Source organism: Camellia sinensis, chromosome 2, assembly GCF_055761805.1.
Source record: "Camellia sinensis isolate YWXY chromosome 2, ASM5576180v1, whole genome shotgun sequence".
Taxonomy (NCBI): Eukaryota; Viridiplantae; Streptophyta; class Magnoliopsida; order Ericales; family Theaceae; genus Camellia; species Camellia sinensis.
The window spans coordinates 48,226,952-48,299,040 of NC_138962.1; the positions used below are offsets into that span (position 1 = coordinate 48,226,952).

Here is a 72,089-nt window from a genome sequence, read left to right on the forward strand (position 1 = left end):
TGATATATTAGTATTAAACAGTAAGCAGTGTATTATATTTATAAATATTCTCCTCCTGGATGATTATTTTCTAGCAATATCTGAGTGGTTATATCCTAATAAGCTACAGAATGATAAAAGAATAAAAGAGGTCCCTCTCTAAATACCCATGAGTATATGTCAAGATTAAGGTCTATCCGTCTGTTAGTAAACATGGTTCAATTATTCTAACTGTCTAACTATTTAACAACTTGTCTAACAAACTTGTAACCAATCTTCTAACTAATATCTAACTCTAACAAATATCTAATATCTCTAACAGACAGATATAGGAACAGAAGCTGAGCTGGATCTGAAGCTGCAGCTGTGAGATAGGCGTGAGTGCTGCTGATATGGTGGTGGCATTGATGCCTTAGACTGTAGCAGCATAAGCTGTGACTTTAGAACGCAAGAGAGAGGTTGTGCAAGAGATGGAAATTGATGGAAAAATCGCGGCAAATTTAGAGCGCCTTTTTTGTTCAGGTTTCAATGGCATTCTTTCCTTGCTATAGTCTGTAGAACTAAGTTCCGTATGAGCAAACCTTTAACATTGTTTTTCAATTGCTATTAAAATATAAAAAAATTGCTATAAAAAATTGCAAACCTTTAACGTTGAGTTGGGTTCACTATTTTGTTCCTGGTTGTTTCTTATTTTGGGGTTGTTTATAGCTCTAATTGCTTGGTTTTGCATTTATATATAGGATAAATCAGTAGATGTTCGTAAAACAGATTAAGTATGCATCGGTGAAATTTTCAGAGTTTGTGGTCCTGATACAATATGTAGACAAAAAATTTTGGTGCCTCCTTTTCCTTTGGTTTTTGTGAAAAAACTAGCAGAACTCCTGAGTTTATTGTCTTGTTACATGACTAGGTGACCAAGAATTTGAAAGATATTCAAGGACCTGCCTTAGCTATTGTTCTTGAACGACTGAATCACTCTGGGGCTTTTCAAGGTATGTTGTAGTGAAGTTTGTTGAGATTTTATTATCTTTGTTTGGTAGTGCTGTTTCATAGTGACATAATTTTTCTTTGTTCCCAGAAACATTTGATGTGGCTAAAACAATATCGATGGGGCCATCATTGAAAAGTGGATCAAAAGTTGGGAAATCTAGCTCTAATGGTAATGGTGACCGACGGGCTGGAAATAGGGCTGTTTCTTCGGTATGTTCTTACCCTGTTTAAGTTATTTTCTTTTTGAACAATAATAAAGATATTGATTTTTTTCATGGTTTGGGTAGAGAGTAACTTCAACAAAGGGTTCAAGGCCCGAATCAATCATGTCTGTTCACGAACTAGACGACCATCCTCCCCAACATATTTCTAAACAAGTTCACGAAGTTAAATTGTACAAGACTACTTGGCAGTATAAGCATTTTTAGTCGGATTAAATATTTTTGGATGGATGTGTATGGATAACAAATATTAGTAGTTTTATTTGTTGATAGCTGCGCATGGATAACAAATAGTTATGTTTCAAATTATTATGCTAGATGGATGTGACTGGTGAATGAAAACTTAGAATAGTTGTATTATGTCGAATGTTAATGATTCAGTTAATTTGAATGATGCTTTAAAATTATAGGTTTATTATGGATTGAATGAATTATTAGGAATTACAGGTGTATTGTTTGCCTGCTTTGGCGACCAATTTATTAGTCGCGACAAATAAATAATTTTTTTTCGCAAAAAATGACAATTGCTGACCAAGAGTTTTGGTCGCAAAAAACACATCTATTGCCGACCAAAACAGCTCTTGGTCGTGGAAACTCATTTTTGCCGACCAAAAGTTTTGGTCGCGAAAAGTAACAAATGGCGACCAAATTTTTTGGTCGCGAAATGTGATAATTGGCGACCAAAAAACTTGGTCGCGAAATGTGATAATTGGCGACCAAACTTTTTGGTCGCGAAATGTGACAATTGGCGACTAAGAAATTTGGTCGGAAAAATATTACTTTTCGCGACCAAAGTGTTTTAGCGACAAAATGAATTAGTTGCGGTCATTAAATATTTAGCGACCAAAAATTTAGTCGGCAAATCTGACTTTTGCCGACCAACCAAAATTTCGGTCGCGAATTACTTTTGCCGACCCTCAATTGGCGACCAAAGTAGCGACCAAAAAAATTGGTCGCGGATAATTTTTGCCGACCAAAAATTGACTTTTAGCGACCAATTTTTTTGTTGCCAAAAGTGTTAATTCTTGTAGTGTGTATTAAATAGTCTGATACAGATTCTCAAATTAAAATAAGTTATAATCACCTCTTATAATCCACACAAAACACAAATGTCATAACATATTGTAGATGTCCCCACGAAGGGGGCCTTCGCTACTACAGTTCGGACTCGATTTTGTTGTCGCGGTTCTTAATCTGAACCAAAGAGTCCAAATCTGGCAAATCGTTTTGAGAAACAGATTTTTGAAAAAGTAGTGCCAAACATGGACTGCTTTGTCAGATACAGAGTCGCCACCTAAATATTTTTTTAATGGGGAAATTTAGGAAACCCTGACTCGGTGCCGAAGGCCACATGTCCGTCATCACCGGAGTTGTCTCGGCTCGGGAGCTTGGGTACGATCGGGGAAGGTCAGCTATGAGCACCCCCTTTCGCCTGGTCCGAAGACCGGCCTCTACTAACCATGATATCCGATTTTGAAAACGTTATATGTTCTTATTCCATTTATTAGCCTAGAATTACTATGTTATGCGCGCAGCAAACAAGTATAGACTAGATTGCCTAATTTGGAAATAAGCATTGCATATCCGTTCAATTTTGAAAAGCGCTTTGGAATTTGCTACTCGCAAGTAGGCTAAAACACGGATTTCAACGAGTTTTTCCAACTCAAACAATCCAACCTTCACCCACAGGCATTAAAACAGTTTATCACATAAGCATCTAGCCACATGGTAAACATACTGTCATGGTAGCATTCACACGCATGCGACATGCTAAAGCATTTAAAATACTCACATAGTACTCCTTGCCAAAACAAAGAACTTGTTAGCAAACATGCATGATCCAAGTCCATGTTAAGGATGACTAATGCAACGCATACAGGATGCAATTAGATAGGCTCGGTTTACCCTAAACATGGTATGTGAAAATGCACAACTATCACATATTCAGTTTTTGAATTTGAAGTACAGATGCAGTTAGCGTGATGTATCGAGCCTAATGCATGTAATACAAATGCATGGATGCACGCATGCATAGCATAAAGTATGCTAACTTTAAAATGCCCTAATCTACCATCATAAGCAGGTAAATAAAAGGGAAGAAAGAAGTGGGGATTGGAAGACATACACACCACTCACCCACACTTATTACAGATTTTCCCTCACTCGGAGGGACCAAATAAATATTACAAATTAATTAATTTAATTAACAAATTAAATAAACTAAGAAAAGCAGATAAACCACCTCGGGAAACGCGTCGCCATGCATGGGCTGCCTCTGCTTTCCTTCCTTCACTCCTCTGGAGGTTGTTAAAACCTCAGGGCTGCTCCCTTGGACAGAGGGGATCACCACCGGCTAGATGGAATTGTCACCGGCAGTGTAGTATGGCCACCAGCACAAAATGAAGCTGTCAGCAGAGAATGGATTGCCGGTCGGCACCTAACACTGCCGGTCGGCAGAGTGTTCCTGCAGAACCTGCAACTCACAGCAACAGAGGGCAAGACAAAGTATGGCAGCACATTTCAAGGCATATATGCACTAACCATGTCCCTTATCATGGTAATGACTCAAAGGGGCATGTGCCTCGATTCTCGGACCACTAATCACGCATTTCCATGCATGATGGCCCAAAGAACCAAGTATGCAACTTTGATTTCAAATGCAATGCAAACCAATCAAACAAACTAAGGCCCAATTCCTATCATCGAGTCAAGGAACAAGGCATGCATGCAAGATGCAATGCAACCTAAGCATGCAAGCTAAGGATGCAACATGGCATGGCAAGGCACTTATGCAAGCATACAAGCATACATATGGCAATGCAAACCAATGAAAAGATGGACTTATACATGATTTAGGCAACTCTAAAATAGGCCTAAAACAGTAGCCAAAATGCCTAAACATGAGGGACCAAATACATACACACATGCACATAATTGCGGGCCAACATTTAAGCACGAATTGAACAACTCTCAAACACATTTGAAAGGGGGTAATCATGGATACATAGCATGCAACATAAGCATTGAAATCATGCTAAGACGGTGCCAAACCAAGCAACAAAATCAAGCCAAAACATGCAACAAATAGTCCAAATGTTCAAAGCAAACCAATAGAGTATTGAACTACACTTAGCAAGACTAAACATGGCATGAACTCATTGACCAAAAACAGAGTTTTGGGACATCAATACAAGGCTTAAGGACCACTTAGATGGCATCCAAATGACTCAAAAACAAAGGCATGCATAAGCACCAAAACATGGAGCATTGCTACACAAGCTTATGAGGCATTGAAAATGCATTCAAGGCAAACACATAGGCATGAAAATGGGACTGAAATGACATATAAGGTGACCCCGAATCACCAAATCCATGCAAAGATGTCATGCTATACATTCATATGCTCAAGGCCAACAAGCCCAAATACAAAGGAGCTATATCAAGCATGCCAAAATCAACCCAAACACTTATGGACAGACCTAAAACATGTCAAGATAAGCACAAAATCTTCACAAATGTAAGCCTAAAACATGCTAGAAACAAAGGCACACAACCTAAGACATGTTAAGGCATAACAAGGCATTACATGGAAACTATGCTAAGCATGCATGGAGTACCAAAACCAAGTAAAAATAGAGACATAACATGACATATTAAGCATAAAAAAGCAGCCAAGTCATGGTCAATACCGACTCTAGCATAGGCTCCCTCAAGAGGCCAAAACATGCCCTTTTCAAGGACAACAAGGAGAGGGGGTGGCCCTCTCCTTCTTGGGACTTCAAGGCATCACCTTCACCACTAAAATCCCTCAAGATTTCAGTGGTGAGGAGACCCCAGCACCAAAATCCCGGAGTTCACACAAAAGGGCACAAAATGAGGCCTTTCAAGGCCTAAGGGTTTTCAAACTTACCCAAACCACAAAACACACTTAACAAACAACCAAGAGGGTCTAAAAACAGAACTTTTTTGTATTATACACTAAGCTTAAAAACGAATTTAAGATAGGTAGAAATACAATGCAAAAATGGGGTAAAAAGGGGTGAGATTCTTACCCTTGAAGCCTTCTTCAACAATGATGCTCCAATGGCCCTCCTTGGCTTGAAATCAGCTTCAAAACCTCAAAATCAGTCCCTTAGAACCTCAGTTCCAAGAGGAAGGTGAAACACTAGGTGCTTGTGTGCAATAGTATGGACTAAAACACACACAAGAGCACAAAAGAGAGGGAAAGAGAGATAGAGTGTGTATCTAACCCTAACCCTAGAACTCAAACCCTAACCATGACTGTCTAACCTCCTAAAATATCTTGAGTCTCTCCCCTTTAGTCAAGAGAGCCATCCTCTCTCTATATGGCACTTCTTGTCTTGTAAAGCTTACAAGGCAAGCTTCATAAGAGGGAGATCCCTCCATACACGTATGGAGGGGAGCAAAAGCAAGACAGCTGTCCTAAAATATCTGCAAAAGCAGATGCACAGTAATCGGCCGGCCAAAAATGCCATCTTGGCCAAAAGGAGTGCCGGCCGGCACTAAATAGTGCTGACCGGCAACAAATAGTGCCGGCCGGCAATAAACATTGCCGGTGGCAGCAAAAACCAGCCGGTGGCTTCTAGCCACTGCCGGTGGTGGGTGGGGATGGTCTACAAGCCCTACCCCGCCTCTCAAAGGCAAGATGCAAGTGTTTGGTGTGAAACCAGACACTAAACGGTCGAGTTCGGAGATCCTGAGGCAAGGCGCGCGAGCCAAGACCTCCGGGAACTCCAAACGAACACAAACATGGATAATCACCGAGTGTTCAAACGGTGACGTCCAAATCTTGAGGACGGTCAAAAATGGAGTGTCTACACATATGTTAATACATTAATTTATATACCAATTAATACGTGTAATACTACCGATATTTTATAAAAATCATATTCCCTTGGTTGACAAAGTCAACTGACTCATTTTATTAATTGAAGCCATTCATTTTATAAAATATTTTAAAAAAATTATCTGTGTGAAAATTAATAGATCCAACAATTATAAATATATTACCGAATCGTATTTTCCATTAAAAATGCAAGGTCACATCCACGATCAGATTATGGGATTATGGTAGTCTTTTTTTCTTTTCTTTTCTTTTTTTTTTTTCTCTCCTTATTTTCTATCATTTTTTTGTAAGTTTACTAATCTAAAATTTTTAAGTGAATAATCTTATGAAAATAACGAATTCTTATTATTAAGATGAGTCCATAATGGACCACTGAAACTCAAAATCCAAATCGAAGTAACTTTACCAAGTGAAAGACAATCTCATCTTCATTTTATATTATCCATAAGTGAGGGCAATTATTGTTGAAAGATGTTGGTCTCTGTCTAAAACTTGAAAGTTCAGATTAAATCGTTGGAATTATAGATTTTGTTAAACATATTATATATACAAAAAGAAAAAAATTAAATTTATCAGATATTAGTAGCTATTTTAATGAATCATATTTTTTTTTTATAAAGAAAATAATGACTCATATGATTTTGAAAATAAACAATCTTTTTTATTCAAATAAGTATAAATTATATGGTTATTGATACTTAATCAACTTAAAATTTTATAAAAAAATATCTGTTTAACAGGTCCAACAAATTAAATGATTCCCATGATCCAGATGAATCTAGGGTGAGGCCATAGCCATGAAATCTTGACTTTTGAGTATAAATTTTGGATTGAAGACAAACTAGGGAAGTTAATAAATAGGCGGACCAATTTTGGCATTACATTGCCGTGCCATACTAGAGTCAAGGGTTGTTAATATATACGTGGTATTCTTAGATATAGTAGGTATTAATTTTCTAAATATATTTAAGAATAGTAATAGTTAGGTTTTTTATACGATACTCTTTCTCATAGTTAGGTTTTGTTAGAATAGTTTTGAAAATTTTGAAAAAAACAGAATTTTTCTTAAATTTTGGTCTAATTTTTAGGTGAGACCTATGCGTCGATTTTTGTAGGTCTAAGTGGTAATGCGTTCTATGCCGCGTTGTAATTCACGTGGTATATTTGGTTGCTCAAAACTATTATCGGGTGAATGGAAAGTTGAAGCCAAAGTGAGCTCTATGGAAATGGAGTTTTTAGTTGAAATTTCTTGAAGTTTGAATTAAAGTTTGTCCCACATTGATTTGGTGAGAAGAATTTTATGGGTTTATATAGCTTGGAATTATAACTTGGGGAGGGCTCCAAGGGGCACCCCAAGTTTGTAGAAGGGAGGAGTTATGGGCAAATTGGGCTAGACTCATTGGATCAAAAAATAACTACGCGCGGGTGCGTAGTGTGAGGTTGGGTTGGGTTTTTTCAGCCCAATACCTATCTTTTTGGACCAAAAACATTTGAATTTTACTTTTAAATTCTAATTTTTTGAATTTGAATTTCGAAAATTAAATTCAAAATTGGATTCGATTTTTTCCACCCAAACAGAATTGAATTTGTTTAAATTTCAAAAACCCAGTTGGAATTCTGTACAGGTTGTTATCGGTTCAAATTCAAATTTGAACCCAAACAGAACCAATTCAAACCCAACAGGTTCAGTACTTGTTCAATTCAAAATAAAAGGGTGCCACTACATCTCATTTGATGTTTTAATCGAATTTTTTCGTTCAAATAAAACTTTATTAATTCAAAGTAGCAGTAATGATACACATATTAATATTCCTCAAATGATTGAATGGAAAAATATTACTCTCCCTGAACAATGGATTACTGTTAATGAAAATTACAAACACGACTAACCACAACCTACTTGCCAAGATATTCAACAATTTACTGATGGATCTGTTAAGATTAAATTTAATCGATCTCAATCTTCTCGTCATAGTACTTCTAGTGTACCTACTGATGTTGAAACTAAAGATGAAATATTTACTACACCTTTATTTAGAAAAAATAGTCAAATTCATTTTGACTATTTTTGGCTCTAATACCAAAAGGGGAACAGAAGCAGAGATGAAGAACACAGGGAATTGAAATAGCACAAAATAACGTATTTAAAACAAAAATACACAAAATTACTTTAATACAATAATAACTTACAATAGTTTAACAAATGTTGCAGTTGTAGTAGATTGCTCCAAAATACATGTTTAAACAAAAGCAGATTGACTAGTTGATTAGGTGTTGGTTCTCACTCAGTTCTCACACAGAACTTTTCAGTTTTGAAACCAACTCTGATTACAAATGACTTAACCATTACAATTTATAGAAACAAAATTAAGTATGCAGCATGTGACTTGTAGTTGATCAAGAGAGCAGCTGGTAGCACATGGGCAAAAGCAGGCTGTCGGATGCTTTCGGTTGATTGACAAAAGTTGAAGTAGCTTTTAACAGATTGATTGGGTGATAAACAGTAAAAGTGAATAGTGACTTTTTACTATTCATTACTTTCGGTGGAAACAGGTTAATAAGGGAATCAATATAAATACAAATTGGCAGCTTTTCTCAAAAGAGTATTGATTGAAGCTAATTTGTATCTATATGGAATCCAATGCAGGTCTGACTAGGCATATGGGTCCTGAGCATCTTGAAACTCAGGTCCATATGGGTTTTGAGTAGTTGAACCAGTAGTTGAACCTTCTGAAGAATGTGAATTGTCTGAACCTTCTTCTGAATTGTTGTTATCCGAATTATCCGAATCTGATTGGGCTTCAGCTTGATCAACAAGGAGACGGGCCATCTTGAGAAGCTCATCTCTGGATGACTTGGTTTTAACCTTGGACTTAACAGGAGATACAGGAGTTTTAGCCTTGGACTTTGCTTTAGTAGATTTGGGTTTTGCTTTATCCTTTGATTTGGGCTGAGCAGAGCTGGGCTTAGTAGTTGTGGATTGAATCTTTGATTTGGATTACTTGGGCTTGAAAGAACTTGAAGTTGGGCTTCCAAGATTAATAGTAGGAAGTTGGCTTCCTTGGGTATTGTAGACGTCCCCGAACGTCCCGGGAGGAAATCTCCCGTTTTGTTCATTGGGGCTCACTACAACTCAAGACTCAAATGTCACGGTCCTGTATCTAATCTCGTAGAGTGCAATGCAAGACCGATAAATCATCAAAGAGTCTAAATCTGGCAAATCGTTTTTGAAAACAGATTTTTTGAAAGAAGTGCCAAACATGGACTGCTTTGCCAAATACGGAGTCACCACCTAAATATTTTATTTTGGAGAATTTAGAAAACCCTGACTCGTTTGCCTAGGGCCACGTGTCCGTCATCACTAAAGTTGCCTCGGCTCGGGAACTTGGGTACGATTGGAGAAGGTCACTGCGTGAGCACCCCCGCTCGCCCGATCAAAGATCGGCCTCTACTAACCATGATATTGGGTTTTGAAAACATTATGCATTCTTATTCCGGTTATTAGCCTAGATTTACTATGTGACGCGCACAGCATATAAGTATAGACTGGATCGCCTGAATTGGAACAACACATCTCATGTTTGTTTATTTTGAAAATGGTTTGATGGTGCTACCCGCAAGTAGGCTAAGACGTGGATTTGCCACCCTTGGGTGGGCTTGAAATAAGGTGATTTGCCACTCTCAAGTGGGCTTAAAACTCATAGTCAATGCATCATTCCAATTCAGATAATCCAACCTTCACCCACAGGTATTCAGGCTGGTATATTACGTAAGCACATAGCCTCATGGTAAGCGTGCTATCATGGCAGTCACTCACACACATGCAAGGATGCTAAAGCATAAACACTTAGTGAGTACTCCAAGCCAAAATAGAAACCATGTTAGAAATCTATGCATGATCCTAACTATGCTGAAATGCCTAATGCAACACATGCAGGAATGCGACTACAATAGGCTCGGCTATTCTAAAGATGGCATGTGAAATGCTACAACTAACAAGTATTCAACTCGGAATAGAAATACAATGCAGTTAGTATGATGCGCCAAGCCCGGTGCATGCAAAACAGATGAATGGATGCAAACATGTGAGCATAAGTATGCTAATTGAAACATGCCTTAATCTAACCATCATAAGCTGATAAATAAAAGGGAGAAAGAAGTGGGGTTGGAAGACATACATCACATTCACGCACACTTATTACAATATTGCCCTCGCTCGGAGGGTCCGAATAAATAATATAGTCCGAATAAATAATTACAGTCTGAATGAATGATTAAATATTACAAAACCCTAATTAATTAACAAATTAACTAGGAAAGCAAATAAACTAGCATGCAAATTCATGGACCGCCTCAGCTCCGTTCCGAATGATGAAAGATGCATGCTCAAGTCGCCTCGTCGGGAATCCATTGCGATGCCCCGATTCGCCTCTGTTTGCAATTAATCCCGGAATGCTATGCCAGGCTCTGGAAGGCTGTTGATTTCTGATTTGCTGCAACAGAGAGCAAGAAAGGGGCACAACAAAGTATTTTCACATATGTATGCATGACTACTCTTTAGGGAGTGCAGTCCTCGATCCTCGTGTCACCAATCACGTATCTCGATGCATGATGGCCGAGGAGTCGAATTGCATGACTCGATGTGAAATGAATGCACATAAAAACACAACAAGGCCTAGACTCCATCATGGGTAATCCGGAGTGTCGGTGACCGGGAATTGAGACACGTTCCGTCACTCGGAGTACGAAACGTCCCTCGTTTCCCGTGCTTGGGCTAACTCCTATCCCAAACACAATGCAAATGAGATGGCATACACAATGCGACTAACATACAACCTAGCATACACAATATTATGAAATGGCATACACAATGCTCGATGTAACATGGCATACACAATGCTCTAACACGCAACTCAACATACACAATGCTATGAACTGAAATGGCATACACAATGCACGATGGACTTACACCAACATGAGTGGACCTCAGCCACACTCACATCAGTGGCCATTAGATGAAAATGAGACAACCGAAATCTGTGCACACATGCACGAATACCAAGGACCGAACCTAAGGCATGGAATCCCACTCTACCAAAGCATGGCAACGATGAAACATGACATGGAATAGCATAAATTACAGCTCTCAAACAGCATGAAATATGGTCCCGAAACATGCAAATATGGCACACAATGCAAGCTAGGGGGCCCGGGTACCGAAACTAGTGAAGTGCGTTACACTAGAGGTACCCAAAGCAATGCACCAAAAGCAAAACCAACCCCAAAAAGACCCTAGGTAGGTCTGAAATGGTGGGAAATTGACTTAAAATGATGGCTCGGAATGCGACGAAATGAAGCTCATTCAATGGTCGGTAAATGGGGCATACAAGCCCGACTCTCAAATGCATTTAAAGAGATGAAAACATGGAAACATGGCATTCAAACAAGCTCTGAAATGTGATGAATGAATGGCTCAAAACATGGAAATATCTCAGTACATGCATGCAACGAAACTCAAAACTCGAAGCTAGGCAAATGCAATGAACTACAAGCATGAAAAACTAACATCATCCAACCACAAGACCCAAAAAAAGAGCTAGGGTAGTCCAAAATGAGCACATTATCAGTTTAAGGCATAGCCAAAATATGCCAACATGAAGGGCCAAAATAACATGCAACATAGGCTAGTGAACCATGAGTTGTTCTACAGCTATATGAAGCATATGAGGGCTCACCCAACCAGCCAAAAATAGAAGTATTTCATGCCAAATAAACCCCAAATAACCACTGAAATGCATCTAATGCATGCAAAAATGATGAGCTTCTTTGGAGGGCCATGCAAGGGGTTACTCAACACATACAACAAGAACATTTAGCATGGCAAAACCAACTCTGGAAATCAAATATGAAAAGCCTAAAACTCACCAAATTGGCCCTAAAATGGGTCAATGAAGCATACAATGAAAGTCCTCCTCAAAAGGCCTTGAATGGAATTGTTCTACACATGCATTACGGACACAAAATAAGACCAAAGAGGCTCTGGACAGAGCTAAGGAAGGCCTTGAAACTCACCAAATTGAGCCCAAAAAGTGACTTCACAACATGCAAGTGAGGGGCCCTTTGGAAGACCAAAAGGGCCAACAAACAAAACAAGGAGAGAGGGGGTCACCCCCCTCTGATTTTAACTCTCAAAAACACATTCAAGCCACTATAAATCTACTGGATTTCAGTGGCTAAGAGGCCAAACCGAGGCCAATGCAAATACTCACATGCATAGCTCAAAACATGAAGAAATAAAGCATGAAAGGGGGGAGATGACCCCAAACAGAGAAGTGACCTTAAGTAAACATGTTTATAAGCTTAAAAGGAAACTTTTTCTAGTTTATGACAAATCTCGAAAATGCTCACAAGTAGGACCAAGATATGATGCAAAATAGGCCTACAAAGAGGATAAAGCATACAAGGATGTAGGAGGCCTCAAAAAGAAAAGTGTCCTTAATAAATATTCAAGAGGAGCTCAAAATATGACACTTTTTAGTTTATGACAAAGTCCAAAAATACTTTCAAGTAAGGCTAATCAATGGAGCAAAAAAATACAAGTTTAAGGGAAATAGGTGCTTACCCTTGAAGAGCAGCAAAGCTGGAGCTTTTGGACCAAGTTGGTGAACCTTCAACCCTTGAAAATCAGTCATAAAGTGCTGGAATGGATGGAGGAGGTGTGGTGCTAAGGGTTGTAGTGCAAATGGTCCAAGAAAACTAAGGTTTGGAAGCTCAAGTGTAGATATATATATATATAGAGAGAGAGAGAGAGTTGTAAGCCTTCAAAGGTGTTCAACCCTTGCCATAGAAGATCATCCTCCCCTTTATAGAGGAGAGGCTCTAAAATATCCCAAAAGGACTTCACATATCCTCCATATACGTCCAATTGCCTCACAGCTAGCACAGTTGTGATGCATTCAGAGAGGGCAAAAAGCAAGAAACAGGCCGGCCAGTTCAAGTGGCCGACCAGCTACTCCCCCTGGTCGGCCGAACAAGGGTCAAAAGGTTCAAGAAGAATTTCTGGCCGGCCACCCCAAAAAGGTGGCTTCTCAGATGAGTGCAACACAACTGTATAGTGAAAAATCAGAAAATGTGACCCAGGAGAGAAAAAAACCATCTTTTTAGAAAGGTTCAAAAGGGTCAAGATGAATTACTGGTCGGCCTACCCATATTGGTGGCTTCCCAGATGAGCACAACACAATGGTGGTATGAAAAGTCAGAAATTGTGGCTCAAAAGTGAGAAAAACCAGCTTTTGGAGAGAGAAAAAGAGAAAACTGGTTTTTCAGGGGAAAAAATGGCCTCCCACCATACTACCACCTCCCTAGCAATGAAAATAGGGTCCCTACCAAAAATGGACCAAGACGGATGCAAAACGAGGGTTCGAGGGCTAGAACGCACAGTCCGAGGCCCCGAAAACAGGCTGTTAGGCACCGGAAGTGGCGTATGACCACGAAGGTGGTCTCCCGGGCCACAGTGTCCCTCTAAAGGAAGGAAATAAGGGGCGTACCAAAAATCGGAGCAAACGGAAGTAGTTAAGCAGTCCCGAACTGAGGCACACGGCCTGACGGCTCTGAAAACCGGAAACTAGGCTCCAAACGGGAAAAATGGCCTACGACCACGAAGCGTAGCCTACGGCCACTGACAGATGGTCTACGAGACCTCTCCCTCCCTTTGGGAAGAGAAAATAGAGAAAGCAGGACCTGGTTCGCAAACTAAGACAAAGCACAAAAGAGCCCCGAAGTCCGAAGGCGAGGTTCGCAACCGAGACTCCGTAGCCTCAGAACGAGCACAATATGCAACATCACCGAGCGCTCAATTGGTGACGTCTGAGTTTTAAGGTCGGTAAAAAATGGGGTGTCTACAGGTATTTGAAGCAGTTGTGATCTGCTGAGTTTTAACCATGGCCGATGTAGGAGCATGAATGTTAATAGGAAACTCACTTTGAACAAGTTCTACAATGCGGGGAATTTTTTAATTATCCCACCACTTAACCGAATGTATCCTTTGAATCACACCATCAGAAATGCCATAGTGCCATTTAAATATCCAAGGGATCTTATATTTGGATATAAAAATGAGTAATTTAGGGAATTTCTTCTGTTGTGGAGTGAATGAGAAAACAGTTGAAAAATAGTTAGCCTGTTCCAGCACAATAGCTGGGAAGATATCTGAAATGGCGCCATAATGAGTCCACCATTGCAGAAACCAAGTAGGAAATTCTGATTTAAACTTTTGATCAAACTGAATGAACCAGGAGTGATTAAAGGTTTCAGTTTGATACAGAAATATTTTGAACCAGGCATCAATATAGTCATAATAACTATACTGAAGAGAGTTATTAGGCAATTCTCGAAGCTGATAAGGAGAACCGCATTCAGCTAAGGAAACAATGTTGTGAATATAGAGGGAATGGTAAACAACTTTACTAGTGTAAATTCGATCATAAATAGGTTTAATCACAATAGATTGATGGTTGAGAATAATGTCTTTATAGAAAGTGATTGTTTTCTCTGGATGCATGGGAACAAAATGCCATCCAAGAGGAAAATAAGATTTAACCAGGTCATTAACAGACTGACTCTTTGGGTGACTAGGCTCTTTCAAGAATAGGTTAGTAGTGGTTGATTTAACATAATCAGATCAGGCAGCTTTAATCGGATTAGGAGGGTATGGAGTAACTGCTTGGCTGGATGAAGCAAAAAGATCAGCAGCCAAAGCAGATGTGTAACTGGGTTTAGGAATATTACCAAGAACTTGGTAACGATTAATCATTTCTATAGGATGGTATTGGGTTACTAGCTCCAAAAGAGGAGGAACAATGTGCTGACCAGATGGGACTAGGGCTTTGGAAGGAGGCCTGGGACGAGACATCTGTTTAATAAAAATAAAGGTTAGCAACAAATATTAACAACCACTTAGGAGAACTAAGTAGGTTTGATGATAATCCAAACAGTTATAATTATCAGCAAGTAAATGGGGACGAGCTTGGATTTGGTGGTAGTTAATATACTAAGCACGTTTAGTAGTAGGCTTGGCTAATTTTAGTTGAGCAATACGGTAAGCGGTTTGGTGTATCAAGGAACTGTAATAGGTAATTTGGGTTTTATGGTAAGAGATAAAAGGAGTGGCCATCTCTATCCCCCCCGTAAAAATTCTGGGGTAAGAAAATCAGGAATAGAATTTTGACAACCAGGGATATATTCAATATCAAAGTAAAAAATACTTAATATAGATTGCCAATGGGCAAAAATTTGCTTACTAGCAAGATTTTGAACATCTTTTTCTAAAACATATTTAGCAGATTTGCAATCAACACGGAGTAAAAACTTTTGATTTAAAATATCATCTTGAAATTTACTAATACATAAAACAGTAGATAAAATCTCTTTTTTAATAGTACTATAATTTAATTGTGCTTTATTCCAGACACCAGAATGATTACGAATAATTTGTTCAGATGGTTGAGGAGTGACTTTCTATAACAACCCTCATACTGTTTACCGATTAATGACTGATTGATTACCGATAACCATCGATTACCGTTAAACTGAATTGATTATGACTGATAATTGAACTGATTAAGAATACTGAACTGACTGACTGAAAACTGGAACTGAATTGACTGAGTATGTACGTTTGAATTGCATTCTATCTGTCGATTGTTTATTTGATCTGTTCGTATTTTATGTTTAAACTGCTAATTGAAGGCTTTATCGGCGGCCGAACCAGGAATTGATTAATGTTTTATAATCCTTAGGATTAATATGATTTTATGGTATAATTATCTGAAAACTGTTAGGTATGATTAAATTAGATTAAATATTGATCAATTGCTTAGTTTGATTTATTTACCATTTTGCCACATGAGTGGCCCACTCCATACACTATATTTGAGCCTCATTAGACACGTAGGCAACATTTCATCAGCCTTTCTCCTTGCTTTGCCGACTTAGAGGGAAGAGAGGGAGAGAGTGAGAGAAATTGGAATTCAACTTGAAGAATTGCTTGGTAATTGAAGTGTAGATTGTTAATTTAAGCTTCTAAATCTTGAATACAAGACTAAGGTAGGAAACTCATCTTCTTATTGTTGCCATTGAGCTAGTTCTTGCATGATTCATGTTTCATTGTAGAACTAAGTCATGTTTTAGTTCATACATGTTGATATAGAGCATAATTCATGCATGCATGTTTGTAATGTAGAAGTTTGAGTTGTTTTCATGGCAAATTGTCACATGCATGTTCATAATTTTGTAATGGTCCATGTTTTCAACTTGTTCTTGGATCAATTGGCTCCTTAGAGCATCAAATTGAAGCTTTGAATTGATTTGAATTCATGCATGTTTGCATGTTCTCCATGTTCATGAAAATGGTTTGAAATTGGGTTTGAATTAAACACCCTTGGGCTTTGATTTCTTAAAATTGAGCTTTGAAACATGTTATTCTATGTGTTTATAAACGTTTTCCAGAAAATGGGCCCAAGAGGATCGGTTTTAATGCATTTTAACTTGAGTTTGAGCTTGGAGGTGCAATCTGGGTTTTCCAGATTTTGCACTTCCGCTCGAGCGGGTAACTTGGCGCTCGAGCGGAGAATCCGAGCATCCAGCATCTCTCTGCACTGTTTTACAGTCCGCTCGAGCGGAGGATTGGGCGCTTGAGCGGAGTAATGTCTCAAGCTCGAGCGGGCGTCGAGTGGAGATTTCTCCCATCCAGTACTTTTACAGTACGCTCGAGCGGGAAAGTTTAAGCTCGAGCGTGTACCTTTGTTGCATGTCCGCTCGAGCGGGGAAACATGCGCTCGAGCGGGACTCTATTTTTCTGAAAACTCCGAGACTGTTTTCTGATCACATCTTTGCATCCTCATCCCATTCTAGGCATTCTTAGACCTAGTTTAAGACATCTTGATGAGGATATAGATGCAGAACACACCGAGGCAAATTAGGGATTAAGTTATGATATTTCTCAACTGTGTAGCTTAGTGTGTGTTCAATCTGTTAACTGTGTAGGGTTGGCGACTGGGGAGACGCGCTCTAGTATACTGTAGCCCAAACTCTGTGAGTAACAACTGTGTAAAGATATGTTCAAAAACGATTATCTTCTGAACAATTGAACTGTACTGCTTTCTGAACTGTTATTGTTAATTGAATGAATGAATGTCCTCTATTCTGAACTGTATTGTGGCATCCTTAGCAACTACTGTTACTGACTGTTACTGTTACAGAGATCTCTGTCGGTTCCCTCGTGGAACCACTACTGTTTACTGATTGATGGCCATCATTACTGTTCGGTCTTTAAGACCTACTATTTACTGCTATGCTAATGGGTGTACCACATATGACTGAATAACTGTTCTGACTGAAAGACGAAAGTATTGTTTAATGAACTGATTTCATTACCGTAACGACATTTCATTCTTAACCTCTTTACGCATTATGTTATTCACTGAGCTTTAACTCACTGTTTATATATATATGTAGGTGCTCAGCCACCAGATCGGAGCTAGGACCGTGGGTTAGACTCCAGTTTTGTCAAGCCAGCCTTTGTGCCTCACTGTGAGGTTCCAAGTTGCCATGCTATGGCTTTGGGGTGTCTTGTTTTTCCCCCGTCTGTCTCCACACTGTTTGGATTACTGTATAGACTGCCGGCTACTGACTGTACTGTTATCAAGGGATTAAGCCCCTGCACTGTGTGACTGTAAATTTTGTATAGATCGTACTGTTCGTATGTATGAATGCATGAAAAATCTTTTTGGCATACAGACTGTCACAGCTCAATGGACACTGTTTATTTACTGTATTGGCTTCTGCCAGGCCCTGTACTCTATTTTGCTGTATTACTGTTCCGCAGGCCTTCGGTAATCTCGGATTACTGGCCGGTTACGGCGCTAAACCCATAGGGCCGGGTTTGGGGTCGTGACACTTTCTGTAGAAGAATACCACCATAACCAATATCAAAAGCATCAGTTTGAATAATCTTAAATGAATTTTCAGTAGGAATACCAAGGCAAGAAAGAGACTTAACGTATTGCTTGACTTGTTTAACAATATCAGTATGAGTAGAAGACCAAGGTGGAGGATTATCTTTTAATCGATCAAAGAGAGGTTGACAAGTTTTTCTAAGGTCTTTGCAAAATTCAGCAATGTAATTGAATGAACCTAAAAACCGTTGTAATTGGGTTTTATCTAAAATTTCATCAGGAAACTGAGACGCAAACTCAATGGAGCGACTAATAGGTAAAATCGTATTTTGATGAATATTATATCCTAAAAATCTGATTTTAGTTTGGAACAATTTAATCTTAGGAGCAGATATAACCAGACCATGACTTTTAATAGTGTAAAAGAATGCCGTTAAATGTTTCCAATGTGTACTAATGGATTGAGAAAAAATTAATATGTCATCGATATAGACAATAGAAAAATGGCTAAATGGGTTAAAAATATCATTCGTTGTATTTTGGAATTCACTAGGAGCATTTTTTAATCTGAATGGCATTACATTCCATTCATAATGGCCAAATGGTGTAGTAAAAGCAGTTTTATATCTATCTTTAGGATGAATTTGAATTTGCCAAAAACCACTTTCTAAATCAAATTTACTAAAAATAACAGCTTGACTAAGTCTTTTAATCAAATTTTTTTTATTAGGAATTGGATAACGGATCCATTCTAAAACTTTATTTAATGATTTATAATTAATAACTAGGTGAGGGACACCGCATTCTAATTCAGCATTTTTATTAACATAAAAAGCAGGACAAGACCAATGTGATTTACTTGGACTAATTATTCTATTTTTAATAATTCATTAATTTCTTTTTTTACACATTTCAAGTATTTCATAATTCATTTGAATAGGTCTAGATTTAGTAGGAATTTGTATAGCGACCCCGGTCTTTTCCCATTTGATTATTGTATCCGGACTTAGGTTCCGTAGATTCTGTCATTGTATAATTGGTGTTGTTGTCCTTTATTTTCTCTTTTGGAATTATAGGATGTGTTGGGCAGGTTTGTTTCAGGTTGGTTGGGTTTAGAAACCAAGAGTTGCTGTCCAGGTTTTTGGTTCTTCGCTCGAGCGAGGAGTTGTTCGCTCGAGCGAGAGGTAGTGTTTGATTTGGACCTGTAGCTGTGCTTCTTGGCTCGAGCGAGCTTTTCTTCGCTCGAGCGAGTTAGTTCATCCTTCGCTCGAGCTATAGTTCCTTCGCTCGAGCGTGTGTCTGGGTTCAGACCTGAGGGTATGAGTTCTTCGCTCGACCGAGCTTTCTTTCGCTCGAGCGAGCTTTTGAGTTGTTGGCTCGAGCAAGGCTTCCTTGGCTCGAGCGTAGTTTCTCTGTGTCTGGTCGCTCGAGCGACCAAGTCTTCGCTCGAGCGAGCCTGTCCAGTTTATATACACAGCAGCGGGATTTGATCAGTCTTTTTCATTTTCTTTTGATTCCAAACCCTAGGTCCGACTTCTCTCTCTCTCTACTTACCTTCTTTCTTAGATTTGATCCACTTAGGGTGTGTTTCTACCCTAGATCCTTCATATAAAAGATAGAGTGAGGCAAGGGCTACCATTTAATCTGAGCATTTGGCGATTTGGAGCACTTTGGTATTTGGGCACTCATCCCTTTCTTCACCTTTTGGGTTGTTTTCTTTGAGGTAGGGATTTCCTACTCCATTTTATAGGTTATGTTCTAAGTTTTGGTATTTTAATATGTTGGGAGTACTTTGGTAAATTTTGGGAAAAACCTTAGTTGAATTATTGAATTGATTTGTATAAGTAATTCATGGAATTGGGAAAAGATGGTTAAATTCATGGAATTGGGGAATTTATTTATTAAATGGCATAATTGGATAATTTGAATCATTTGTCTATTGAATTGTGGACATAGTTATTTTCAGTTTAGAAATAACTGTTTTGGGCTATCGGTGGAGGATAGTCATGATTGTTGTAGACATTGCATGTGGATTAGGAATAACTGGAACTAATCACATTGGTTAAGTCATTAATTTTGACTGTGGCATGGATACAGAAAATACGTGTATTGATTGAGCATTGCATTTGCATACATTGTTTGTGTGTGGGAGGAGATAGGGGATGTACTCCACGGTTTAGGGGAAGATAGGGGATGGACCTCTAAACCGGATTTTGTTTGGGAGGAGATAGGGGATGGACTCCATTAGCATCACTTTTATGTGTGCTTATTTATATAGAAGTGTTTTATTGATACAACACTAAAATGTGTATCAATCTGGAAGTATGAAGTGTTTGATTTGAGCTTGAGTCTCATTTGTTTGTTGATATTGGAAGGATGTGAATATGATATATGTGATTCACTGTTGTAAGTTTGGCCAGGTTCTGAGCCATGTTGATAAAATTGGAAAGTAAAACGTATCTTAGACAATAGTGTCATAAGACTGTAAAATAAAGTAATTGATTATCTTGGTTAACCATCTGTTGAATGCTATTGCTTTATTCATTGCTTATATGTGGTTTAGTATATTTCTACTGGGCTGTGGCTCACCCTTTATGGGAACATCATTTTCAGGTTCAGGTGATAAACTACCTCCAAGGAATTAGCTTGGGAGGGTTTGGCTTCTGGATTGAAGAAGACTACTTTTAGTTAACTGTCTTAAATTGTTAGTACATGTAAACATTCAAGCTTAGGGCTTTTCTTGTATTGAGTTAGAACTCATATTTTTGTATCCAAGTGTTGGCTTGGAAAGATGTAAGCCTGTAGGGCATTTTATTCGATGATACATGTAATGCTTTATTTTGTAATACTCTGATGAATGAATTAATAGATTGTCTTCTTTAAATAATGAATGTCAATGATATATATAATGGGTTAATTTTGAGGGCGTTACAATTTGTCTGTCAGTAAAATTCTTAATATATGGTAATGTGACTACATGCTTTTTCCCAAGCCAAATGCAGTAGGTAAAGTAGAGCAAACAGTTGTTTCTAATTTTAATTTAAAATCATTTATTTGGGAAATAATAACTGGATCAGTTAATTGTTGATCAATTTTTATATAATTAATTTCTTCTTTAAGAAAACGTAATTGACGAGTTAATCGATTAATAGTTTGAGAAATAGAACACTTTTTTAATTGATTTAATTCTAACATTTCAGGTGGAGACAAGAATTTAAAAGTAATAGGTTGTCCTAGAACATGAGTAGTTATTCCTTCACTAGATGTAGTAAATGGATATAATAAATATATAAATGGTGTGCCTAAAATAACTTTATCAGTCATATTTCGAACCAAAACAAATGAAGTTTTAAAACAAACATTATTTTGACAAATATGAACTTTAGGTAATTTATATTTAATATACATTTTACTACCATTAACAGAAGTTAACTTTTCATGACATTTTTCATAATATTTAGTAGGGAGCAATCCTTCTTGAATGCAATTAAGATCAGCATCAGTATCAATTAAAGCAATAACATCTAATTCGAAATCATTAACAACAATTTTAACTTTGGAATACCATTTTTGAATATGAATTTTATTAATAAGATTTAATCTGTTATCTTCAAGATTAGAATGGTGTGATTGATTATCAAACAAAAGATTTTTAGGATTAGTATGATCAGAATCATGATCAGATTCTTGAGGAGATTCATCATTAATGTCTTGGAAATTTTCTAAACTTGCATTAAGTTTTAATGTAATATTTTCATCTTCTAATGATTTATCTTTAGTTTGTAAATCTTTAATAGTTTGTTTAATTTGATTAATTTCATGTTGTAGATCTTGTAATGTAATCTCTTTTTGTTTATTTTTAAATCTTTCTAAAGTTGTAGATAGACTAATAATAGGTTTATCAAACTTAGGTTTTTGATCAGGATTTTTTAATAAAAATTTAAGTTTATCTGTATATTTTTGTTTTAATTCTGGATCTTCTAATCGACTAATTAGTTCAATAAGAGCAGATTCTTCTTGATTTTGTTTAGTAAAGATAGTGATTTGTTTAACTGGTTTACAACAAATATCATTACATCCTATTTTATTATTATTATCAGAATCTTCACTGGGTGAATGGTAATCAAATGAGGTATTAGGATTATCAGAAGAGGAATTACTAACATGTTGATTTAATTGAAAGATTTTATATAATTGATTTTTTGATTCATCTGTAATTTGGAGTTGATTAACTTTATCTTTTAATTTTTGTTTTTCTTTACATTTATTAGAATAATGACTTTTTTTTACTACAGTTATAACAAGTAATATCTTTACTAGATTTAGATTTTGGATGAGATTTCGTATAATATTTCTTTTTTGGTTTAGTATAAAATTTATCATTTGATTTAGAAGGTGAATAATTCTTTTTGTATTTATTAGAATATTTATATGATAATTTATGTTTATATTTGTGTGATTTCCTACGAGAGGGTGCAACAGGAGGTAAACTATATTGTTCACAAAAATTACCTAATTCGTATTTAGCCTTATGTTTATCTTTAGTAGCTTTTTGACTAAGTTTAAGATCAATACGCATTTTTAATTCTTCTTTTTGAAGAGTGCTAATTATATCATCATATGTTAAATTATCATATTCAATAACACTAGTAGGTTGACTAAGAACATCTCTAATTTCATGAGCAAAAAGACTAGGTAATCCATTAATAAATTTTTCTTTCCAAAAAGATTTAGTACAGTCTTCTCTTAATATTACTCTAGAGGTAAATACATCTTTATACCATCTAAAATCACTTAATGTTGGACAAGTTAGGTTACTAAGTTGATCGTGCATGCGAGAATATATATTAGTAAGAGTTCCTATAAAATGTTGAACTATTGTATAGATTAATGTGTTAATACCATCAGGGTGATAATAACCAATAGTGTCATAAAAAATAGGTAAATCATTTTCATCTTTTTGATTAGCATGTATAATAGATTCTCGTTGATCTTCAGTAAGGTATTTTTTCCACCAAGATTTGAGCATACCAGTAAAACCAGAAGTGATTAAAGAAATAATTTCAGGTTGAGAATAATCAGGGTAATTACTAAGATAACTATTGGAGACCATAGATAAATGATTTAATTTTGTAAGTATTTGATCTTCACTAAGACCATCAATATTCCATTCATATAGTTTTTTAGCAAACACAAAAAATTGATTATTAAGATTAGTTTCTTCATATTGGAGATCAGGTGGAGTAGGTCGAGAATCCCAATTTTTGGTAGTGTGAGGATTAACTTTTGGATAATGAATTTTATTAAGATTAGAGGATTGAAATTGTTGGATTAATTGATTTATTTCATGATCATTGGAATCAGATTCAGTTCGATTAGAATTAGCATCTAAAGTAGGTTGTTGATTGAGAACCGTAAGACCTTTATCTTTAGAAGGAGAGGCTATATCAGTGGTAAATAATTTGTTGAATAAGTGTTCAATTGCCTTGACAGTAGAATTGTCATTGGTAATTAAGCTAGTTCTTTTAGAACGATTACTAGGGAGATTGAGCAAAGGTTGATCCAAGGATTGTTTAGTACAGGTATTATTGGATGAATAGTCATCTAAATTAGTTTCTATTTTATCTAATTGTTTGCCAATGGTTTGTAGACATTGATTAGTATAATTATTTTGTTCAATTACTTTTTTAATTTCAGGGTCAGTGCCAGGCAACTTAAAATGAGAGGCTGGGACTGGAGATCCTTGATGTTCAATAATTATATTAGCTAAAGGAGGATGACTAAAGCTAACAGTTGTATTAGGAGAAGTTTTCCATTTATGTTTTGTGATTGTATTTACTTTTTTGTAATAATTTTCAAAGTATTCAAAGAAAGGAATTTCTAGACTATATTCAATCATAAAATCATACTATTTTCGAGTTATTCTGAATTGTTGATTAGAATCATATTTATCACGATAAGTATGTCTTTTAATTCTATTTTCTTTGGACTGAAATTCAATAAGTAATTTATCAAGATTAGGAGCAAAGGGTTTACTAATTGTTATTAATTGAGGATTGACTGGGGGTGTAACTTCAAAATCAGTTTGAGTTGGAGAGTTTTGGGACTCGGTATCTTCTTCTTGGAGATGTGTGTGAGTAGAATAAACAGGTTTCCTAATTTGAGAGGTTGTAGAATTATCTATGCCTTTCATTTTACTATGGGAAGTTTGACCAAAATGAAGAGTTTCTTGATTACAATGATAGCCTATCTATGCCTTTCATTTTACTATGGGAAGTTTCACTTTTACTGAAGAGTTACTTCTAAATAAGCGACTCATTTTTCTTTTAATTAAACTGTTTTATAGGAATCTTAATATATTGTCTAAATTTATCATGTTTTCACATACGCTGACGGGTCCTTTGTGGAGACCAGTTTCCATCATACCCATTAAACTATCATTATAATCAAGAAAACGAGCGTCTCTTAAACATAATAAAACAGAAATATTTTTACCTTGTGGAGTTAATGGCTTTATTCCAACTTGAATTAATCCTAAATGAATAAAATTGTGACCAGTTTGTAAATGACGTTTAATAGTATTGGCATCAAATAATTGACAAGTCTCACGAGGTTTTTCTAAAGCATAAACTTGTTCTAATGTTTTAACATGGAGATTAACATTGAATGTATTTTGTAAAAAAGTAGTTTTATAAATTTATTCGACTGCTAATTTTGGGATGTTCTAACTTAAATCAATTTTATCATTCTGTATTTCTACATCTTCTTCATTAATTATTAATCCATGATTAGGTATTGAGGGCAAAGTTGTGGATGACTTCCCATAGTAAAATGAAACGCATAGATAATTTTACAACCTCTCAAATTAGCAAACCTGTTTATTCTATTCACACACATCTCCAAGAAGAAAATACTGAGTCCCAAAACTCACCAACTCAAACTGATTTTGAAGTTACACCCCCAGTCAATCCTCAATTAATGACAATTAGTAAACCTTTTGCTCCTAATCTTGATAAATTACTTATTGAATTTCGGTCCAAAGAAAATAGAATTAAAAGACATGCTTATTGTGATAAATATGATTCTAATCAACAATCCAGAATAACTCGAAAATGGTATGATTTTATGATTGAATATAGTTTAAAAATTCATTTCTTTGAATATTTTGAAAATTATTACAAAAAAGTAAATACAATCACAAAACATAAATAAAAAACTTCTCCTAATACAATTGTTAGCTCTAGTCATCCTCCTTTAGCTAATATAATTATTGAACATCAAGGATCTCCAGTCCCAGCCTCTCATTTTAAGTTGCCTGACACTGACCCTGAAATTAAAAACGAATTAGGTAATTTTTGTGAACAATATGGTTTACCTCCTGTTGCATCCTCTCATAGGAAATCACACAAATATAAACATAAATCATCATATAAATATTCTAATAAATACAAAAAGAATTATTCACCTTCTAAATCAAATGATAAATTTTATACTAAACCAAAAAATAAATATTATATGACATCTCCTCCAAAATCTAAATCTAATAAAGATATTACTTGTTATAACTGTGGTAAAAAAGGTTATTATTCTAATAAATGTAAAGAAAAACAAAAATTAAAAGATAAACTTAATCAACCCCAAATTACAGATGAATCAAAAAATCAATTATATGAAATCTTTCAATTAAATCAACATGTTAGTAATTCCTCTTCTGATAATCCTAATACCTCATCTGATTACCATTCACCCAGTGAAGATTCTGATAATAATATTAAAATAGGATATAATGATATTTATTGTAAACCAGTTAAATAAATCATTGTCCTTACTAAACAAAATCAAGAAGAATCTGCTCTTATTGAACTAATTAGTCGATTAGAAGATCCAGAATTAAAACAAAAATGTAGAGATAAACTTAAATTTTTATTAAAAAATCTTGATAAAAAACCTAAGTTTGATAAACCTATTATTAGTCTATCTAAAATTTCTGAAAGATTTAAAAATAAACAAAAAGAGATTACATTAAAAAAGTAATTGAACAAAATAATTATACTAATCTATGTCTACAAACCATTGGTAAACAATTAGATAAAATGGAAACTAATTTAGATGACTATTCAGCCAATACTACCTCTACTAAACAATCCTTGGATCAACCTTTGCTCAATCTCCCTAGTAATCGTTCCAAAAGAACTAGCTTAATTACCAATGACAATTCTACTGTCAAGGCAATTGAACACGTATTCAACAAATTATCTACCACTGATATAGCCTCTCCTTCTAAAGATAAGGGTCTTACAGTTCTCAATCAACAACCTACTTTAGATACTAATTCTAATCAAACTGAATCTGATTCCAGTGATCTGAAATAAATCAATTAACCCAACAATTTCAATCCTCTAATCTCAATAAAATTCATTATTCAAAAGTTAATCCTCACACTACCAAAAATTGGTATTCTCGACCTACTCCACCTGATCTCCAATATGAAGAAACTAATCTTAATAATAAATTTTTTGTATCTATTAAAAAATTATACGAATGGAATATTGATGGCCACTCCTTTTATCTCTTACCATAAAACCCAAATTACCTATTACAGTTCCTTGATACACCAAACTGCTTACCGTATTGCTCAACTAAAATTAGCCAAGCCTACTACTAAACGTGCTCAGTATATTAACTACCACCAAATCCAAGCTCGTCACCATTTATTTGCTGATTATTACAACTGTTTGGATTATCATCAAATCTACTTAGATCTCCTAAGTGGTTGTTAATCTTTGTTGCTAACCTTTATTTTTATTAAACAGATGTCTCGTCCCAGGCCTCCTTCCAAAGCCTTGGTCCCATCTAGTCAATACATTGTTACCATCCTATAGAAATGATTAATCGTTACCAAGTTCTTGGTAATATTCCTAAACCCAGTTACACATCTGCTTTGGCTACTGATCTTTTTGCTTCATCCAGCCAAGCAGTTACTCCATACTCTCCTAATCCGATTAAAACTGCCCGATCTGATTATGTTAAATCAACCACTACTAACCTATTCTTCAGAGAACCTAGTCACCTAAAGAGTCAGTCTGTTAATACCTGGTTAAATCTTATTTTCCTCCTGGATAGCATTTTGTTCCCATGCATCCAGAAAAAACAATCACTTTCTATAAAGACATTATGTTCAACCATCAATCTATTGTGATTAAGCCTATTTATGATCGAATTTACACTAGTAAAGTTGTTTACCATTCCCTTTATATTCACAATATTGTTTCCTTAGCTGAATGGGCTTCTCCTTATCAGCTTCGAGAATTGCCTAATAACTCTCTTTAGTATAGTTATTATGACTATATTGATGCCTGGTTCAAAATATTTCTGTATCAAACTGAAACCTTTAATCACTCCTGGTTCATTCAGTTTGATCAAAAGTTTAAATCAGAATTTCCTACTTGGTTTCTGCGATGGTGGACTCATTATGGCGCCATTTCAGATACTTTTTCAGTTATTGTGCTGGAACAGGCTAACTATTTTTCAACTGTTTTCTCATTCACTCCACAACAGAATAAATTCCCTAAATTACTCATTTTTATATCCAAATATAAGATCCTTTGGATATTTAAATGGCACTATGGCATTTCTGATGATGTGATTCAAAGGATACATTCGGTTAAATGGTGGGATAATTACAAAATTCCCCGCATTGTTGAACTTGTTCAAACTGAGTTTCCCATTAACATTCATGCTCCTACACCTGCAATGGTTAAAGCTCAGCAGATCCCAACTGCTTCAAATACCCAAGGAAGCCAACTTCCTACTGTTAATCTTGGAAGCCCAACTTCAAGTTCTTCCAAGCCCAAGTCATCCAAATCAAAGATTCAATCCACAACTATTAAGCCCAGCTCTGCTTAGCCCAAATCAAAGGATAAAGCAAAGCTCAAATCTGCTAAAGCAAAGTCCAAGGCTAAAACTCCTGTATCTCCTGTTAAGTCCAAGGTTAAAACCAAGTCATCCAGAGATGAGCTTCTCAAGATGGCTTGTCTCCTTGTTATTCAAGCTGAAGCCCAGTCAGATTCGGATAATTCGGATAACAACAATTTAGAAGAAGGTTCAGACAATTCACATTCTTCTGAAGGTTCAACTACTAGTTCAACTACTCAAAACCCATATGGACCTGAGTTCCAAGATGCTCAGGACCCATATGCCTAGTCAGACCTGCATTGGATTCCATATAGATACAAATTAGCTTCAATCAATACTTTTTTGAGAAAAGCTACCAATTTGTATTTATATTGATTCCCTTATTAACTTGTTTCCATCGAAAGTAATGAATAGTAAAAAGTCACTATTCACTTTTACTGTTCATCACCCAATTAATCTGTTAAAAGCTTAGAAAAACTTGTCAACCTCTCTTTGATCGATTGAAAGATAATCCTCCTCTTTGGTCTTCTACTCATACTGATATTGTTAAACAAGTCAAACAATACGTTAAGTCTCTTCCTTGCCTTGGTATTCCTACTGAAAATTCATTTAAGATTATTCAAATTGATGCTTCTGATATTGGTTATGGTGGCGTTCTTCTCCAGAAAGTCACTCCTCAATCATCTGAACAAATTATTCGTTATCATTCTGGTGTCTGAAATAAAACACAATTAAATTATAGTACTATTAAAAAACTGTAACTATTCTCTACATATTGCTGCATATTTTCTTCTGAGAAAAAGTATAAACACTTAGTGTGTTTGTTGTACGAAAATTTTGTAGTGCTGCTATTTTCTGTTAATTGATCATTTTATCCTGGGAGATAGACGTCTATATTCTGAAAGCACCGTGGAGAGGACGAATCTGTCTTAAGGACTCAGTGTCAAACACTGGACTTGATCAGAATATTGTTCAAGAAATTAATCAAGTAAGTTAATTTATTTTCTGTATTATTATTATTTATTTAAATCAGATTTTGATTTTATTTTTGTAACAAAATAAAAATTTGTTTTTATTTATTTATTTTTATTTATTAGTTTGATTTTGTAATCAAACAATCTCTCCCATTTCCTATTTTTCTTTTATATTTTGTTTTTTGTTTAGTATACAAACAAATTAATTTATTTAAATACAGTGAAGATTGACCAACAATCTTAAGACAGATTAATTTTTGGTGTCTTCATTGTATTTGATTTTTTGTGTTTTCACAAAAGTGATATTCTGGTTAGAAAACAAATAGTAGTAATATACTGTTTGACAGATACTACTAATATACTGTCTTTTTTCTTTGACAACTAGCGGTAATATACTGGTGTCAATAATTGTAGAATATTAATTGGTGTTATAGAAAATTATTGTAGTATTTTATTTTTCTAGTTTTAGTAACAAGGAAAATAAAATTATTTTGTATTATAATTTATTTTCTGGTTTTAGCAACTAGAAAATTAATTTGTGTTTTGGTTTTTTTGATTTTTGTAATAAGATATTATGGCTACTGCAACTGCAACTGGAAGTGGTACTCCAATTGTTACACAAACTCCGGTTCCTATCCAGAACCATGTTCAAGTTCCAATAAATCATGGAGAAAAATCAAAAAAATTTAACGATACTGAGTTTAAGAGATGGCAGCAGAAAATGTTATTATATCTTACAACTCTAAATTTGGTCCGGTTTCTCCATAAAGAGTCTCCAGTACTAAGAGAGGATGAAAGTGATCGGCAAGTTGTTGCCGCTGTAGATGGAAACATTCAAATTTCTTGTGTAGAAACTACATCCTCAATGGCTTTGACAACATGCTGTATAATGTTTACAACCCTCTAAAATCAGCAAAAGAATTGTGGGATTCTTTGGAGAAGAAATACAAGACAAAGAATGCCGGCATGAAGAAATTTGTTATCGATAAATTTCTAGACTTCGTTATGATAGACTCCCAATCGGTAATTTCTCAAGTTCAAAATTTCTAAATAATTTTGCATGATATTCATTTTGAAGGTATGTCTCTTAGCGAGTCTTTCCAAATCACTGCTTTAGTGGAAAAGTTACCACTGACTTGGAAAGATTTCAAAAATTATTTAAAACATAAACGTAAGTAGATGACCATGGATGAGTTAATTGTAAGATTGAGAATTGAGGAAGATAACCGAAAGGCTGAAAAAAGGAATGAGAAAAATCCCATTGAGTCTAAGGCTAATGTGGTTGAACAAGTTCACAAACCACATAACAAAAAGAGGAAGTTTACTGGAGATGGTCCTAAACAAGACGACAACAATGGCGACAAGAAATTTAAAGGAAAATGCTATAACTATGGCAAGACTGGACATCGAGCTTCTGATTGCCGCTGCCCTAAGAAGGATCGCGGAAGTACAAGCAAGAAGACCACTCACTACAACAAGTTGGGTCTTGGATGACGAATTTTTTTTGTCTCCAAAGAGCTAATTTCGTCACTATAGATATTTGTGAGGAAATATTTTCGTCACCAGGTTCGTCATTGAATGTTTGTCACTAAAAAGCATCGTGACGAAAAATAATTTCGTCACCAATGAAATTACTTCAGTGACGAAACTTTTTGTCACTAATAAAACAACATTTTGTCGCCAAAAATTTTCATTTTCGTCACCAAATAGTTATTCAATACCATATTTATAACTTTAGTTGACGAATAAATTTGTCACGTATGTTGATCATTGATGAGGAAATAATTTCGTCACAATAAGATGTAAAGATGACGAAATTTTTTGTCTTCAAAAGTCATAATTTTGTCACCAATAAAACAATATTTTGTCTCCAAAAATTTTCATTTTCATCACCAAATAGTTATTCAGTACCATGTTTATAACTTTAGTTGACGAATAAATTTGTCACGCATGTTGATCATTGATGAGGAAATAATTTCGTCACAATAAGATGTAAAGGTGACAAAATTTTTCGTCTTCAAAAGTCATACATGGGTGACGAAATATTTTTCGTCACAAATATATATATACGTGACGAAATTTTTAGTCACCAAACAACAAAATAAATAAAAATTTCCATATATAAACTACAGTAAATTTTGTCACAAAAAAAGTTTATTAGTGACGAATAATCACTTTGTCATAATAACAAGCACAAATGACGAAACAAATTCGTCACTAAACTTGTTCCATATTTTATATACAATTTAAATTATTATTTCACAAATATCCTTGCTTATATCCCAGTAGCATTTTAATTGTACTAAGAAATCCACTAGCTATTATACATCAATCCACAAAAAAATTCACTAAACAATTTATATTATAAATCAAAATATATCCATCAAACAACTTTAATAATAATCCATTAAGTATCACAAAAAAACCATCAAAACAAATTCCAAAAATCAACTAGCGTGGAGTCCAAAAAAAATCAACACTCAATCTTAATTTGCAACTACAACTAAGCATCAGTTTAGGAAAAAAAAATTCAACTGTTGATCTTCATTTGCAGGTATGCTTCCGAACATCATCAAAACCAATCTACAAAGAAAATAAACAAGGCAAACATTAGCATAGAATGTATATATATAAAGTTTATTATAATAGCAAAGTTTTATTATAAACGTAAAGCCAAATATCAGAATGTTAACAAATATACAGAACTGTTGTCAAGATCACAAGCTTGAAGTTATCTGAATAGAAATTAACAGAGATTAACTAAAAAGATGAATACCATGCTCATTCCCACCCATGGGCTTTGCAATGATCACCTTAACATGGAAATTCACTGTATCCCCAGAATTATGCTCGGATCAAAAATTGGGTGTGACCCACGGACAGTAGCCAAACCAATTATAACACTACAACATCTCATGGTAAGAAACCAGGGCATGCAGTCAATGAGAATGGGAAGGAACAAATATTGTGGCTGCTGCACAAATGGGATTTAAAAAAATTTTGAAGAGAGAGAGCAACAACCTACAATGCAAAAAATGGATAACTAGACCAGTAGCTTGGTGAGTTGTGACAACAATGACCAAAATGGATGCAGATAATAAGCTTATTATTTTTAACATCTATACTATTATTAAAAGGGAACATGAACTTTGGTGTCTTGAAGCCATTCCTAAAAAACTTTTCTTAATTTTCCCTAAAATGACCTTAACTTCTTACACTTACATCAATTTTAATTAGGGTAAAAATGATAAATTCAAACACTAATTCCACCTCCCACCTCTCACTCTCCACACGTCTGAAGCAGTTAACAACATGTTCTTTCGATTTCATTTTGCATCTTCCTTGGTATTCTTCACAATTTCAAACAGTAACCTGGCTTTTCCAAACTCTTTCTTGCAATCGACGATTCAGAAACTAGGGATGATAACCAATCTTGATTTGATTTGTTTTTTGCGAACACGTTGATTCGTTATATGTTCAACTCAAAGGTATCTTCTATATCTATCTTCTATTAGTTTTCCTTTGAATCCTCTTTATTTATTCAAAGTTTGAGAGAGAAGGTAAGAATCAAGGCTTTTGCTCTTTTTTCCTTTTTCTTTCAGATACATGGTTGAGAACAGTTTAAAATGTTCAATTTTTAGTGTTTAGTAGATACATAGATATATATATATATATATATATGCATGATCATTCAGTGCTGGTAAAAGAAACAAAATCATTCGGTAGCTTATAATAAGATAAAAGAATTTTGGGTTAAAATCATTCGGTGGCGTGTAATAGTGCCAAATTATTCAAAGAAGCTTGCAAAATATGAATTAAGAACCTAAAAATTAATTTAATGAAAATACAAAAACACTACCTTTTTTTTCCCCAAAAATACACACGAAATTAAGAACACTGAATTTATTTAATTATTTTTCAAAACACACACACAATGAAACTTTTTAATGAAGAAAAAAAATACATAATAGTGTTCTCACAAAAGTAAACAAACAAACAAAACAAATTATAAAAAAGCTGAATTTATACACAAAAATAAACAATAGCTTTAAAAGTGAAAGAGGAAAAAATCCAAAACTATTTTAGTCTCTAAAAAATTGCACATAGGTGTCAAATTGTTTATTTAAAAACCTAAAAATTAAGAACGATACAACCAGACCAGCAGCCTAGTAGATCTGTCCACTCACACAGCATACAGATACAACCAGCAAAGCAGAATGATACCAAACAGCAGAGCATACAGCAGAGAATACAGATACCAACAGTAGAGCAAACAGCAGAGCATACAGATACCAACAGCAGAGCATACAGATACTTGTGACTTAGGCTATACAGATACCAACATCCACATATACAAGCACACTTAACAGCAGGCTATTTTCTGATTTAGTTTTGTCTCTACTTTGGTTAGTGTGTGTTTTAACTAGAGTCATGCTAAGTAAGAATTTTGAAAATGAATCTATTTGGATTAAAAGCATCTTCAAACTTGTTAAATCTTAGTTAATAAGTAGTCAAACTGTTGTACTTTAACTAGTATATACTAACCAACATAAGAAAAATAAAATGATAAAACGAGCGAGACTTACCAAAAGGCGATGTACGAGTTCATGGGATACCTCATCCTCTAAATTGTCCTTTGAAACCTTGCTTCTTAAGAAACTCCATGATGCTTGATGTGATCTCAAAATGCTCGTCAATCGACCTATTCATCTTCCCTATCTCTTTATTTTGTGCTTGAATTTCCTCTTTTTGTACTTGAATTTCATGTTTCTGTGCTGTAATTTCCTCTTTATGTGACTGAATTTCCTCTTTTTGTGACTGAATTTCCTCCTTTTGCTCTTGTATTTCCATCTCTAGACGCCTCACATAGTCACTGTCAGTCGAAGCACTGGTAGTCCTGACAGAGAAGGAACGCCTCAACCCGAGTCCTTTAACATATCCCGACCTTGGCTTTAGCACCTTCACAGATAGCTCCTCCGGAGTAATTGGAACCACACCAGGTCGGGAACAATGTTCAGCTTGGATCTTTATCATATTATCCTGTCATTTAAAAAAAAATAGAAAAATGAATAAAGATACAATTAAAATTGCAATCATCCTAATACAAAAGGTAAATATACATACATAATTCTCTTCGCACTCCGGAGATATCCACTGCTTTGTGACATCATTAAAGTGTGTAGATTTGTAAACACATGGCAACTCTGGCAGTTGGCCCCCATTTGCAATTGTCTGATTTTTTTGTTCAACTAGTAAGTTAAATAAGAATGATGGTAGTAGAATCATCTTTAAAAAAAAAAGGGGAAAAAAATTAAAGAAGACCCACCGCCTCGTGTAGCCTAACTGGGAGAGATTTTGACCCACACCTATGCTTCATCTTCAATTGATTTCTATTGCCAATGTTAGCATTTGATTGCTTCTACAAGGAGCAAGTTCCAATAGAAAAATATACATATTAGGAAGACAAGGTAATTGTCAACAAAAAATAAACATAAGAAAAGTTTACCAGCCAATTGGTATCATTCCACTTCTTGTCAATCAAGTTTTTCCATTTCTCGAGGTCATATTCAGGCGGTGGGTGGCTTCTAGTATACTCCTCTCCCTTAGCACTTTTAAGGTTCAGGTATTTTTTTCGTAGTCTGTAGGTGTGGCTGCTCAAGCTCCGTCCACACTTTGTTGCCACCGCTTTGCTAACATTTGTGGAGTCACCTTCCATGTCAAATTGATCCTAGCAACAGCCACAAATCTTGTAAGTCATAATTAATTATATTACATTAATTCAATCAATTATGTAAAACTTTTACCGTTAGATGCTGAAACATAGGTGCCGTAACTTCTTCGTTGACATGTTTCCACCTGCGAATGCTAAAGTCTGGCAAGTGTGTTCGGACCTCAACACCAATTTTGGAGACTAATTGAGAGGCATGATCCCCCACTGGTGCACGATACTCCTATGGTATGGGAACTTTGAGCTTTCCATCTTTTTGAACCATTGCTTGAACCTTCAACCCGCGTGTCAAGCCACGAGGGTGTCTACTACGCACTGTTTTAAAGACATAACATTGACTGGTTAGCAATTAATTAAAGCGAAATCATAAAAGCAATATAAGTAACTTTTTTTTTTTAGCAAGTCATAAAATAAAATGATGACATATAGAGATATACGAGGGGCATTCCTCAGGCCTTACAACACCAAACAAAAAAAAACTAGAGCTGTAAAAGAGAAACAAAACCAAACAGATAAACTAAACTAAATAAACTATAAAGAGAATCATCCTAAAATAAACCACACAAAAGAATGTTCGTTTGCCACATGAGGGAAAAAGGGCTATGAACATTCAATAGACTAGCCAAAAACAATACAAAATACACTTGCACAACCCTCGAGAGAAAAAGAAAGCAAAACTAGAAAATAAACCCAAGAAAAGCCCTGCACAAACAGCACTAGTAGCAGCCACACAGGTACAGCTGCAGCTTTCTTCCCTACTCTGAAGTTGATGCTTTTCATTTCTCAAGTTGTTTTCTCTTTTTCACAATTATTTTTGCTATTCCGTTTTCTTGTTTCCTTACTCTTTCCTACATCTGCAGCTTTTCGTTCTTCTCTATTACTGCCAATTTCTTCCCTACTCTTTGTTTTTGTTCAGTCTGTCCTATACATCTGCTGCTTTGTTCTGCAGTTGCTGCAGGTGCTAATTCTTTTTCGTACTGCTATTTCTTTCTATTCACTAGTCTCCTTCTATGTTTCTCCTATAGAGCACTAGTCTCCTTCTCTGTTTTTGTAAGTAGTTCAGCTCCTCTCACCACAATTTCAGTAGTAGTTCCTATATTTTCAATTAATTTATTTTTTTTCCCTTAATTTTGAATTTTGTATCAATTAGTCCAATTGATGATACTGATTAGGAGTTTTGACATAAAATGGTCACTAAGTTGATTAATTCATTAAGTCAAACATATTTATAAATATGGTCAACATGCTACTCACGTGCACATTCTTTAAAAAAGGAAAAAGAAAAAAAAAAGGGATGACGATTGTAATTAATTACACTAAATCGAGACATAATTATAAATTCAGGTAAAGATTGTGCTAATTGCTATCCTTATAATTTGGCCTAAAAAGAAAACAAAATTGTGTTTGAAACAAAAACAAGGCATGACCAAGCAGCTGATGGGAAGCCAACGACATGAAATAGCGCCAAAATGGATTCATACATGAGAGGGATGGTGGGTGGTTTAGGAGCAAGCTTGTTTGAAGAACTTGGGTTGTACTATATTGGTCCTGTGGATGGTCATAATGTGGAAGACTTGGTTCATATCTTGAATGATGTCAAGTCCCTCCCTGCACCTGGACCTGTTCTCATCCATATTTTAACTGAGAAAGGCAAAGGCTATGCTCCTGCTGAGGTTGCAGCTGACAAGATGCATGGTGCACCTCTCTCTCTTTCTCTCAACACACATTTATTACTTTGAGGATAAAATTGAAAATAAATTAAACTACAAGGATGAAAATAGCACAAAGGACAAAAAAAGTGAAAAATTATGGTTATAGCATGGGGCTAATAAATTGGTGTTGGTTTTTTTTTATAGGTGTGGTGAAGTTTGAACCAAAGTCAGGGAAACAATTGAAGACAAAATCAAAGACAAAGTCATACACCCAATACTTTGCAGAGTCCTTAGTTGTTGAAGGTCAGAGAGATGAGAAAATAGTAGCAATCCATGCAGCAATGGGGGAAGGAACTGGACTGAATCTGTTCCAAAAACATTTTCCAGAGAGATGTTTCGATGTCGAGAGCAAGCTTTTCAATAGTTCCTATATTTTCAATTAAATCAGTATCATTAACTAGTCCCCTTCTCTGTTTAAGGTTCAGGTTTTTTTATTTTTTTATTTTTCCCCTAGTTCAATAAATTCTTGCACTTTCAGCAGAAGTAGATAATAATCTGTTTCATTAAACATAACCTGAAATGGCAACAACAATGGCAATGGATCGGATGCCACATCTTTATCACAACCTGCTTTGAGTTTCCAGAATGTCCGGAAGGACTTCTACCACTCCTAGCCATAATCTGATGCTTTCAATCCTCTACCACTGTTATTTTTTCTGTTTTTGTTTTTATTTTTGTTTTTGTTGATTTTTCAAATTTGTAGGAACCAAATAGAGAAAGAAGCAACTACCTAGCTTAGTTGTAATACTCAAATGTAGGTATCACGCAGGGTAAGAGAGAGTTTCATCTACCAAGTCAATTCTTTGATTTTTCTCACGTGCAATTATTGGGTACCAAAGTATTGTCACGCGGTGCCTTCTTTGATTGAGTTTGGTTTACAGGATAAGGCTTATCGCTTATCCCATTTACATTAATGGTTTGTCTAATAGTATAAAAGGTGGCAATTAATGATTGGTGACGAGTACTATCACATAACAATGTCATGCTATACCCTTTTCTATACCCAATAATTTCTCCTTCTTCGATGTTTTTGTTCAAAGAACTAGGAATGGTTGAAAGCTAAGAGCATCTCCAATAGAGATGTTAACTTTGTGTGTTATATGACAAAAAATTAAAAGTGAGACCAAAACTAAAATAAAAATAAAAAATCAATCCCTATGAAACAAATTGCTTGAAATTTTTTGCACCATAGAATTCTATTAAAACAGAGAATTTCTTTAGCTTTGTAAAATTCAGTATCTTACCGACACTAGATTGAGGGGCTGCCTCCCTCGGTGCCTCCATATCGACATCAAGTGGCTGTGAGTGTTGGGTATCCGCATTGTCATGTAAATCCCCATTTGGAACAACAATTGCCTCGTGCGAAGGTTGAATAGATGACTGCGCCAATCGTTTTGGTGGCATTGGTAAGCCCTAAAAAACATAATACAAAAGCATAAACAATAAATACATAAAAATGGATAAGTAAAGTATACGGAAATCAAAGCATCATTAACAAATATATAGCTATCGGTGATATAATAAAAAAAAATGAATGGCCATACATATAGTACCTCATTGTCAACACTTTCAAAGGACTCAGCATCAGTGTCATCCTCATGATCTGACGGTATATAGTCATCATCATCTACCCTAATGTTCTTTCCTTTCTGATTAACACGATTGGGCTGAGTAGAACCCATCAAAGAAGCTGCTATACGCTTCAATTGTAGAGCATCCATTTTCTTATTATTCTTCTTGATTGTCTTGTATCTTTCCATTTCGTACTCTGTTCGCTTTTGTTTCGCTAGAAAACCTGGTTTGATCCATTGTTTCTCCCCTTTGGCCATTTTGGTAACTAAAAAGCATAAATTGATATAAAACATAAAATATAAGCATAATTTTATTTGAAGAGACGCAACAAAATATAGCATAACCATATAATGCATTAAAAACATATGTCCATATAGAAACCTAGAAAAAACAAAAACTACATATCATAATCCATATCAGGTTCCATATCAGGATCCATATCATCATCAAGTATGCCAAGTTCTTCATCTTCTTCGTCATCTCTACCATCTCTCTTTGTGTTATTTGAAATAACCTTAGCTTCAATATCATCCCTATGAAATCGAATAATATCTTCAATGTTGATCAGGACAACTAAGTTAATGTTTTCTTGTTGGAATGCATCATTAAATTCTGGTTGATCTGGTGGTTCTCCATCACCAACCTCTGGCACATCAAACACCCCTTTATGTTGGACCTGTTGCACGACTTGCCAAGGTTGCCCCCATTTGGTGTCATTCAGGTAGAACACTAGTTTAGCTTGACTAGGCAAGATAAAAGGGTCAGATTGATACCATCGGCTTGTGACATCGATGCTTGTGCAATATGCGTCAGCTCGTACTGTTCTACTTCTACCAGTGTTACCGGTGTTGTACCATTCACATTGAAACAAAACAACTTTATTTTGACACATGTACTCAAATTCCCAAATATTGCACAAGTGACCGTAGAATTTGTGCATCTCTCCCTTGTAGTCCCCTTCGGTAAGCACACCACTATTTTGACTCTTACGACGATTGTCTAATTCCTTCGTATGAAATCTTACACCATTGATTATACAACCCAAGTACTCTTTCACTAGCAAATTAGGACCATTCGCTAATGACCACAATTCTTCGGTTGCTTCTGGTGCCTCATCAACTCTCAATCTATTTATCTACATCCACATGCAATGTGCAACACTTGAATTATGTTAGTAATGTTTGTATGTTATAAAAGCCTAATAGTGTTTGGGCAATTGTGAATATTAAAAATGACGTACATATTCTTTGAACCACTTCAGAAATTCCTTCTGTTGTATCTGAGTTATATCTTGTCCAGTGGGAATTTGTAACAAATTCTTGTGTTCCTTACTCAAATAGTTTTGGTTAATGTGTGAAATACTACTATTATTAATGACTAATAACATGAAAATTGTTAAAATATATATAATTATAAGAAACACGTATTGAAGATACTTCTCTATCTCAGGGCTATTGTATAATAAGAACCAATGAGCAATATCACGAAGTTCCTGTGACATCTCAACATGCTTTCTGATTTGGCCAATAGGATGAGCAGTATCGGTGAATATTATCAAACCTTCACGACGGACTCCATAATCTTCATTTCGTGCATCTCGATTATGCACGGTTTCAATCTCTTCAAGATACATTGAGCAAAAAGTAATGCACTCCTTGACAATGTAAGCCTCTGCAATAGAACCTTCTGGTCGAGCTCGATTGGTGACAAACTTTTTCAAAGCTCCGAGAAACCTTGAAGAGATAACCAATTAGGAGTATGGTTAGGCACACAACATAATCTATACCTTTCATTTGAAAGTACAATTTTAGAAATTACCTTTCAATCGGGTACATCCACCGATATTGCACAGGTCCTCCGAGAATAGTCTCACGTGGCAAGTTAATGGCCAAATGAACCATCACATCGAAGAAGGATGGAGGAAAGATCTTTTCAAACTTACATAGTATGAGTACTATACGTTCCTCTAATTTCTCCATTTCACTTCGTTTCAGTGTCCTTGAGCATAGATCTTGGAAGAAGCTACCTAACTCAAAAAGTGCTGTACTGATCTCTTTATCTACGTAACCACGCATCCTAATAGGAAGAATCCGTTGTATAAGTACATAGCAGTCGTGGCTTTTCAATCCTGTTAATCTACCATTTTTTGCATTCACTGATCTCGAAATATTTGCCGCATACCCATCTGGATACTTGACTGATTTCAAGAATTCAAAGAAACCCTCTCTCTCTTTAGGGGTCAATGAGAAGCTGGCTCGCGGCTTCACATATGATCCATCGGGATTTGTTGTTAGCCACAATTCTTTCCTTATATTCATATCTTCTAAATCCATTCGTGCCTTATCTGTATCCTTGTTCTTCCCATCAATTCCCAACATCGTTCCAAAAACATTTTCACTAAAGTTCTTCTCCACATGCATGACATCAATGTTGTGTCGAAGCCTCCTTTTCTTCCAATACGGTAGCTCATACAAGATGCTTACCTTTGCCCAATTTGGGTTCTGACGAGGTCTTTTCCTGTTACTTGGATGTTTTCCATATGTGACACCCATCACGCTGCCCAATTGTTCTTCAATCTTTTCTATCGGTATCATCAAAGATCTCTTCCGTTTTTCATGCTTGCCATTATATGCTCTACTCTTTCGCCTTTCTGGGTGGTCATCAGGCAAGTAACATCGATGGTTACTATACGCAGTCTTACCTCTTAAAGATTCGAAATATGGTTCATCATTGCAAGTGTAACAAGAGTAATGACCCTTTGTTCTCTATCCAGAAATGTCACCAAATGTGGGTCAATCATGTATCGTCCACAGCAAAGCTGCACGCATGCAGAAAGTCTCACCAGTCGAGGCATCATAGGTTAATGTACCATTTTTCCATAAATCATTCAATTCTTCCACTAAAGGTCTCATGTAGACATCAATATCAATTCCTGGTTGTGTTTCACCAGGAATAAGTAATGACAGCATGAAAAATGGGTCCTTCATAGCCAACCACGGTGGCAAGTTGTATGGAATGAGTACGACAGGTCACAAACTATATGAGTTATTCATATTTTCGAAAGGGTTGAAACCATCAGTAGCCAAACCTAGCCTCACATTCCGAGGCTCCAAGGCAAATTCAGGATGTTGTGTATCGAATTCCTTCCACTCATCACTATCTGCAGGATGCCTCAATACACCGTCATCTAGACGTGTTTCCTTGAACCATTTCATGTCCTCGGCTCTCTTCCTCGACATGTACAACCTTTTCAATCTCGGTGTTAACGGGAAGTATCGAAGAACCTTACGAGAGATCTTCTTACCTCTACCATGATTTGTCTTGTATCTAGAAGCCTTACAATTTGGACATTTATCTAGTGTTGCATTCCCCTTCCAAAAGAGCACACAATCGTTTACACAAGCATCAATGAGCTCGAATGACAAACCCAATTCACGTAGTATTTTTTTAGCTTCATAAGTTGACTTTGGAACCAAATTATCCTTCGGTAAAAGTTTTGTTAAAAACTCTAGCATCATGTCAATTGACTTATTACTTCAATGGTTTGTTACCTTTATATTAAGTATCTCGATGACAAATTTTAACAAAGTGTAATTTGTGCAACCTGGGTACACCTCACGTTTGGCATCATTCAATAATTTATCAAAAGTGCGAACCTCCTCCTCTTGAGTTGTATTAGTTGATTCCCCTCTTATTCGATCTTCCACTAAGGCATCAATACCTCCCAAATCCTCATTGCCCTCAACGAGTATATCATGATGATAAGCCTCATTTGATTCACGGGGTTCCCCATGCACGTGCCAGATAGTGTAAGTTGGAATAATCCCATGTTGCAGCAAATGAATTTGAACAATTTGAAAATTTTGACGAACAACATTCACACACTTTCGACAAGGGCACAAAATTTTACCATCTCGATCGATAACCGCCATTGCAAAACGAAGAAATGATATTACCCCATCATTATATGCCCGACTTATCCTTCCATCAACTGTGCTACGTAATGCAATCCAACTCTTGTCCATGTCTGACTAAGCCGAGCTAATTAAAGTTAGGTGAATAGGACAAATTTTATATAGAAATATATATATATATATTTGTTAATTGAAAAAAATTTCAAGTTGAATGGTTATACTGAGTTATATAAATTACAACCACACATAAATCACGTGAGAAAATAGCTAAAGCAATTTAGCGTAAACAGAAGAAGTATTCATAACCAAACCATAAACCACAGCAAAATAACCATCAATAAGCAGACAAATATCATAATTCAGAGAAAATTTAACCAATAAAGCAGTGAGCTGAGAGTAAAAAGTAGATAACATGACACAGAAAGAAAACCCACAATATGCCACATTGAGTTTCTAAAGCAGTCAATTTAAGTACTCAAATATCCAAATGCAAAATGATATGATTGAACTACACGTATTTGGAAAAATATATAACTATTCTGGCTCACATTTCACTCGGTAAACAAAATGTGATTAAATTCTGCAGAGGAACTTAATAATGTATTTAAGGAGTTATGCATATAAAAAATGAACGATGCCAATAGAACGATGCCAATAGAAATGAACATGCGACAATTCCAATGAATGCTCAAGACTATAATTTACTACTAAGCCTGTTATTGCAGTTAGTACTCTGTTGGATTTTCTCTTTACTCTACTATATACGAAGTCCAGAGAAGTTAAAGCAAGATATGCTAATTTAAGGGTATAATATTCCAATTTTCATTAAATTGATAGTTGTGAGAAAAAAAAATTAATTAATATGTAATATATAATATTTTATCTTATTGATTATTTTAATATTTTTTATGTTTATTGACTATTTTAGCCAAAATCTATCATCCCAAACATATAGACTCAAACTTCCCTAAAAACTTAGAAATGCACATGAGAGAGAGGACTGGGGCCACTGTTTTGTTTAGGAAGTGTTGGATTGGAGATGATAACAGTGAATGATTTGTAAGAAAAAGTTGAAAACCCTTGAAAGAGAGAATAATTCCTTTATGGAGCCAAGGGGCTGTGAACTGTTACTCACTGTTTTAGATAATTCAAAGTATACAGATTTTGGATGCAAAGCTAAGGGTCATAAGCGGCGCAAATAAATTATTTTAGCCAAATAAATAAACTAAAATAAAAATAAAGAAAAAAGATTCACACTCTACCCTATATCAGTACACGATATAATATAGTATAAAAATTATATAAATTTTATAAATATATTGACTTTTTTTTAATAAAAAAAATCAACAAAAGGAAAGTTTCTTGATGAAAAATGCAGACGTACAAAGAGAGTGTATAATATACAGATACATCAATAAGAAAATCCATGGATAAATGCATCAAACTGAAACACAAATGAAAGACAAATTGGAATATGATATCAGAACAACAGAAGCAAGATTTTGATCTCAGAACATTAAAAAGATATTCACTTCAAGGAGACAAAGCTCAAAGATATCATATATACTAATCAAGTCTCCACATTTCAGTTTTTTTGTCACTAATTTTCTTTGGCATCCAACGTGCCTTTCTAAATGAAGGTGCATGATGCTAAGGGCACAAAGGGAGCTAGTAAAAGTAATTCAAAACATAATTAGCAAATAAAGTATATAGCGTAACTTTATACTTAATCTCACCTATTTTTTCAGCAAAAATTAAGATTTATTGATGTAAAAGAAAAGGTTATAGAAGTACACTGCAAATACAAAATGAAACTTCAAGCTGTTTTGGGAATAAATTAAAAAAAATTACAAAAATAGTCAACTCCTTTCTTTCCGTTTTTATATGTTTTCTTATAAAAAAAAATCAAAAATCAACTTTTCAAAACAACCCTTAATATGACTAACATTCACAATTCATTTAATTTTCGAATAAATTTTTCAAGCTCTGTAATGTTGCTATAAATGAGAATTAGTATATAGAATTAGATACAAACATGGGGTCATTTTAGGGCAACTTAGAGCTGACTCTCTTATATGTTTCATATAGGATTTTAGGAATCAAAGATTGTAAACTAATCAACTCAACATTTATATGTTGAGAAAGTAAAGCATGCAGTGGTCCTTGAGAACAAAGTAGAAATGAAAAGTGAGAATAAATACTAGTGTAATGGATGACTAAACCATAGGCTTAGGCTAGAGAATCCTTTTTACAATTAACTTAGCATTATTACCTTTATTCTTAAACATAAACAACCCCAGAGAATAAGAATTTCGACATGCACATGCTCTAGAGTTGAGCTTAATGAGTAAATGGACTATCTAGTGACACAACAAACCAACTTAACATACCATAAGGACTTACTAATTAGGTCCCCCATGGTAGATAATTAATAAATACTTATGGTAGTGATTTTAGCAACATAAGTACTAAGAGCATCTCCAACCACACTCTTTATTTTTCACTAACTAAAGTACAAAAAAGGACACTCTTTATTATACCTAATTAGTTTAGCTATTGTGTGTTCCAATCATACTCTTTATTTTAACTAGTCATTCAAACTAACTTAACCAATTTTCAAAACAAAAAATGCTATATATATTACTGTATTTTTCATAGAATGCCACATACACACCAAACGCTAAAATGGTTGCCAATGTGACATTTGCGATAACATTTTTAAAAATAATATTTTTTAATATTAGTTTTAAGAATACTATAAAAAATAATGAGGAAATGACTATGATTCCCAGTTGGAAGCAAATTAATTAATAAATGGAGATCATTTCAATTTAAACACTCCTTGTTTTGTTGAAAATGATTCAATGATAATTTTAGATAAATAAATGGAGATCATGTAAATTCAATAAAAAATGATTCAATGATAGTTGCAACAAACTCTCTAATGATATATAACAAGAGCTAACATTCTGCTTCCAATGAAGAATTCTGCTACGATTAAAGCTAGAATCCCAAGTCTACAACCAACTCTATAATGATATATAAAAGAGCTCTAATTCTGTTAACATTCCATCAAGCCTATATATTATAGAACTAAGAATTCTGGTGAAATTAAAACTAGTTTTGAAGTTTCAAATGAACATGAATAAAAGTAATTTGGTGGGGATTAACCTTTCACAAACAAGATTGGAGAGGTTAGCTGGGATATCAGGTTGTTCATAAACTAATTATGTTGACGTGTTCCTGTTTGGAGTTTGAAGTGAACAAGGAGGCACATAGACACCAACCTTGTCACAATTTGACAAAGTTCAACCATGTCTTCAATTCCTATCTCCTATCTCCTATCCTCACGTGCAAAATAATGGGTTTGTTTTGTTCTAATAACTAAATTAATTGAAATGGGAAGGAAACTGGTATGCTTGATTGAAATGTTTCATCCATTTCAATCAAACACTTCACCAACCAGACTCCAAACAGGAACACACCAACAAAAGCTAAGAACAACAACCAACACACAGCATCAGTAACATACAGGGACAACAGACACACACAGATTAGAAACAGATCAGCCAAGAATCTGCAACAGAGCAGACAAAAAACCATGACCGGAGCAGACAAAAACCAGCAACATAGCAGACAAAAACCAGCGACAGAGCACCCAAAAACTAACAACAGATCAGTAACACATAGGAACAGATCAGTAACTTATTTGATGCATATTCCAATATACAAAGATTCATGATTAGGAAGATCTAACTCCCAAACAAGCATCGACACTAGATAATGTTTATGATGATGTTTACGGAGCTGATATGGGATCACCTTTAAGCCAAGGCCCCAAGCTAGACCTCTTGTCCAAAAAACATTTAGAAAAAAAATTGGGATTGTGTTCTTTCTGGATAGGTGATTCTGCTCTTCAATGTTCTTAAACATTGAAGAGTTGCTGCCTTGAGTCAATGCTTAAGGCTCCAACCAGGTCAAAACTATGGGTACTTTGCTCTCACATATGGAGAAAGGCATATGTATGAATTAGAATATGACAGACTTCTACATTTCATTCTATTAGACCAACTCAGTGGAGATCCTAGCCACTAGGAGGAATTCCACCAGAAGTACAACATAAGATTATCTAGGGGGTAATACTTGAGGTGAATTGGTATACCCTTGGAGGAATTCCACCAAAAGCATCTGAAGTTTACAAAATACCCAGGGCCAATAAAAATCAACTTTGGTTTGCCCAATTTGCAACAAAATTTCAATAACATTTGACCCCTTCATGTACTTAACTTTGCCGCTACCTTCTACTGCCACTCGAACAATGACAGTAACCGTATTTTATGGTGATGGGAGTGGTCTTCCAACGCAATACACTGTTACTCTCCTAAAACATGGCTGCTGTAAAGATCTCAGTCAGGCTCTGAGTACTACATGCTGCTTAAGGAGCGATGAAAGCCTGTTGCTTACAGAGGTAATTTATATCTTCTTGACTTCTATTATATATTTACTAATCTGTTGCTAATTCTTTATGTATTAGTCTTCTGAAGCCCTGGATTTTTAATATGCAGGTTTACGAACATCGAACATAGCGATATTTAGAGAACCCTTCGGAACCATTACCTTCTATAAAAGATGATGAACATATTGTAGCCTACAGGCTTCCAAAGCGGGCAGAATTAACAAGACTAGAGATATGTCATCGATACTTGGAAAAGTGAGTTCTCATTCTTGAATCCTTAGTTGTTACGTTTCCATTTGGCTAAGATTCAAAAATCTTGAATCCTACCATGCCTTGTGTGTTTGGTCTTTATTGGGTAGAGTTGACATGTCCGTATGAGTCTATGGTTTTTATTTCCTTTTTAGGGATGCCAAATTGCCTAGTTGCATAGATGCTCTGATTGATCTTTTTAGTTTTTTGGTCTGAAGGCAATGAACTGCATTATAGGAATAACCCTTGAACAAAAAGCCAAAAAAGGAAGGAAAAGTAATAAAATAAGTGAATGAAGGTGGGATGTAACCCAGGTCTGAAGTCCGGTTGCTGTGAACTAGGATAGATGACACCTTTGTTTTAAGTAAACATTTATTAGGTTTAAGACTTTTTCCTTGTAACTAAAGCATCATTGCTTTCCAGATGTTTGTTAGATAATTTCAAGGACAGTGAGAGGAAACTTTTGTTGACACCACTGGTTACTTATCTGGAGGACACACAAACTGGAGCTGACATAGATCTTGCTATTAGTAGAGTGTTGTCTCCATTGAGAAAGAAAACTTTTTTTAGTTCAACTATTGTTCATAGTGGCAAGGAAAATGGTTCTGCTGTGGAAGATATTGATGAATCAGCAAACATCTACGCTACCCATTCTGGACCTGGAAACCAGTCGATGGACAGCTTAGAACTGGAAGAAATGTCCTGCAGGGAGTTGAGCTTTCAGCTCTACATAACAGATAACAGAGGTTTGAACTGCAGGCCTATTTCGAAGGATTCACTCATAAAAACTGGTCAACTGGTTAAAGTTATGCTGGACTGGACTGATAAAGAACACAAATTATATGATTCCAACTACTTAAATGATGTTCCTGAGGTTCACAAGACCAAGCTTACTGTGAAGAAAACTCGACAAGAACCTATATCTTTATTTTCATGCTTGGATGCATTTTTAAATGAGGAACCTTTAGGGCCTGATGACATGTGGTAGAACACTTTTAATGCTTTTGACCAGCTGAATTGCATATTTTCAGAGCAATTCACCTCAAGTATTACTGCCTCATTTTTTGTTGTTTCAAAATTTCAATGTAGGTACTGCCCTCGTAAAATTTGTGGGTAGGGAGGATGCATCAACATTTTAAACTAGAAAAATTCAGCCTTCCCCATGGAAAGATATTCTGTCTATACAAAAACCACACGCTACAAAAACAAATTACAATAGGAAAATTTCCTACATTTATGCTAATTATAACCATGCTTATAAGTTATATCAGTATAAACGTGACAAAGCTGCTTCTGAAATGGGTATTGAATCCTGTATAGATTATCAATTTCTTGAACATCATTACATTTCAAGTTCTAAACAGTGGAAATAAGTTGGAGAGGAAGCGATAGAGAGATTGAGGATGTTAATGATCAAAGGCTATGGTATATAAAGATTCAAGATAAACACTTGTCACATCTTTATATAGACAGCTGGGGAAAAAAAACGGCAATTTTAATGTAAGAAGTAAACAAAATAAGCCTATCAAGTACATGGCAACAATGTTTTATTGATCATGAAGTATTTGGAGTATTTGGAAATGCCAACAATAACTTGAGGCTTCTGATCTCATTTACAACAATTGAAAAAATAAGACTGTCAACACAGCAACCGACTGCCTTCCATTGGTTCTATCATACAACCACCTCAAACAAGACTCTTCGTAACCAATAAAATAAACCATAGTGCAAATTAAGTACGATTAATATTGCAATAAAATTAGTACAAAAGCTAACAACATTCGAACTTACTCATATTCAGGATAATAAAAGCAATATTAAGAGGGTGAAATAGTACAGAAAAGATATCTGTAAAGACACAAAATTAAATAGTAGTTGAACAACCAAACATAGCAGGCTTGTGAAAATCAAACATGTGAATTTTAAAAACAAAAGTTCAACAAAAGTAATTTTCTCAGGGGAAAAAATTAACACAATCAACTATAAAAATACTAATTTTAAGTAACAGAATCATTGTTAAGCTTTAAGAGAATCAAAACGTGTTACAATTTAAAGATCACGTACATGCGGACAGGCCTCTAAGGACCATGATCAAGATAAAGACAAAACAACTAAACCAACTTGATATTTTGGCATCATCACCACAAAGAAAAGCTTTCGAATTTTTCAGTTGCAACTAGTATTTGGGACACTACTTGATTCAAATGGTTCTTACAAAGACCAAATATATCTAATTAAATTTCTAATTCGATAGTCCATCTTTCAAAATTAAGGAAAAATAATTATTGCACAAATTTCAGTCCCTAGACCTCCCATTCTAGAAAATATATCTCTTTTAATCTTTTCTCTGTTCATTCTCACATACAGCTTTCCAATTAAGCTCCATTCCAAAAAACGTAATATGTAATGGGTACAGAACTATATCAGCAATTTGAAGAAAAAAAAAATACACAATCTGAAAAAAAATAAAAAATAAAGAGAAGATGCCCACAGTCAACTAAAACAAAGGCAAGAAATAATTGCAGTAGCAGAGCATCAAGCATGTACAAGGATCCTCAAATAGCCAGGCATGGTATCCAAGAAGAATCAGGAGGATGATCATAGAAGCAAAGGAATCGATCGATATCAGTAAGTAATTAATTTTATTTTTTTATGAATAACCTAAGTGTAGACGCACCCGTGGGCCTCGTGCTACAGTTCGGACTCGATTTGTGTCACGGTTCTTAATCTTGAACCAAAGAGTCCAAATCTGGCAAATCGTTTTGAGAAACAGATTTTTTTTTTGAAAAGAAGTGCCAAACATGGACTGCTTTGCCAGATACAGAGTCGCCACCTAAATATTTTAAAATGGGGAAATTTAGGAAACCCTGACTCGGTGCCGAAGGCCACATGTCCGTCATCACCGGAGTTGTCTCGGCTCGGGAGCTTAGGTACGATCGGGGAAGGTCAGCTATGAGCACCCCCTTTCGCCCGGTCCGAAGACCGGCCTCTACTAACCATGATATCCGATTTTGAAAACTTTACGTGTTCTTATTCCAATTGTTAGCCTAGAATTACTATGTTATGCGCGCAGCAAACAAGTATAGACTAGATTGCCTAATTTGGAAATAAACATTTCATATCCGTTTGGTTTGAAAATGCTTTGGAATTTGCTACTCGCAAGTAGGCTAAAATACGGATTTCAACGAGTTTTTCCAACTCAAGCAATCCAACCTCCACCCACAGGCATTCAAAACAGTTTAACACATGAGCATCTAGCCACATGTTAAGCATGCTGTCATGATAACATTCACACTCATGCGATATGCTAAAGTGGAAATACTTACATAGTACTCCGTGCCAAAACAAAGAACTTGTTAGCAAACATGCATGATCCAAGTCCATGTGAAGTGCCTGATGCATCGCATACAAAATGTCGCTAAGATAGGCTCGGCTAATCCTAGACATGCCATGTGAAAATGCACAATTAACACATATTCAATTTTTGAATTGAAGTACTGATGCAGTTAGCGTGATGTACCGAGCCTAATGCATGTAATACAAATGCATGGATGCACACATGCATAGCATGAGGTATGCTAAATTAAACGTGCCCTAATACTAACCATTAAAGCAGGTAAGTAAAAGGGAAGGAAGAAGTGAGGTTGGAAGACATACACATACTCACGCACACTTATTACAGATTTGCCCTCGCTCGGAGGGACCAAATAAATATTACAAATTAATTAACTACGCAAGCTAATTAATATTACAAATTAACTAATTTAATTAACAAATTAAATAAATTAATTAAAGCAGGAAAACGACTCGGGAAGCGTGCCACCATGCGCAAGCTGCCTCTGTTTTCCTCCCTTTCCTCCTCTGGAGGTTGTCAAAACCTCAGGACTACATCCTTGGACAGAGGGGATCATCACCGGCTGAATGAAACTTCCACCGGCAGTGTTGTATGGCCATCGGCACAAAATAGGGTCTGTCGGCAGAGAAAAAGGTGCCGGTCGGCACATTACACTGCCGGTCGGCAGAGCATTCCTGCAGAACCTGCAACTCACAGCAACAGAGGGAAAAACAAGGCATGGCAGCATATTTCAAGGTATGTATGCATCAACCATGTCTCTTATCATTGTAATGACTCAAAGGGACATGCGCCTCGGTTCTCGGACCACCAATCATGCATTTCCATGCATGATGGCCCAAGGAACCAAGCATGCAACTTTGATTTCAAATGCATGCAAACCAATCAAACAAATTTGGCCCAATTCCTATCACCAATTCAAGGAACAAGGCATGCATGCAAAATGCAATGCAACCTAGGCATACAAGCTAGGAATGCAACATGGCATGGCAATTAACTCATGCAAGCATACAAGCATGCATATGGCAATACAAATAAGTGCAAAGGTGGTCTTATACATGAATTAGGCAGCTCTAAAATAGGCCTAAAACAGTAGCCAAAATGACCAAAACAAGAAGCCAAAACACATGCACACATACACATGATGGAAGGCCTACACTTGGGCACAATTTAAACAACCCTCAAGCACACTTGAAAGGGATAAACAAGAGCAATTAACATGCAACATAAGCATTGAAATCATGTTAGGATGGTGCCAAACCAAGCAACAAAATCAAGCCAAAACATGCAACGAATAGTCCAAGTGTTCAAAGCGAATCAACGAGGCATTGAACTACATTTAACATGACCAAACATGGCATGCATTAAACAACTAAAAACAGATTTTTAGCATGTTAAAACAAGGCCAAAGGACTCCTTAGATGGCATCTAAGTGGCCCAAATACAAAGGCATATACCATGGCCAAAACATGGAGCATTGCAACACATGCTTTCAAAGCATTAAAGAGGCATGCAAGGCAATCAAACGAGCATGGAAATGGGACTGAAATAGCATGTAGGATGATTCCAAATCACCAAAACAATGCAAAGATGGCATGCTACACATGCACATACTCAAGGCCAACAAGCCCAAATACAAAGGAGCTCTATAATGCATGCAAAGATCAACCCAAACAATTATGGACAGAGCTAAAACATGGCAAAATAAGCACATAAACTTCACAAATGCAAGCCTAAAACATGCTCCAACAAAGGCTAACAACCTAGAACATGTTAAGGCACAAATAGGGCATTACATGGCAACTATGCTAAACATGCATGGAGTTCCAAAACCAACTTGAAATCATGTTATATCATGGATATATAAGCATGAAAAACAAACCAAATATGCTCAACACACACTCAAGCATAGGCTTCCTTAAGAGGCCAAAATAGGTCCTTTTCAAGGACAACAAGGAGAGGGGGTGGCCCTCTCCTTCTTGGGACTTCAAAGCATCATCTCCACCACTGAAATCCCTCAAGATTTCAGTGGTGAAGAGACCTCAACACCAAAATCCCGGAGCTAGCACAAAATGGCTCAAAATGAGGCCTTTTGAGGCCTAAGGGTGGTCAACAACCCTCAAACAACAAAACACTCTTAATAAACAATAAAGAGGGCTTAAAAATAGAACTTTTTTATGTTATACAATAATCACAAAAACAGCTCTAAGACTAGTAGAAAATTGATGCAAAAATGGGGAAAAAAGGACTAGGATCTCACCCTTGATGCCTTCTTCAACAAAGATGCTCCAATGGCCTCCTTGAGCTTGAATCCAAGACAAAAACTTCAAAACACACTCTTTAGAACCTCAGCTCCAAGAGGAAGGTGAAACACTAGGTGTTTGTGTGCAATAGTGAGACACAAAACACCTAGTGTGCAAAATGAGAGGAAAAGAGAGATAGGTTGTGTATGTCTAATCCTAACCCTAGAAAACCAGAGCTCTCCTCTGTATTTTCTCTCTCAAAAATGTCTAAGCCTCTCTTTTTGCCTTCGAGAGGGCTCCTCTCTATATGCCTCTTGTAAAGCTTACAAGACAAGCTTTGCAAGAGGGAGATCCCTCCATACACGTGTATGGAGGGGAGCAAAAGCTATACAGCTGTCCAAAAATATCTGCAAAAGCAGATGAACAGCAATCGGCCGGCAAAAAATGCCATCTTGGCCAAATAAAGTGCCGACCGGCACAAAATAGTGCTGACCGGCAACAAAGAGTGCCGGCCGGCAAACTATATTGCCGGTGGCAGAAAAAACCAGCCGGTGGCATCTAGCCACTGCCGGTGATGGGTGGGGATGGTCTACAAGCCCCACCCTGCCCTTCCAAGGCAGGATGCAAGTGTTTGGTGCAAAACCAGACACTAAACGGTCGAGTTCGGAGATCCTGAGGCAAGGCACGCGAGCCGAGGCCTCCGGGAACTCCAAACAAACACAAACAAGGATAATCACCGAGTGTTCAAACGGTGACGTCCAAGTCTTGAGGACGGTCAAAAATGGGGTGTCTACAGTTGCCCCTCTTTGACAGAACTCGAAAGTCATAACAATGACGGGAGTGAATGTCAAAGCCCAGAGACGACCCATTTTTGACAAGGCCGAAGACTCAGACAAACATGCAATACAAAATAAGGTATGCGCCCGGAGGCAGGGGAAAAATGCAAGACAATGCACAGAGCCGAGCATAACTTATGATCATGCAAAGAAAGCTGTAATGAAGCAAACATGCGACAGTTTTAAGCTAGCATACCAAACTACACTACAATGCAGAAAGGATGTAAGAGAATTATGGAATTCTCAATACGTCTCACTCGGGAGATACAATACCTGTTCGGTTCGTCTGGTTGCACCAGCTTCAAATGAACCGTACATACAATATCGTGCCTGAAAAGAAAACAAACTTAACAGGTACAATATGGTTAGCAACATGCATGACAATGCAAAATAGATGCAAGACGACATGCAATATATACAAAACAATGTATAAACAATGCAAATGAAGATGCAATGTATTTGAAACAATGCAAGCTACATGCAAAGCATTTGGATCGTGATCCAATCACGAGTGGTTCGAAACCACATCTATGTCAAATAGATTGATGGAGATAACAAGTCTGTCTACCATAGAACGGTCAACTGAACTATGAGTATTGTAGACAGACGCAAGAACAAGTATTGGGTGGAATTGACATAAGTGGGGAGACATCCCGCTGGAGAAAGGACTACGATCCTAATGCCGGATGCAAAAATTACACTACAATGTAATGGATGAATATGACACGCAGGCCAAACCAAATCTTGCCTAGGAAAGGCATGCATACATACAAGCCATGTGTAACACAGAAAAGGTGCCGCAACCCTCAACCAACATATCAACGTGGAATCGGCGCGATACACATACAGAACTGTGTTTTAACATGAAAAGTAAGGGCACATACCGGACCAAGCTCAACCTGGAAAGGCGCAAGCCATAGGCGGAAGGTGATGCAATGAATGCATGCAATCTACAATGCAATATATACAAATATGCAATGGAGTGGATATGGATACAATGGATATGGCACGCAAGCCAAACCAAATCTTGCCTAGGAAAGGCATGCACACGTACGAGCCATGTGTAACACAGAAAAGGTGCCGCAACCCTCAACCAACATATCAACGTGGAATCGGCGCGATACACATACAGAACTGTGTTTTAACATGAAAAGTAAGGACACATACCAGACCAAGCTCAACCTGGAAAGGCGCAAGCCATGGGCGGAAGGTGATGCAATGAATGCATGCAATCTACAATGCAATATATACAAATATGCAATGGAGTGGATATGGATACAATGGATATGGCACGCAAGCCAAACCAAATCTTGCCTAGGAAAGGCATGCACACGTACGAGCCATGTGTAACACAGAAAAGGTGCCGCAACCCTCAACCAACATATCAACGTGGAATCGGCGCGATACACATACAGAACTGTGTTTTAACATGAAAAGTAAGGACACATACCAGACCAAGCTCAACCTGGAAAGGCGCAAGCCATAGGCGGAAGGTGATGCAATGAATGCATGCAATCTACAATGCAATATCTACAAATATGCAATAGAGTGGATATTTACAACATGCAGTGACAATGCAGTGCAATGCGACCTACTGGGGAAAATGCAATGGATGCATGCAAGCTACAATGGAAATGCATGACAATGCACTATGATGCAATGACTATGATTGCAACTTTCCCTATCTTACCAACAGGGCGGTATACTAGGTTGGTTCAGTATCCAGAACTGAGGCGTAGACATGCCGTCTCAACCTATGGGGCTTCCATACAGATTTCAAGCCGAGGGTAAACCTCTGGGTATTTAAACCAGACTTTAGTCTCGGAACTCCCGAACCTTTGCGTTCTAGGCATAAGCCGTTCGAACTCTAGTTTCCACCGTCCCAGTTGGTCTTCTAGGAACTCATCGCGAACATAGGCAGGTGGCTTTACCAGACCACCAAAAGTCGTTCGGGCACGACGAACACCAAAGGAATTGCACCTTCAGAGGATTTAAGGTCTCCTAGACCGGGATGCAAAATGTATGCATGACAATGCATGTTTTTTTTTGTTTGTTTTTGAAATGCAAATGATGCATGAAATGCATGTTGCATGGAATGCGCGACAACACGCGGCTCTCGAAGTGTACGACAATGCGAACACTAAAGGTCTTACACCTTCCGAGGATTTAAGGTCTCCTAGACCGTACGTGTTTAAGGTCTCGCCAGACCATGCGTGTTTAAGGTCTCGCCAGACCGTGGTATTGCACGACGGTATGATGCGCAAAATAGTGCAATGCGTTAGGCAACGCGAGTGCACAGGACAGTGCGATGGAATGCATGCAAAATGCAATGAGATGCGCAAAACAGCGCGAAAAATTTTGAAATGCACAAAACAGTGCAATGCGCAGAACAGCGCGAACAATACAATGCACAAAACAGTGCGATGCGCAGAACAGCGCGAACAATACAATGCACAAAACAGTGCGATGCGCAAAACAGCGCGAACAATTTTGAAATGCACAAAATAGTGCAATGCGCAGAACAGCGCGAACAATACAATGCACAAAACAGTGCGATGCGCAAAACAGCGCGAACAATTTTGAAATGCACAAAACAGTGCAATGCGCAAAACAGCGCGAACAATTTTGAAATGCACAAAACAGTGCAATGCGCAAAACAGCGCAAACAATACAATGCACAAAACAGTGCAATACGCAGAACAGCGCGAACAATACAATGCACAAAACAGTGCGATGCGCAAAACAGCGCGAACAATACAATGCACAAAACAGTGCGATAAAAAGTGTGACGTGCATGTCACACGGAGTGTAAATGGGCTTAAATGCGCAACAACGCACGTATTCCGGAATGCATGACAATGCATGGAATGGAAATGCAATGATGCATGAGAAATGTGCACGACAATGCAAAGGGGTGCGTGTTGCAACGCATGTAACACGTGCATAACAATGCAAATGTGCGGCGCACAACAGTGCGATGTAATGCACCGAAGTAGTGTGATGAACTTGTGCAACACACATGGGGCAACTTTTGAATTCAAAAGGATACAAAAAGGATACACCTTGCATGAATTCGGGTGCCACGCACTGGAGACACGGCCTGCGGTCAAAACGGAGGTCGGTTGAGCATCGGAGATGCACTTTCTTGCACTTTCTTGAGCTATGAAGACCACAAACTTCTCAAATGGCCTAAACAAGGCTGTGGGAACCCCACCGGCCGAAAGATGAGGCCACCGGCTGGACATCGGCACAAAAACAATTCCATCGGCACAAAAAAGTGCCGACCGGCACAAAAAAGTGCCGACCGGCAAACAGTTGCTGGTGCGGGGCAGTTTTGTCTTTTCACCTTGGGTGTTATAAAATAGGGCTTCAAGCCCTATTCCTTCACTTCTCCACCGCCGAAATCCCTTCCTTTCTCTCTCTAGGGTATTTCTCTCTCATTTTTCGCCCGTTTCTTCGCGTTCTACGCCCGTTTCGTCGTCGGATTCGCGATCCTCTTCGCGTTTCGGACATTTTCCACCGATCACATTCTCGTTTCGGTGCCTCGTTCGGCGTTCTCGCCTTCTCGGGGTTTGTTCCCCTCACTTTCCTCTTCATTTCCGTGCCTCTTCACATTCCGGCCTTCCCGGCCATTTCCGATCCTCTCGGGAGTTGACTTTTCGGTTGACTCTTCGTATTCCGGCTCGGTTTTCCCTTTTCCGGCCATTTTCACACCATTCTCTACATGGCGGACGACATTCCACGTGGCGAGACTCCCCCGGACCACGAGATGGATCCCGGGGTCGAGCTCTTACCACTGAGCGAGCGCCCGTTCGACCCGGCGACCTACCGGCCGGCGATCCACGTTCTGCCCCCAGACGGCCTGCGTCAGTTCCGGAGCTTTGAGAGGTACGCGGTGCCTGAGCTACTACTACGTGAGCCTATCTCCCACCTTTCATTCGGCACTTCCGAGGTAACTCTTCATCTTCTGCTTTACTTTCTGCAATGTAGGATACAAAACTGCCATAGTTAGCTGTATTCTTTAATTGCTGAAATCTGATATGCCGTAGACCGTAGTTGACTGTAAATATACATACAACTGATATCTGCTTGAGACTGACACATGCACACACACTGCACTAGTCCTGAATCACCCAAACACACGGTACTCACTGTATTCCACTGCATACACACTGGCACCCAGTATTTGTCTGAATCTGTCAAACTTGCATACATGCCACATCTGTTCTGGAACACCTAAACACGCTGACACAGCACACGTATTTCACTGCAAGCACACCGGCACCCGGTATTTGCCTGAATCTGACAAACTTGCATACATGCCATATCTGTCTTTTCACAACTGCATTTTGAATGTTGTCTTGCAATTGTCATTTTCTGTTTGCAGGAGGGTTCCCATACCATTCACGGGTATGGGAATACTGGTGCGCGGGAGTGGTATGACGAGCTCCCTGATGCGGTCCAGCGCATCGTGGACCGAGCGGGCTTCGGTACCTTCTGCCGAGGGCTCTCTAGGCTCTCCACATGCAGACCTCTCCTTGCCGCTTTGGCGGAGAGATGGTGGGACACCACCGATTCTTTCCACTTTTCTGCTGCGGGGGATATGACGATGACCCCTTATGACTTCTCGATGCTCACAGGCATCGGGGTAGGGGGTGATCCGATCCCCTTCGACACCGACATGGATGAGTGGACCGCCGCTCAGGTCCATCTACTGGGGGAGGCGCCACCGCTAGCTCGTCCAGGCTTCGTCCGATATTACTGGTTCGAGGCACAGTTCAGGGTCCAGCCCGCATTGGGGGAGGAGGTGCAGATGACCGAGGAGGAGGTGGAGAGGTATGCCCGCGGCTTCCTCATGTTCCTGTTCGGGACTACTATCTTCGCCGACCGGGCGAACACCGTGCCTCTCTGCCTTCTCAGCGCACTGGTGGACGTCCGAGACATCTTGCACTACGACTGGGGCGGCGCTGCTCTGGCCACCCTGTACGGCTATATGAGCTCGGCTTCTCGCGGCAGCGGCCAGCTGCTCGGAGGTTACTGGCGGGCTTGGGAGGTACATTTCTTCTCCGCTTTTCATTTCTGTCCGATATTCTCTGCACTCTGTACACTGCGCACACTGCGGTCTGCTCTATACTTGCTGTATACTGTACACACGGCATACACATACATTCTGTTTCACACTGACTGTACGCTGCTCACACTATGCACTGCACACAATACACTGCACAACACACGGCTCTGCTATTTCCGCTTTATTCTGTATATTCTGCTTTATCTGATGGTCATACTGACGTCTGTTTTGCAGCTGTGGGTTTACGCCTACTTTCCTAGGCTTGCACCTGTACCAGTTGCGGAGCCTCCTCCGGCTGTCCCGTTCTCGATTCGCTTTGACGGGAGATGCACCCGGCGACCACGGGAGACATTCGGCTTCTTTCGCCGATATTTCGACACCATCACTCCGGCCGAGGTATGCTTTACTTTCAGTTCATTTAGCTTCGCTTTCCCACTGCATGTTTCAATAACAATAGATAACAAACTGTCTGTTACTTTCAGATCACATGGCGGCCATGGGCTTCCTTGCCGTCGGCGATGCGGGGTCGGTTCCCTGGTGCTAAGGAGACCTCGCGTTTTCGGATTTTGCTTGAGGGCCTGGTCTGTCGGGCTTGGTACCTGGGGGAGGGTTTTCTACGCCAGACCCGCGGGTTACCTGAGCAGATAGTCCCGGTTCACCCTCCTGCAGAGATGAGGGAGACCGAGGGGCTGACCCCTGAGCAGCTGGATGATTACTCCATCGGCTGGGAGGAGGCCGGCTTCCGAGGCACCGGCGACTATCAGGAGTACGTGCGGACGTACCTGATGCGACCTTTGAGCGGCCGTCGAGCAGAGGGGGCCAGGCCTGTGGCATCGGCGGCTGGGGCCGGAGCGGGAGCAGCGGCTGGATCTTCGAGGAGGGCCCGAGTCCGTGGCAGGGGCGGAGTGCGGGGTGGACGAGGAGCTGGCTGGCCTGGCCTGCCCGCTGTACTGACTTTCCAGGGGCAGGGTGGGTCGACCTATCAGATCCCCTTCGCCCCTCCACCGGCTGGGCATGAGTTCATTGACATCCCCGACCTTCCGCCGGTATGTATCACTGCACTTCGTACAGTTATTTCATTTCAGTTTACTTGATATTCCACAGAATACTAATGCATCTGATACCTTTGCAGGCTTCTTCTGAGTACACCCGTCAGTCGTTGGCGATGAATGCCTCGATGATGGGGATGCTCCAGCGGACATTTGACCTTCTAGCCGTCTACAGCATACCGGTATGTCCTTCTGACACTGGCCTCAAACCATTCATTCACTGCTTTACATAATCTGATGCACAGCACAACACCCGATACACTGATCTCACAGTATCTGAACACTGCATACACTGCATTCTGCACTAAACTCTGTACTGACAAACTGCTCACGGCATTCATACACTGTACTCACACACTGCATTCTGCACTGATAAACTGCTCACGGCATACTGATGCATTTCCCTTTCGTGTACTTTTCAGCCTCCTTTTCAGATTCCCATGGCGGGAGGTGCTCCAGCTAGACCTGCTGTCCCTACTCGGGGGAGAGATGAGGAGGGTAGGATATTTCCCCGTACCAGGGGAGGGCGTACTCACGTCGGGAGTAGCTCGCGAGCTCCAGTCCCGGATGATGACGATGACGAGGAGTCAGAGGCGGAGGCAGGGTCATCGGAGGAGGAGACCGGAGACGGTTCTAGCTCGGGCTCTGACGACGATGCTGATGATGCTCCTGGACCCTCGTCCAGGAAGAGGACCAGGACAGACTGACGGCCCTTCGGAGTGCTTGACACAGATGCAGATTTTTGCTATCTTTTCTTTCTTTCTTTGTACTTTTCTTTTTGGTTGGTAGATAGATTACCTTGTACTGCCGCAGGCAGATTTTTGTTTCCAAAACTTGTACGTTTGAAAAGATAATGAAATGAAACGGACTTTTTATCTGAAAAAGTGTTTACATTTACACATTTCATGCATTGCATCGCATCTCATCATGTTACACCTCAATGTAAATGGAATGATTGGTTATCTGAAAATTGAACACTTGCACTGTAATAATCAGATAAGTTAAACAGCCGACAGCAAAATAACCCAAGCAACCCACTGCCTGATTCTGGACACACAGCCCTTACTCTGTTGGGGATTAATCTGCATACAGCCCATAACACGGCATTTGATTCATTCTGCACACGGCAAATTCTCAAACAAGCAGCCCAATCTGACAGGACGGACCTCAAAGATGGAACCGGTTGGAGTCGAAATGCGTTCAAATGTAGAGAATGGCACAGCATTCTAAGCATAAGCGACCTTTTTTTTTGAAATCGAATGAGGGTTCTTCAAACCGGGATATCGAGCCCAAAACTGAACATAGCGAGGAGGACTCAAATATAAAGGTACACGACCTAGCACGACGAGACATGCTCGGAAGAGACTCAAAACAAAAGACGAGACCGTCAAATGAAAGAGACACGACACACAGACGCGTAAACGAAGATGGGGGACCTCGGACCACGAGGAGCCAGTTCAATCTGGGTATTATTTCCCACCCTTTCTGATTTACGATCCTCACATCACTCGACTTTCAAGCTCGGATTTTCTCTCAAAACCCTTTTCCTCACTTTTCTCTCAACTTACACCTCTCTATTCTTCAATCTCTCATTTTTCATCCCTCCCCGGGGTGATTGATGGATGAATAGGAAGTTGTGGGTTCATGCTCAACATCGTTAGCTCACAGCTATTTCCTCTGACGGGTAGAGCGCTCTTCTGGCAAGTACGTCGGTAACGGGGGAAAGACAGAACGCCTAGCTCAACTGTGCCCCTAGTTCATCATTTTAACCATTCTTTGTTTTTGCTTTCTACTAAAACAGTTTTGATCAAAATGAGAGTCGGATTAACGTACTTGTTCGACTTTTGATTTGAAAACCGTGCAAGTCAGGCAGCAAGCACTGAAAATTTTCCTTTTTGGGTCCAAGACAATGGTCCGATTTTGGAAAATGAAATAGTTTTCGAGAAAGTAGTCAACCTCAGTAAAAATTTTCAAAAACTATTTTTCAAACAGCTGATGCTTAACAAGCATGGAACTTACTCTTCGAGATGCGCAACCTCGGATCGGAGGCAATGGAAAATTGCCCCTGGTTTAAAGGGGGTGGGAGGCAACGGAAAGTTGCCCCTAGTTTGAATGGCGTCTCACGACGGCTTGTGGCAACGGAAAGTTGCCCCTTGTTTGGGATGGTGCCGCAGCAATCCGCAGACAGTCTTCATTGGCGGTGGTCGAACTCTCAGACACAGCGATGACGAAGACGGTCACAATACATATATGGACACAGTCGCCTTGGGAGCGTGTTGGCGGCTGGATTTTGAGATGAAATCGAAACCATTGCATGGACAGAGACGCTTATGAAAGCGTTGGGGGCTGGACTTCATGATGAAGTTGCCTACGTATCCCTAACATGGGAATCAAGCCTTACGTAGTTCCGGTTAAGGTCCACTTGGGTATTTTAACCTTCACTTTGTTTGGCTCTCACTTTTGCCAAGGCGCCCAATGCGGGTTTTCGACCTTGCGAGCTTCTTTTCATTTTCTTTTGTTCGTTTCTTTTGCTTTTCTTTTTCTTTTTGTATCTTTTGTCTTTTCTTTTTTTGCTTTTTTTTCTTTTTCATTCTTTCTTTTGTATTTTTCTCTTGCTCTAACTTTTGCCTGGACCGCCCTTCCGGGTTTTCGGCCCAGCGAGCCTCTCAAAGGGTAAAAGTGTAGCAAGTCCATGCCAAATGGGTTTTTTTTGAAATTGAAGCCTCTCTGTGTCTAGGAGAACGGCTGTTGCACTGATTTGCAGAAGAATCCATCAGGGTTACTCTACGAGCTTCTTCCGGCGAGATCTACTCCTTCCGATTCGGCTTCGGTGCTTCTTGATCGAAGGCTACCTCAAAACTGGCCACACGGGCCTTTCATGGCGTTTGTCCGTTGAACTTTCTGAATGTTCTGAACGGGTTCAAACTCAGAAAACAAATAGGTTGAATCTTGAGGCTGAGAGCGATCCTAGGCTGCGCGACCTCAAGAGGGATTCCACACATGTTTTCGCAGGGCCGCGTAAAACATTTGCTTTTGAAAGTTTTTAAGGAAGCGACGAATCGCTCGCGCCGAAGATAGTGTGGAACCAATCTGGATCAGGCCAGGGTCCTTCTCAGTACTCACACCGACAAGCATGGTTTCATTCATAAAAAGGCTTAGCACGCCTCTCTTTCTCTCAAAATGATCAAAATTTTGCAAAACCCGAGGAATTCCTTCCTCTTCGTTTTCATCACCGCAGTGTTCAAAAAGTTTGTTTGTGAAAAACTTAGGTTAATGCAATGAGTTTGGCACACAGGAGAGCAGGCGAGATTTACTGTCAGCCCATTCAAATTCTCCGCCACTTATGCTGAAAGCAAGCATGAAGGTTGAGACAGCAACAGCTGTTTTGATCGGCTTTGTTGGTGCAACTGGCCCCTCAGCAGAAACAGACTCAAAACAAAACAGATAATAATTACAAAACAAAATGGTGTTCGGGACAACAAACCCCAGAATCACAAGGTATTATATACAACGGGGACTGACTCGATACAACCAGACAGACCCTTAAGCAAAAAAAAGACTGACTCAAGACAAAGAGACAGACTTAAAAACAAAAGACTGACTCGACATCCGAGCCAGGGTTTACAAAACTCGGTTTCACCGATGCTCAAAAATGCGTGCCAGACGCTTCATCAAAAATGTACCAAGTGTTGCCCGCAGGCGGTTCACTTTACATACTCGCAGTATCTGAGCCCTCGAAATCCAACAACTGAGTGGTGACGGGCTTGCCTGAGGTAGGTGGTAGGATAACCTTGTTATCAATCAAATCCTGCACTTCATGACGAAGGCGGGAACATCCATCGGTACTGTGACCGGACTGTTGATGGTACGCGCAGTACAAGGTAGCATCATGAGTGGGGGGGAGATTCTTCGGGAGTGGCCGGGACTTCAAAGGCTTAAGATGCCCATTCTTTGCCAATATCAGCAATGCCCTAGACAAAGGCATGTGGAGGTCGTGAAAGACCCTGCGCCCTCGGGGCAGGTACTTTGTATTTTGAGGATTCTTGCCAGACGCGCTGGCGAAAGGATCAGCTGGCGCTGCCTTGGCTTTTTGAACCTTCCCCGGTGTAGGGGTGGGAGCTACTGGAATTGTCTGGGCATGACGGGGCCCATCCCGGTTTTCTGTCTGGCTTGAACTGCCTTTGATCGGAGCGGGGAAAGCATCATCCACAGCTTTGATCACGATCGTAGATGTTTGTTGCTTGTTCATCCCTCTGGCCTTCAGAGCCTCGACTGCCCACAGCAGTTGCTCAATAGGGTCGGCGTCTACCTTTGCCTTGTCCTTTCCCCTGGCCTCAGCCTGATCGAGGGTCTGGGTTGGTGCTGACATGTCGTGGCTATAGCCGGAAGCCACCTCTGGCTGGCTGAGCTCTATCACAATCCGCCCCAGTAGCGGGGGCTCCTGTGGTACAAAATTCCCGGCGTACGGCGCCGCTGGCGGTGAAGCCGACATTCCATAGGCGAGGTCTGCCACAGACCTTTGGAGATCGCCTATCATCCCCATCAATTCGAAGGTGGTGGGCTCACGAGCCTGGTATAACTGGGGAGCCCAAACCGGGTGCACAACGGGCGACCTGGGCGGGTATGACATACTGACGCTGGCCTCACTCTGCGGAGTGGTTCCCTGCTCCGGTGCGGCTGTCATAACCACAATTTCTTCTGAACTTTGTGTCGCCATAAATCTTGCCTCAGCAAAGGGGAGACACTGGCTGTTCTGTATCGACTCTGCCACTCTCTGAACTGAAAGGAAAAACAGACAGCATTTCAACCCAAACTGATCAAACACGGGTGTAGCCACACAACTGTACCCTACTGCTGATCACTGTTCCCAAATTTCTGTTCCCGAAATACTGAATCTGATACCCGCGGATAACTGATTCCTGATAACTGATTCTCAACAATACTGATTCTGGCGCCTTCAGGCCCGTTACTCAAACTCGTAAACTGGTATATGCGTTCCTGTAGAGATACACTCTAAAAGCACATAGCAAGTAAAGAGAACAAAACACCCCTATGTTGGGGTAGGGTTTCCCTGTCCTATTTTGTCAGGAGCTAGGGTTTCACTACGCACATAGCGGTTTCAAACAACCTAACATCGGGTAAGCAGCCTGTCCTAATTTGGAATGGTCACTATGGATTCGAATATGAACTAGGTCGAATGGTCAAAAAGGGTGCCCCGGTAAAACCGGGGTTTGTGTTCCCATACTGTCAGAGCCCATAGCCGGTCAGCCTTATGGACATGCCTTGACAAGACAAGCCTCCGGCAAACCGTTCAGGAATGGCAGATGGCAAACACTGTGTTCCTAGGCGCACCAATGCACATGCAATGCAAAGAAACACATAAATGAAATCAAAACGGGATATCACGAGTTCGAGTCAAGCTCTCTAAAAATCCCCAGCAGAGTCGCCAGAAACTGTAGACGCGCCCGTGGGCCTCGTGCTACAGTTCGGACTCGATTTGTGTCACGGTTCTTAATCTTGAACCAAAGAGTCCAAATCTGGCAAATCGTTTTGAGAAACAGATTTTTTTTTTGAAAAGAAGTGCCAAACATGGACTGCTTTGCCAGATACAGAGTCGCCACCTAAATATTTTAAAATGGGGAAATTTAGGAAACCCTGACTCGGTGCCGAAGGCCACATGTCCGTCATCACCGGAGTTGTCTCGGCTCGGGAGCTTAGGTACGATCGGGGAAGGTCAGCTATGAGCACCCCCTTTCGCCTGGTCCGAAGACCGGCCTCTACTAACCATGATATCCGATTTTGAAAACTTTACGTGTTCTTATTCCAATTGTTAGCCTAGAATTACTATGTTATGCGCGCAGCAAACAAGTATAGACTAGATTGCCTAATTTGGAAATAAACATTGCATATCCGTTTGGTTTGAAAATGCTTTGGAATTTGCTACTCGCAAGTAGGCTAAAATACGGATTTCAACGAGTTTTTCCAACTCAAGCAATCCAACCTCCACCCACAGGCATTCAAAACAGTTTAACACATAAGCATCTAGCCACATGTTAAGCATGCTGTCATGATAACATTCACACTCATGCGATATGCTAAAGCGGAAATACTTACATAGTACTCCGTGCCAAAACAAAGAACTTGTTAGCAAACATGCATGATCCAAGTCCATGTGAAGTGCCTGATGCATCGCATACAAAATGTCGCTAAGATAGGCTCGGCTAATCCTAGACATGTCATGTGAAAATGCACAATTAACACATATTCAATTTTTGAATTGAAGTACTGATGCAGTTAGCGTGATGTACCGAGCCTAATGCATGTAATACAAATGCATGGATGCACACATGCATAGCATGAGGTATGCTAAATTAAACGTGCCCTAATACTAACCATTAAAGCAGGTAAGTAAAAGGGAAGGAAGAAGTGAGGTTGGAAGACATACACATACTCACGCACACTTATTACAGATTTGCCCTCGCTCGGAGGGACCAAATAAATATTACAAATTAATTAACTACGCAAGCTAATTAATATTAAAAATTAACTAATTTAATTAACAAATTAAATAAATTAATTAAAGCAGGAAAACGACTCGGGAAGCGTGCCACCATGCGCAAGCTGCCTCTGTTTTCCTCCCTTTCCTCCTCTGGAGGTTGTCAAAACCTCAGGACTACATCCTTGGACAGAGGGGATCATCACCGGCTGAATGAAACTTCCACCGGCAGTGTTGTATGGCCATCGGCACAAAATAGGGTCTGTCGGCAGAGAAAAAGGTGCCGGTCGGCACATTACACTGCCGGTCGGCAGAGCATTCCTGCAGAACCTGCAACTCACAGCAACAGAGGGCAAAACAAGGCATGGCAGCATATTTCAAGGTATGTATGCATCAACCATGTCTCTTATCATTGTAATGACTCAAAGGGACATGCGCCTCGGTTCTCGGACCACCAATCATGCATTTCCATGCATGATGGCCCAAGGAACCAAGCATGCAACTTTGATTTCAAATGCATGCAAACCAATCAAACAAATTTGGCCCAATTCCTATCACCAATTCAAGGAACAAGGCATGCATGCAAAATGCAATGCAACCTAGGCATACAAGCTAGGAATGCAACATGGCATGGCAATTAACTCATGCAAGCATACAAGCATGCATATGGCAATACAAATAAGTGCAAAGGTGGTCTTATACATGAATTAGGCAGCTCTAAAATAGGCCTAAAACAGTAGCCAAAATGACCAAAACAAGAAGCCAAAACACATGCACACATACACATGATGGAAGGCCTACACTTGGGCACAATTTAAACAACCCTCAAGCACACTTGAAAGGGATAAACAAGAGCAATTAACATGCAACATAAGCATTGAAATCATGTTAGGATGGTGCCAAACCAAGCAACAAAATCAAGCCAAAACATGCAACGAATAGTCCAAGTGTTCAAAGCGAATCAACGAGGCATTGAACTACATTTAACATGACCAAACATGGCATGCATTAAACAACTAAAAACAGATTTTTAGCATGTTAAAACAAGGCCAAAGGACTCCTTAGATGGCATCTAAGTGGCCCAAATACAAAGGCATATACCATGGCCAAAACATGGAGCATTGCAACACATGCTTTCAAAGCATTAAAGAGGCATGCAAGGCAATCAAACGAGCATGGAAATGGGACTGAAATAGCATGTAGGATGATTCCAAATCACCAAAACAATGCAAAGATGGCATGCTACACATGCACATACTCAAGGCCAACAAGCCCAAATACAAAGGAGCTCTATAATGCATGCAAAGATCAACCCAAACAATTATGGACAGAGCTAAAACATGGCAAAATAAGCACATAAACTTCACAAATGCAAGCCTAAAACATGCTCCAACAAAGGCTAACAACCTAGAACATGTTAAGGCACAAATAGGGCATTACATGGCAACTATGCTAAACATGCATGGAGTTCCAAAACCAACTTGAAATCATGTTATATCATGGATATATAAGCATGAAAAACAAACCAAATATGCTCAACACACACTCAAGCATAGGCTTCCTTAAGAGGCCAAAATAGGTCCTTTTCAAGGACAACAAGGAGAGGGGGTGGCCCTCTCCTTCTTGGGACTTCAAAGCATCATCTCCACCACTGAAATCCCTCAAGATTTCAGTGGTGAAGAGACCTCAACACCAAAATCCCGGAGCTAGCACAAAATGGCTCAAAATGAGGCCTTTTGAGGCCTAAGGGTGGTCAACAACCCTCAAACAACAAAACACTCTTAATAAACAATAAAGAGGGCTTAAAAATAGAACTTTTTTATGTTATACAATAATCACAAAAACAGCTCTAAGACTAGTAGAAAATTGATGCAAAAATGGGGAAAAAAGGACTAGGATCTCACCCTTGATGCCTTCTTCAACAAAGATGCTCCAATGGCCTCCTTGAGCTTGAATCCAAGACAAAAACTTCAAAACACACTCTTTAGAACCTCAGCTCCAAGAGGAAGGTGAAACACTAGGTGTTTGTGTGCAATAGTGAGACACAAAACACCTAGTGTGCAAAATGAGAGGAAAAGAGAGATAGGTTGTGTATGTCTAACCCTAACCCTAGAAAACCAGAGCTCTCCTCTGTATTTTCTCTCTCAAAAATGTCTAAGCCTCTCTTTTTGCCTTCGAGAGGGCTCCTCTCTATATGCCTCTTGTAAAGCTTACAAGACAAGCTTTGCAAGAGGGAGATCCCTCCATACACGTGTATGGAGGGGAGCAAAAGCTATACAGCTGTCCAAAAATATCTGCAAAAGTAGATGAACAGCAATCGGCCGGCAAAAAATGCCATCTTGGCCAAACAAAGTGCCGACCGGCACAAAATAGTGCTGACCGGCAACAAAGAGTGCCGGCCGGCAAACTATATTGCCGGTGGCAGAAAAAACCAGCCGGTGGCATCTAGCCACTGCCGGTGATGGGTGGGGATGGTCTACAAGCCCCACCCTGCCCTTCCAAGGCAGGATGCAAGTGTTTGGTGCAAAACCAGACACTAAACGGTCGAGTTCGGAGATCCTGAGGCAAGGCACGCGAGCCGAGGCCTCCAGGAACTCCAAACAAACACAAACAAGGATAATCACCGAGTGTTCAAACGGTGACGTCCAAGTCTTGAGGACGGTCAAAAATGGGGTGTCTACACTAAGTAGAAAAACCTATAAAATAAACAGATATTAAACAAACATTCAAATATAGAGAGGAGTTGAACCCTAATTTTATTAAAAATACAGACAAACAATCCAAATCATATGAAATATTCACATTTAGTCAAGGGCTTTTACTAAATTCAAACTCTTAATTATAATCAATAGGACATTCATTCTCAAGTTTATAGCAGAAAACTTGCTGGAAAGAATAAAATACAGCATTAATTCTGAAAATTAATTTCGAAAATTAGGGAAAACAGAGATAGAGAAATAGAGAAATTGAGTGAGAAAGAGAGAGGGGGAGAGAGAAAGAGGACCCATACCTGATGGAAGAGAACACACAGCAGCAAAGGAGATACGACGTCTGTGGCGACACTGAAGGAGGAAAACAGGGACGTTGGCAACGGCGCTGGAGAAGAATACGCTGAAGGGGCGCTGGAGAAGAACACACATCACTTGTGTTTTGAGAGGGAGAGGGAGAGGGAGAGGGGAAGAGACAGAGATTGATAGGAAAACTATTCGTCAGTTTGTTTTGAGAGTGAGAGACAGAGATAGAGGCCCATACGAAGACTGATAAAAAAAATAATAAAAAAAAGGAGGGAAAAATAAAACTGATCAAAAAAAAAAAGAGGGAAAAAAAATCTAGGCAAAAAAAAAAGAAAAAATAATAGATTTTTTTTTTATTACCGCTTAATATGTCAAAATTCTTCTTTCAAAATTGGTGGCAAAATAATTCTCACTACAAGGCCTAAAAATATTAAAAATTATTAGTGACGAAAATATATTTCTTACCAAATGTTCTTAAAATATTCAAAATCAAGTTTTTCAAAAAAAAAAAAAAAAAATTAGATTATTGGTGACACAAATATATTCCTCATTAATAATATTTTAATTATTGAAAAAAAAAATTCTCACCAAAACTTTCAAAATTTTGGCACCATAAAAAAAAATTAGTGAGCAAAATTTAGGTAACGAAACTTATTTTTTTCTCACCTAAAAGTAAATATTTATTGACGAAAATAAATTTCGTCACCTATTATTTTTCTTTTTTTATTATACGTGACAAAATTTATAATTCCTCATGGATTATTCTTATTTAGTGACGAAATTTATTTTCTTCACTAATTTTTGTCACCACACCAAAACAGAGAATAAGAGAAAAAGACACCAGAAAAAGAGAATAAGAGAAAAAGACACCAGAAAAAGAGCAAAGTGAAATCATGTAACCAAATCATCAAGCAAAGAAGATGTGGCGGTTACCGGCAAGGCTGCTATTGGCGGTGACGATCGACAAGACTAATCGAGGCGACGATGGCGATCGACATGGTGGAGGAGCAAGAGGTAAGACAAATTAATACCCTATTTTGAGAAAGAGAGATGATAAACAGCAAAAAGGATAAAAAAAATTAATACCTTTTTTTTTTATTGCCGCTCAATATATCAAAAATTTTCCACCAAAATTGGTGACAATATTATTTTCTCATCAAAAGATATCAGAAATATTAAAACGTTTTGGTGACGAAAATATATTCATCACAAATAATTTTATAATTAGTGACAAATTTTTTTGTCACCAAAAGTTCCAAAATTTTGGCGCCACCAAAAAAAAATAGCAGGAAAATTTTAAGTGACGAAACTTAAGTTTTCCTCACTTAAAATGAAGTATTTATTGACGAAAATATATTTTGTCACCTATCATTTTTATTTTTTTATTATATGTGACAAAATTTATAAATTCCTCACGAATTATTTTCATTTAGTGACGAATTTTATTTTCTTCACTAGTTTTCGTCACCATAGGTTACTTTTGTTGTTGTGACTAATTAAGCCAATGTGACAGAATTAGATTACATCTTTGATGGGGTGAATGCAATCAATCTATCTGTTGTGGTGTCTGAGGCTATTTTGGTTGCAAATCCCAAGGAGTTGTGGGTTGACACTGGGGCAACTTGTCACATATGTGCAGACAAGAAGATGTTCACTATCTACAGTGAGAATACAAATGGTGAACAACTTTTCATGAGAAATTCTTCTATTTCTACTATGGTTGGACAAGGAAATGTGATCTTAAAGATGACATCAATGAAGGAACTGACCCTCAACAGCGTACTGCATGTACTAGACATTCAGAAGAATTTAGTTTCTGGTTCTTTGTTAAGTAAAAATGATTTTAGGCTTGTTTTTTAGTTTGATAAATTTGTATTAATAAAGAATGGTATGTATGTTGGTAAGGGATACATGAGTGATGGTCTCTTCAAATTAAATATAATGATGATTGTACCAAAAGTTGCTATTAACAAGAATAACACATCTTTTGCTTATATTCTTGAGTCGAATTTATGGCATAATAGATTAGGACATGTGAATTTTGATACTTTGCGTAGATTAATTGGTTTGGATTATATACCAAAGTTTGAAATTGATCCTAATCATAAATGTGAAATATGTTTAGAAGCAAAACTAACTAAGGCTCCATTTAAATCGGTTGAAAGGAAAACCAAACCTCTAGAATTAATTCATACTGATGTATGTGATCTTAAATTTGTTCAAACTAGAGGAGGTAAGAAGTATTTCATAACTTTTATCGATGGTTATAAAAGATATTTGTTATGTATACTTACTTAGAAATAAAGATGAAGTTTTAGAAATGTTTAAACTCTACAGAATAGAAATTGAAAATCAACTTGGAATAGCCATTAAAATGGTTAGAAATGATAGGGGCAGTGAATATGATGCACCTTTAAATGAATTTTGTGCACAATATGACATTATTCATCAAACTACAGCACCCTATTCTCCACAGCAAAATGGAATTGCTAAAAGGAAGAATAGAACCCTTAAAGAAATGATGAATGACATGTTACTAAGTTCAGGCTTACCGCAGAACTTGTGAGGGGAAGCAATATTGTCTGCTAATTATGTTCTTAACAGAATACCCCATAAGAAATTCAACAACACTTCTTATGAATTATGGAAAGGTCGACCACATTTCTATATATACTTAAAATTGTGAGGGTGTTTGGAAAAAGTTGAAGTTCCTGTTCCTAAAAAGACTAAGATTGGACCAAAAATAGTGGATTGTGTGTTTATTGGTTATGCTCAACATAGTAGTGCATATCGGTTTCTGACTTATAAATCAGAAATACCTGATATAAATGTGAATACTATTATAGAGTTAAGGAATGCTATATTTTTTGAACATGTCTTTCCTCACAAGAAAGGACAGAAATTAAGTTAACAGAAAAGACCTTATGATTGCATATAAAGTCAAGAGACTAATGACAATCAAACACAAGAGACTAGTAATGGTCTCGACCAATAGGATTTAACTGATGATGAACCAAAACGAAGTAAGAGAACAAGAACATCAAAATCCTTTGGTCTAGATTTTCTGACATACCTGTTAGAAAATAAACCTCAAAGTTTTAAGAAAGCATTGACAGGTCCTGAAGCACCTTTGTGGAAAGAGGCTGTTAATAATGAAATTGAATCCATTATGCAAAATCATACTTGGGAATTGGTGGATTTTCCACCTGGTTCTAAACCTCTTAGATATAAGTGGATATTCAAGAGAAAAATGAAAGCAGATGGTTCAATAGACAAGTATAAAGCAAGACTTGTAGTAAAAAGTTACAAACAAAAGGAAGGTCTGGACTATTTTGACACATATTCCCCTGTGACAAGAATAACATCCATTTGTATGCTTATTGCTATAGCAGCGTTGTTTAATTTAGAAATACATCAAATGGATGTTAAGACAGCTTTCTTAAACAGTGATCTGAATGAAGAGATCTACATGGAGCAACCTGAAGGGGTTATAGTGC

General features: G+C 38.0%; 1 protein-coding gene and 3 pseudogenes across 3 annotated transcripts in view; 3 read left to right on the forward strand and 1 right to left on the reverse strand.

The window, feature by feature from the left end:
• The window catches only part of LOC114280003 (protein LAZY 1-like), a 15,546-nt pseudogene extending 14,433 nt beyond the window's left edge, over positions 1-1,113 (forward strand). Inside the window, exons 9-12 of the transcript XR_014360917.1 lie at positions 1-20; positions 302-501; positions 890-971; positions 1,058-1,113. The exon at positions 1-20 is cut by the window's left edge and continues 51 nt beyond it. The product of XR_014360917.1 is annotated as a protein LAZY 1-like (transcript). The remainder of the gene's footprint in view (positions 21-301; positions 502-889; positions 972-1,057) is intronic.
• A 30,174-nt stretch (positions 1,114-31,287) lies between these two features.
• On the reverse strand, positions 31,288-38,620 carry LOC114286664 (uncharacterized). The gene is made up of 8 exons (XM_028229845.2): positions 37,894-38,620; positions 37,585-37,753; positions 34,705-34,943; positions 34,407-34,628; positions 34,227-34,319; positions 34,025-34,132; positions 33,487-33,940; positions 31,288-31,483 (listed from the first exon to the last, which is right to left on the reverse strand). Exons 3-7 carry the CDS (start codon positions 34,720-34,722, stop codon positions 33,518-33,520), a joined length of 864 nt encoding a protein of 287 aa, XP_028085646.2. The 5' UTR covers positions 34,723-34,943; positions 37,585-37,753; positions 37,894-38,620; the 3' UTR covers positions 31,288-31,483; positions 33,487-33,517.
• LOC145819542 (1-deoxy-D-xylulose-5-phosphate synthase 2, chloroplastic-like) lies at positions 35,930-36,972 on the forward strand (annotated as a pseudogene). Its single transcript, XR_014360301.1, has 2 exons — positions 35,930-36,323; positions 36,485-36,972. The product of XR_014360301.1 is annotated as a 1-deoxy-D-xylulose-5-phosphate synthase 2, chloroplastic-like (transcript).
• Positions 38,621-46,144: 7,524 nt separating the features above from the next.
• LOC145813559 (ubiquitin carboxyl-terminal hydrolase 10 pseudogene) lies at positions 46,145-47,519 on the forward strand (annotated as a pseudogene).
• The last annotated feature ends 24,570 nt before the right edge of the window (positions 47,520-72,089 follow it).

Bases quoted from the DNA above. Each gene is read 5' to 3' on its own strand.
- LOC114286664 (XM_028229845.2), bottom strand. The intron at 34,320-34,406 runs GTAAACTTTTCT...TGCTCCTTGTAG, and splicing joins GGAATGATACCAATTGGCTG to AAGCAATCAAATGCTAACAT. The intron at 34,133-34,226 runs GTGGGTCTTCTT...CAAAAAAATCAG, and splicing joins CAGTTAGGCTACACGAGGCG to ACAATTGCAAATGGGGGCCA.